At 42.8% G+C, this 61334-nt stretch overlaps 1 protein-coding gene across 1 annotated transcript; it reads right to left on the bottom strand.

The window, feature by feature from the left end:
* Window positions 1–9954: 9954 nt before the first annotated feature.
* NDRG1 (N-myc downstream regulated 1) lies at window positions 9955–47728 on the bottom strand. The gene is made up of 16 exons (XM_086464956.1): window positions 47703–47728; window positions 34068–34146; window positions 31285–31320; window positions 25283–25388; window positions 23471–23591; window positions 21456–21518; window positions 19765–19825; window positions 19214–19300; window positions 17630–17686; window positions 16574–16677; window positions 16135–16191; window positions 15143–15194; window positions 14324–14371; window positions 12745–12780; window positions 11342–11393; window positions 9955–10621 (listed from the first exon to the last, which is right to left on the bottom strand). Exons 2-16 carry the CDS (start codon window positions 34128–34130, stop codon window positions 10356–10358), a joined length of 1209 nt encoding a protein of 402 aa, XP_086321082.1. The 5' UTR covers window positions 34131–34146; window positions 47703–47728; the 3' UTR covers window positions 9955–10355.
* Between the last annotated feature and the right edge of the window lie 13606 nt (window positions 47729–61334).

The following is a 61334-nucleotide window of genomic DNA, read 5'->3' as shown; positions in this document are numbered from 1 at the left end:
GTGAAGTTCATGGGAAAAGCCCAGAGACAAGAAGGTTTCTCCTGAAATCTTTGCGTGGTGAGTCCATCTCTTGCTGCACTAGGCTGGGTCAAAGAACCTCTGTGTCCTGCTCTCTTTGGACTTAACACAATCTCTTGGTGTTTCTTGTGCCAGGGACATTTTCTCTGCCTGCTCTGATCTTGAGCAACCTGAATGCTCTGAATCCAAAATGGCCACCCAAGAGCTCATATTTTCAGAATAGATCCTCTTATCCATGGATTATATATTGCTTCTAGGTCAGCTTTGCAGACCTGAATGATGAAGTGTAGAGCGTCAGACTCCACGTGCCCATTTATTCACATAGAACTGTTGTGGTCTGTGCCTGGGGACCACCACCTCCTCCTCCCTGTGGTGTTATCAACCCACAGGTCCTGCTTCCCACTGCCACCTTGCCACTGACACATACCTTTGTTTGACACAGCTGGGGTAGAGGAAAGGAGGCACGTGCTAGATGACAAAACAGCTGTTAGGCCTCGCATCAGCTCTGTGGTTGAGTGGGTGCAAAAGGAGAGGACAACCCTTGGCATAGCTTCTGGTGCGTTAGTTGCAACTGGGCTGCTGCTTAGAGTAAACATCAACGTAAACATTTTCTGCAGAAGTGGTGTCACAAAGAGAAGAAAAAACCCTGTCATTACATTTCCAGGAAATAAATTTATCATCACTGAAGGATGACGGAGCCAGTTTTGTCTCCAATAAATTGCTAGTACAGTACCCTTGCACCATGGCACTTGGGAGTGTAGAAATGCATTTCTGCATAGGGAACTGTAGTATCTGCTTCCAAAATCCCTGGTGGCACAGCAGAACTGTGGCACAGACACATGCAGTACAGGGCTGAATTTCAGTTGACACAACTGTTTTAAATAAGTCACTTATTTTGCTTTAGTTTTAGTCAGCAAGTTGTCCGTCTTCATCTTGATAACCCAGAGTAAGCTAGATTAGTTCCCGGGAGGTATAAATCTTTCTGGCTATGATAATTTAAAGCTTCTTGTAAGCAGGCTGGAAATAATGCAATCCCTATGTAAAAACAACCAGGAAAAATGATGTATATCTTCAAAAGCTGTTAACTTCAATAGCATCATTTTTTGTATACAAGGATTTGGCCCATAAATTTTTCATAGAGCTAGGTCGTTCCTTAATTCAAAACTTTTACTATTTCTCTTTTGAAGCTTCTGTGAAATCCTCAGTGTCAGAAAAGAAGGGTGATCCCTCTCTGCATGTTCCAGTGCAGGTGCAAGGCTCCTCTCCTGTTTGTCCTTCTGGTGATAAGGAACCTGAGGACACCAGCACTTTGCAAGATTCAGCCTCGTGACTGCCTATGGACTGGATGATGTGACAGGAGAGGTCACACCTGACCTATCCGCCTCCACTCGAATGAGAGCTCAGCATTTGCAAGACTAAGCATGTTACATCTTAAACTCCACCGATTGGTCATAAAAGGTCCATAGGAACATACGAAACAGAGGCCTTGGCCAAGAAGCTCACAATGTTTTCCAAAAGGGAAAATGGTTGCGTTGAGGTGCTTGGTCGGGAAGATTTACTAGGATCTCTTTCTCAATCAGATCTCTTAAATATGACTTGGAATCCTGTGTTCTAATTCTTGACCATCTTAAAATGCCATATATATGTGTGTGTGTATACGTACGTGTATATGCATATACACAAATATATACGTATATACACGTATATATGTATATGTATGTATAGGCATATATAACCTATTATATGCATGTTTTTATATACTCTTGTATATAATATTATATACAAAACCATGTATGAACATGTCCATGAATATATATGTGTATATTTACATATACATATTCTTATGGTGCAGTTGGTGGTGCATAAAATGGAGTGCATATATAATATGTGTTTATACGTATAATCAGTCTTTCTCTATCTTACGTGTACATACAAGCAAATAAGAAAACAGGATCAGAAGACATACCCCAAACTGGGGCACTTAATAGGCTTGCTTTGCTTTGTAATTAGCTAATGCCGTAACCACCATAATCAAATGCTACAGTGGCTGAAACACACAGCTTTCACTGCGAGATAAAAGAAGCTATTGTAAGCTAATGCATGACCAGCAGCTCCAGTGCATGGCAGTTTTTAGTGAAGCAAATGCCTGGAAACCATAGATCTCACCCAAGATGCTTCTGTTTCTAGCCTGGTTTCCTAAGGGAACAAGGCGTATGCAACTCTACCATCCATTTGTTTGTCTGTCAGTCAGTCCCTTTGTGGGAAATGTCAAACAAAGTAGGCAGAAGAGTAAAGATCTGAGAAGCACTGCAATTCCTGAAACAAAAAAGTGAAGTAAAAATAGCGGGACAGGGGAGAGGCCTGCCACATTGCCCCCACCAAGCCCATACACACCTGCCAGGCAGCCAACATGTCCAACACACCTGCAGCGTGGCCCAACCACAACAGCAGCACTAAGGGATTTTGAACAGATGCCCCAGTTGGAAACAAGCAGCCATGGAGGAGGGAGAGCTGAAGGCATCATGGATAGGGAGTAGTGGATATTACACGGCTGTAAAGGAGTTTTGTGGGGACGTTGGACACAAACCTACAGGAAAACAAGCCTCATTAGCTCTACTGCTTGTGCAACTGCTTGTCTGTCCAGTGACACTGAAAGGGGACGAGCAACAGTTGTAGCCAGCGAACTTGGCTTGCCATTTGTGGTGCCTTAGAGACCCTTTGCTTTAACAGATGTAAGCCCAAGGACCAAGGCAATAGACTGGTTTATAGACCCAGTGCCCTGCCTCCCTGTGTGTTTGGGCAAACCACATATCTTTACAAAAGTACTTTTGTGGTTACTGTTTAAACACATTGAGAATCTAGACCCTCAAAGGCTTTCATGGATCCAGCCCTTTGCTTCGCTTTTCCTCAGTTCTTCAGAGCCGGAACAACAAGGCCCCACTGTTCGTTGCCTCTGTTGAGAGTGAAAATTCCTCCAGCAGGAACTGATGCTCACTATGTATTTGTACAGTGCCTCATACAAGGGGCCCAGGTCTCTGCTGGGACCTGAAAGTGGTACCATCATCCAAGAAAGCAACAATAATAGCATTGAGGAGAAATCAGGTTCGAGCTGGTGCTAGACCCCTCTGACGCAGCGGTCCAGGGAAAGGCTTGAGAAAGGATGGGAGTGACAGTTTTGCAATCCAGGCTAAACTGAGACAGTTTGATACAGTCCTGCTCACAACAATCATCCTGTTGGCCTTGTAAGCTGGGACAATGATGGAGGACAGGATTTTGCAGGTCAGCTCCTGCTGATACGAATGTCAAGACTCCAGCTAGCTCCAGTGACCATAACCATTAGCCTTCTGGAGGGACTTTACCAGAGTCAGTACAGTGGCTCAAGCTGCCTTGTTTGGGAGCCCCAGAAAGCAGATTATCTGCTTACTTACTGAAGGAGCAAGCATGTAACTTATAAAGATGCCTTTGCCTGGAGCTTTGACTGGAATTTAAAACACCGTTTCAGTGTGCATGCAACTGGAAATAGGGCATAGTGCAGTTGCTTTATTTTTGACATGCTCACTAGGATTATGCTGTGTATGTGTAAAACTCCAGGAAGACCACAATATGCAGAAAGACTGTCGTCTTGTAAATTAAACCCTGAGATTTTTTTCTCCCAGTTTTCTGAAGAGTTTTAAGACAAGCAGTTTATTAAACTGATGGAGACAGAGTGCTCTTATTAACTACAGGCACATATCCGTACACATACCTTTTCAAACTGTGACTTTCCAATTTAAGCAGTTCTACAGAGTTATTTCTGTAAGCTTCATATGCTGAAGTATATGAAAAATTAATGGGAAATACAAATTGGCTTGGCAGTGTCAGTCTGAGTTACTCCAGCTACGTAACACTTGTTCGTGCAGCATCATGGTAAGGTTTTATGGGTGGCATGCTGCTCCTGTGGTTTAAAGATATTAAATAACCATGTAAGCAGTGAATGATTAATGAATCTATGACTGACACCTCATTTAGAAGCTGAGGCAAGCAAAAGAAGGTGAAATATGTTTGCCACAGACATTTCTTTTCCTTTACCAGTCTCCTCACCTGGCCAATGTCCATGTGCATTTGCATTATGTGACAAAGTCCTGCAATGAAGGATGCTTAAAAAATAAAAATAAAAAGCCAATAATGTGGTAAAAAAGGATGCTCTGAGAGCGTTTCCTTCAGTGTGAATATTTTGACAGATTGTGAAAGCCAGGTGTTCCCCAACCCACATGTCCTTGTTTGCTGGTCTGTTTATGGCTCTAAATTTTTCTTGCCTTTTTTTTTTTTTTTTCCCCCAGCACTTTGACTGGACTTGGGATAGCCAATCAAGAGTCATTGAGCAAAGCAGAGTGTGTTACTCAACCTGCATAAGCATGCATTCTTTACCAGCTCTCAAGAGAGGCTGCAGGTGTAACCTGTTTGCAACAGCCACGTAGACAGAAATTATTGAAACAAGGTTATTAAAAACATGGGGAAAAGCACTTAAAGAATCGTTATTCCATAGCCCTGCATTTACGTACCCTCAGGGCTAATCCCAGTAAGGATTCTACAATTTAATTCTAGAAAAAAATACTTGTAGAGTTTTCCTACAAATCAAGTTTGCCTTCCAGCCTGAAGTAGGTTACCTGCCTCAGTAGGAACTCACTTTGAGTGGCCTCCTGTCCTGTAGTGATGAGTCTCTGTCAGGCTTGCTTATGGCTTCTGGGACATTAGGCAAGAAAGCACCCTCTTCCCAGCCTTCTCCTTCAATGTGCTTTTTTTTTTTTCTTTTTCTTTTTTTTTCTCTGGGAAGGGAAGTCCTCTGCATTTCCAAGCACTTTCCAGCCAACTGTGTCTCTGGCAATAGCTTTTAGCAAAGGTGGCACATTTCCCTGCTGCCTGTACAGGCACCAGAATTCCCATCTGGCTTCTGCACCTTCTGCTTGAACATGTGGCAGCTGCCAAGCACACGATCTTGCATGAAGGGCTTCCTGGCTGCTTTCTCAGCCACTGCGTTTGGACTAGTCTGGGAAACCCATCATCTCCTAAGTACTTCGCGCTTTCCAGATGAAGCGCTGACCCTGTGCTAGGCTCTACTTCTGTAGGATCTCCTCTGCCCCAAGCCTTCATGAGCAGCAAGGAGGGAATCACCACAGGATCAAAGTTGAACATTGGCAGCTGGTGGTAAAGAACTAAGACTTTCTGGATTTGGTCACTGGTTAAGAATAAATGAAAACCCATTGCAATCGACCAACAAATGTCCATTTCCTAGCTGGGGAGATGCAAGTGCAGGCCTGAGGTAAGGCAAGGGGGTCTGACTGCATGCATCTCACCGGCGTGTGAGGGGCTGGGTGGCACCTTTGCTCAGGGCAGGCTCGCCGAGCCCTGCGAGCAGGTTGGCCATGCCCTGTGCCAATGCCAGGTCTGCCATGTGGGGCAAACCCACAGCTCGACAGCCTCATCTTCCCTGCCCATCCTGCTGTGTGCAAGGTGCTGAGCCTTGTGGGGACTTGTGCACACACGCTGGGACACCCTCACCGAGCCAAAGGCTGCAAAGTCCAGGCTGGTGGCAGCTCTTGCTGTTTTCCGAGTGCTGTCGCTCATGCAGGCTTCGCCGGGAGCTGCCCTAGCCCTCCCTGAGTGTGACTGCCCAGCAAACAGCTCTTCCCTCCCCCAGCGCACTGACCTTGACCTGAATACCATAATCCACTTCAGCCATAAGCAATTGCAGAGAGCGGCGGGTCACCCAAGGATATTTTTTCCGGCTCTGCTGCAGGTTTCAGCTCACCGTGGTGGTGCTGCTTGGGAAGGAAGAGCTGCCTGCTATCCCCTTTCCCAACCCTTGGGCTCCTCTGGAGATGCCCAGTGATGTCTGCATCCAGTGCCTGATGTACATCCCACAGCCATGAGTGCCAAAAATACACAGGGTGTATGGGGTGGGGGACCACTTCTTTAATTAAATCCAAATAACAACTCTCCTCCAGTCCCCAGGAGGTGCTGGGTGAGCAAACGATCCCCACGCTGAGTTGCAGGGAACAGACATTGAACTGTTTGGCAGTTGCAATCAGAAGCCTTTTTTTCTTTTTTTTTCCCCCAACACTGGTCAGCAGCTGTGTTGTTTATATAATGAATGGAGCCCTTAATGAAGCAACAGATAGAAACAGTGAGAGGCTGTGTCTGTCTATTACAAAGGGCGGAGGGGGAAGGGTTGATCTCTTAAAATACCCTGACATCCTTTCTGTCAGTTGTTTAAACATTAGGCATTGCAGTGATCAGCTATCAACATAAAGCCTATATTTGGCTCAGTGGAAACACTAAATCCACACATCGAAACAGCTGTTCATATATACAGACCGGGAGAGACTTTTGGTTCAAGTGAATGTGAAATAGTGCAAAGTAGTGCAAAAAAAAAAAAATAAAAAAAAAAAAGCAGACACCATGTGGGAAGGGGGAGGACCAGTTGCAAGCGGCACTTGCAAGACACTGCTCAATGTGTTGTGTTGGGAGAAACAACAGACTGCGTTACCGGCACACCGAGGATTGCAACACATACTCTGCCCAAGATGTAAAAACAGGCAGGAAGAGGATTCCAGTACTGGAGAGAAAAAAAATAAGCAGCTTTGCTATAAACTGTTTTCTCTCCAGCTCAGTCCATCGCTTGCAACACATGACATTAATCACAAACCCCCAAAACACATCTAGGTTAAAGTTTCCAGCTGTTTAGCCTCTAAAGACTTTTAAAGAGGAAAGCAGCATCCTTCAGCACAAAAGTCCTGCTGCGACGACATGGTATTGGCACATCCTTTCCCACCCCTCCTCTGCAAGGACAGGGAGGGGGAAAGTCATCTTGAAGTTCATCCAGCTTTTTACACAGTAGATGTCGAGGCCCAGACGGAGGTGGAAAGAACTCAGATTTCAGCAGTGACATCCTTTCTACCAGCAGTTTTGAAGAGCACCACTACAGCAAAGATTTGGTATTGAGATACATTAATGCAATCAGAAAACACCTTGGCCCCCAGGAGCACAGTCTCTCCTCTTCCACCCTTTCTAACCCCAAAAACACTGCGAGGAGTTAACTGTTTATTTTCTGGAAACCTCCAGTTATCAATCCGAATTTCCTCTGTGCCACAGGAGCTCCTTGCTCTGCGGTGGCCACTCATACTTTAAGAAAAAGTATCAGCTCATTTTTCCTGCTTTAATGACACTACAGTATCCAGGCTAATTCTGTCTCCAAGAATAATGCAGAATTCAGCATTTGCAAGCTCTAGGAAGGTTTTGTTGTTTTGGGTTTTTTTTTCAATTTCTAATAATCCTGCAAGATGCTTGCATCTCTTCAGTGGCAGCACAAGTTAAACATGCCAGGAGACCAGCACTGCAGGGAAAGAGGAGTTCTAATTCCTTGTAAAAGGTAAGACACCACTACTCTGTCCTCCAGCTTTTCTCTACAGGTACACACTGTTCCTTGCCAAATGAATACTTTCTGTTGCAAAGCTGACATTTATGGTGGTCCTAGCAACTCCTCACTGCTCTGAAGTGCTCGCAGATCCCTTTGTGCTGCAAGAAGGCTTGGATGCGTTCCTCCCCGTTAAACAAAAATAAACTGCCTAGGCTTGACAGGCACACCATGGTGTCCTTGTGGAAGGAACGATTAGCCATTCCCAGAAAAGCTCAGCAAAGAGCATAACTTTGTCCTTCTTTTGTAAGATGAGTTGGCAGAGGTTCCCCCCCCCCCCCCCCCCATTTTCACTGGCACAGGCTGTGGTTAACCAAATCAAGACCTTTGTTGGTATCAGTTCAATCACAACTGCTGAATCATCACATCTAGCAGAGCCTTGGCTCAGACATGCCAAATATTTGCTTTTGCCTCTTCCTATCGCAGCATTTTTCGAGATACAGGAGGAAGGAGCAGCCCAAAATAGTTCCAGCAAAGCCCCAAACCCACCTGTTCCCAAAACCCCCCGTATGCTAAAGAAGTCACTAGGCAAGAGCACCACATCCTTACTAAGGTTCCAATGCACAAAGCACAGCAGAGCCATTTTGGGGATTGGGCTCTGTTATCTCTCAACTGTCCCCCACTCTGAACAGTATCAGTGCTCCCAGCCCCCCATAAAACATCCACAAAGGGATGCTTCCCTGTGAAGGGCAGCTAATGTGCAAGTAACAAAAACCCCATCTTTTAACATGAAACCGCTGAGATAAACAGAAGCTTAAGGTGAAAAAGGATAACTATTTCTACTTTAAGGACGCAAATAAAACTGTTTTAACTCTTTCCTGCACCCTTAGATTCCTCTCCTTGTATTTGGGGAGTCCTTTTAAAACTGATTTGTGAAGGGTTATCTTTTCTCTTCTGAAGTTAAGATTTTTGCAAGAACAGCCTTTAGAAACTCAAAGTGGCATCTGCACTTTCAGTCAAGAGGCCCACATACCTCCAGAGACTGGTGAGGAACATGTCATATGTCAATGGATTTACAGATCAGATTGGGAACAGAAAGGATGCAATGAGCATGGCACCAACTCCCGTGAGGAAGTCAGTGGCCAGACTACAGATCTACACACTAGACAACACTATACCCCGTGAGGCAAAGAAAAAGTGGGGGAAAAAAAAGCTCTGAGCACAAAAGTAGGGAATGGCAGAGATATGAGCAAAAAAAAAAATTCATTCATACAAAGGGCTGGAAAGAATATACTCTGACTGAGAAAGAATATTGTACTCCTGATAAAACAGTAAGACACCAGACATTGCAAAGTTACAAATTTATTTGTTTTGAAATAAATACAAATACTTCATTAAGAAACTTTTCTTGATAGACTTTACACAATAGCTTTATTCTTTCTGGAAATTGTCTGTTCTTCCCACAAACCATTATGGATATTCTACACAAGAGCTGCAGTTAGTCAATATAAAGTAACTTAGACTGTGTTCTTCTGAACAAGCAATCCCAAAGTATTAACATTTGCTATTTAACTGCTCAGCATTTCAGTTTTCTTGTTTGTGTGAGGACTGCAATGCAGCAGGTATGTACTGGAGCTTGGGAAATCCTGTCCCACTACCTATGGAAGGACAAACAAGAACATCCAACTGTGAAAATCTGACTGGTTGAAAGGTATCAAGCCACTAGCATCAAAGAAAGCAACTCAAGGTGGCAGAAGGCTACATAAAGATGCAGAACCAGCAGATCATTACATCTATGCAGTCATTAAACACTGTATTTCACAGATACAGTGTCGCTGCTCCACCACTTTGTGGAATACACTTCTCAGCACCAGTGAGATCTCAGAGTTTCAAATCTAGTAATTAGTGGGAGTTGAATGTACAGTATCTAATTACATGCCATCCCACAGTTATTCATCTCTCCTGACAAAGAACAGCTGGATCTGGCTTTGCTTACAGAATTCCAAATTTATCACAATTGTGCTGGACACAAAAACTTGAGCTGCAAAGATAAGAAGCTGCCTGAAGGAAAAATCAAGCTGTTTCTGCTTTGCTGGCATGTACGGCTACCCTACTTGTTACAACTACACCAACTTTTGCAGTATGGTAACCCCTTTGGCCCGAGATCCCAAACAGGAAATACTACCTTGCTTATTAAATTTAAATCCTGTCCTCATCTGGCTAAGTGGGTTTCAGGGTCTGGAATGGAGGAAGGAAAAGAAGACTGGAACTAAATCTCAAAAAAAGTGAAATAAAAAAAGCTTAAAGATTTAGTTCGTCTCAAAGTCACATTAAAATCGCCTATTTTAGTAGTATATTATTGTACATAGGAAAACAGGCTTGAATACTAATGAATTAGAAGGCCTATAAATGCACAATACATTAACTTCTCTATCATTTGAAGTCAAGCTATATACAATGAATTCAACTCCAGCTTCAACATGAGGCCGTAACACATTTGTTTCATTTCCTTTTTTAAAAGCCATCCATCCATAACAGTGATTTATTTTTTTTTTTCTCCCCCTCTTTGAAACTCATCTCAAATTGTGCCAGTTTACTTCAAGAGAAGAAGAGATAAAGGGGCATGTTAACAGCTTTGATTTTAATGGAGGATATTAAGCAAGTCTCGTTTGACTCTGAAGTGTTTACAACCACATCAGCTTTTGGCAAGTATCCTTTAGAATTTGGCATCCATTGAAGGAGGGCACAATAGCAGCAACTGTCTGAGTTACAAGAATAACGATAGAGCAAATGAGATGCGTCTTTTCTTTGGTCCCTGTCAGACCCTGGTGAACAGAGTTCATCCTACAGAATAGCCTGTGATTAATACCAGTTATGTTTTTGTGATACAGGGGGCATCCATTACTTTTTCACACTGTGACCAGTTTGAACCTCCCACAGCCATCTAACAGGACACTTCCATGGACTTGGGGCTTGATTGTTCAGCGTTGCTTGCCGAGTTTGGCGTCAGCTCGATGCGTGTGTCTGTGTGGGAGCGGTTCCTGGCACCGTCCCCGGTGTGGGATCGGCTTCTCGTTCCCTCCCCAGTGTGAGACCGGCTCCTCGTGCCTTCCCCAGTGTGAGACCGGCTCCTCTGTCCTTCCAAAGAGGTTACGCTGGAGCCAGAAGCAGTGCGGGACCTCATCAGCCTGGTCATGCTAGCAGAGGGAACTGGAAGAAGAGTTTTTCATTAATGACTTGCTTCATGGGCTTGGAAGGAAGCCCTTGCCTTCCTCTCCAGCCTTAACCAACCTTGCAGAAGCCTCCAAGGTTGAATATATACTTTTCATGGTAGCTTCACATGCAGATGAAGTACCACTGCTCCAGGCATACAGTTAAGGAGCCCCAAACTACTAAAGCAATGTAGGACTGAGGGATTCAAGACAGCTTTATGGCATGTTGCTGTGGCCGCAACAATCCAGAGGAAAACTAAAGAGACTCACTGGACCTCCCACTACTTTCAGATATTTAACCTTTGCTGGCAGCCCAGGCTAGTCATGCATCTACACAACAGCAGTTGTCAGGAGCACGTACGTGAAGGACAAACAGCTACAAATCAACGAAGCCTCTGAACTCATGAGGTTTTAAGTACTGTGCACACTATATGAATTGTATCTTGTGATGCAACGAGGGGACACTCCTTAAAAATATCAAGGCAAAGTAAAGCAGGTATTTGCAGCTATAAGCTGTCTACAAAGCTTTCTACTATGTTAACATAATTTTGTCCGAAAATCCTTCACCCAGACACCACAGGTTTTTTTTTCCCCTTGCAAATGCATATCCAACAGGGAAAAGATCACACAGCTGGGATCAGAAGGCTCTCTGGGTGCTTAGATGCCCAACAAACTTTGGTGGTAGCCAAGCAAACCATTCCATAAAATCAATACTTACTGTATCCCATTCCTTGAACAAAGTATTTGAAAGCTTCTGCAAGCTTGGCAGGCTGCAAAAGAAAGAGTATTGTTGTATGCAGTGCTCACCAAGTTACATTACAATGTTATAGATGTTCTATCGTTAAGGTAAAGGACACCTTAAATATTCTCTGGGTTCTACCGAATGTCTGAAAATTTCATTTACATGAGAGAACTCCACCATTCCCCTCCCTAGTCTGCTCCCCTGCCCCATTATTTTACTAAATGGACACATACATTTGAGAATAAGATTTCCAGAGAAGTGACTGTAAGTGGTCTAAGCCTGGCCCAAACTTTCTGCAGTTACTGAAGCAGGTGAGCCACAGTTAACAACCGGCCTCAAAAAATACAAGGCAGTTCAAACAGGGATGGTAACTGAGCAATTCCTGATCAGCAGAGAACAAATTCAGCTACTCAGAGCTCATAGTTATGTTTATAGGGTAAAAAGGCTCAGCAGGAATAAACTATCACAACTGCCTATGACTGACACTCTTTTAACAAAACACTATTTTTCTCTGCTGCTGACACAGTTGACAAATAAGCCTCACAATCTCAATTAGTGCACATGACAATATTGCCTACATTTTTTGTACAATTCTGTCTGAATCAGTGCAAACAATGGACACTAACAGAAGGAATGTATATACTCCTGTGTGGCTTTAAAAAAGCCTTTTCCCCTCTTCCCACTGTTAGAGCACACACTATCTGTACAAGGATTTCTCAGCTGCAGGTAATTACAAATTCAGGTTTTTTTCCTTAAGTTTGTGAACACCACATTATATTTCTTTGAAATCTGTTTAGATGTTAGATCACATTCTAAAGCTGATTTACAGGTCAGCTCTTTTAGTGAAGCAACACTACAGCACAGGTAAATTTTAAACTTTCCCAGCCTGGTTTTATTAGGAGCCTTGGAATTTATGCCTAAATAAGTTTCAGAAACTCCAGTTCATTCTCAGTCAAGCCAAATCAGTGTATGAGAGAACACAGCGTTGTTATTTCCTGCCTCCCACTTTTGTGATTTATACTATAAATAGCCCAAATAAGAATATGGTTTTTAAAACACTACTGCTCAAGCTTTAATCCATGTTAGCTTAGTAGATAGGCATAAAATAATATCTCCGCATTCCCACCTCAAACCTTTACTTGGTTAAGACTTAATTAATGGAAATAAAATCCCCTCCCAATCTTAATTTTGCGCTTCATTGCTCTTTAAAGCAAAAAAGAAAGCTCAGATGACCAACTGACATCATTATTCGTGAAATTATAACCATCCTTTTGGCTGACATTTGGGAACAGCAAGTACCCTACAGGAAAACACCCATTTGTTGCAGTCTGACATGCTCCAGAACAGGATTAGTAGGATTTCCGTCAGCCAAATCCTACCTGGGAAACTTGAGGGAGCCCACCGCAGTCAGCCATCTGAAACAGGGACGAGAACAGCCAGTTAGCACAATGCCAGAGGAACTAATTTGTGCTCAGGATATATTCAAATGACCTTTTTAACTATCTGGCAGAAAAACATTTCCTTTTGTTGTGTGAGTAACATAGATGTAGATGAACGCATCAAAGCAGGGAGCGAAACATTTATAAAAGCCAGGACTGCACACCAGAAAACCCCAAAGTGTCTTGACCCTCACGCAAAGCATCAGCTGGAGCTACAAATAAATGTTTTTCGCTAGGCAGTGACTATCAGTTTCTTAGAAACTAGCCTATTAGTCCTGGTTACAAGTTCAGCTCTGAATTACAATAACATGACTCAGTATTGACCTGAATGACAAACAAGGGAGAGAGAACAAACACCTAAACCTTAGAGGTGAGAAGGAAAAATGATTTGCTGAGATTGCAGATGGCAAGCATCAGCCTGACTCGCCAAGGGAAGCAGGGAAAGCCAAATTAGAAAAGCTATCTTGAGTGCGTGCAGTATTTCTGGAGCATTTCATTTTTCCTGCCACTCCACCCCTCAAAGTCAACCCAACAAAAACAGTCCTGTTCCAAGGAACACCACAAGCTGAAAACAGTGGAGTTGTAAATTACAGGAAACCCCAAATCCTATCTAGGATTGGTTAGCAGCAAAACAGGCCTGCAGCAGGATCTGGCATCAGCTGTATCCCTGGACTGAGCAAAGGCTGGCCACTCAGAGAGGATCTGAGATAGCGTCAGATTTTTTTCTCAGGGTCAGTGTGCCATGTCCACGTGGTAGGTCAGCAGCGTAACTCCTCAATGTTAGGAGGAAAAAGGATTTAAAAAACCACTGTATATTCTAATTTTCACTGACCAGCTCAATAAAGAGAGATGCAGTGAAAGTTTCCAGCAGAAGCATGACCAAACTTGTTTCATCTTACTTCACCAGTAACAAGCTGAAGATTGCTCCCATACTCTGAATGCCAAGTATCAGCCAAAGCTTTTGCACAATGTTTTGCTGTATGGAAGTGAATTTTAGCAACTTTTTGGAAAATAAGAGTGTAATTCCCAACAGTAAGACATCCTGGACTGTGCCTTCATAAAAAGCAGAGTGACAAAACCATGGCTGATAGATCAGCTGTCTATTCATCCAACACTACTGCTGAGGGACAGGCAAGCACAGGAACAGAACGAGCTGGTCTGCACTTCCACCCTGCTGTTGGCTTTCTTCAACCCTTCAAAATACCTCGCGATCAACTTTGCCAGCTCCAGTCAAATTCATTATGGGTATGTGAAATACTGAGAGTTTCAAGTCTCAGTCCTGGTGTTTTAAAATGGGAGGAGCTGAGAAATTCCCTGTTAACCTTGACAAGAAGCCTCTAGTCCTGTTTATCCCACTAAAGTACTCTTACCCTGAAGGAACTGCCTTTCCACATCGGAACTAGATTCTCACCGTGTTATCTGTACTGCAGCACATTACTCTGGTTCTGCTTTTCTAGTTAATCCAGCTGATTTTAAATGAGGGCAGTGTTTATTTAAAAAAAACAGCTTTTGTTATTACCTTCAGAAGTGTGGTCCTTGTTGGGTCCAGCTTTGAGTTGCATTCAACCTACATTAAAGAACAGCAGCGTAAGGCATCATACACGAGATTTTAATTACGAACTGCTTAAACACAAACAGATTAAATACCTTGCTTTCTGTCTTAATACAGACTAAATTGAGTATTTTAGGCTTTTGTATAAGGACTTTATGTATATGTATATCTTTAAACCCAAGTATGTCAGCTCACATTTCTGACTGTATTCTTTTCCACATACAAACCAACCCATTAGCTGGGAATTGGGAGATTTTTTTTTTAATCTGTTTCTGGGACTCCAGTAGCAACAAGTTTTGTTTATCTTGTGATTTGGGGTCATCTGGTAACATCCCAAGTGGTGAGCCGCCATATGGCTGCAGGCCAGCAGACTGGGCATGCCCGTTAAGGCACAACATTTGAAGTCACCCAGTCATCTGGGGCAAGTTATAATGGTCAAAAAGAAGCTCTTCGCTTCCATAGTGACCCAGGGCACAGCTCCAGCAGCACAGAACAAGTTCAAATACCAGCAGCAGATTCCTCTCTGAAGGAAAATATTTGCGGTTCACTGGAACTGCTGTGGCGATTGTTCCTAACGCCGTAGCTATTAAATAACGGCACACAGACAGAGGGGACAAACAGCGAGGAATTAATGGCAGCTCTCCCGTGGTCTGAAAGAGGAGAGCCAGCTGGGCTGGATCGATAGCCAGCGAGGTGGCTGTGCGGGTGTGAGCTCTGCCGGCCTCGCACAGCTTCTTGGCTCGCCTGCCCATTACCACGGTGGCAAAGACAGCTCGGTATACACACCACGGCATCCACCGCTGGGGAGCTGTCGCCAACCACCAGGAGGACGGGGCATCTGCAAGGAAGAACACAGAAGTGGTATTATCTCTGATCTGGCCCGGACTTGCCCTAAGCTGCATTTTGTGTCCCTGGAAGAATGAGACTTCAGCATGTAAAAATGATTTGGTTTGTATTCCAGACACCCTAAATAGACATGAAATCCACTGTATTAGCTGCAGACCTACTGACATGCTCTGATACCTTGCCTGAGAACCTCTCCTTTTGCCCACCTTGTAGCAATCAGCCCTTTCCTGTGCTCTTATTCTTTGTTTTATAAGAAACGGAATGTGGGAAGCAGCATCAAAGTCTCAACCCCACCCTCCCGCCCCTTGAGCTCCAACTTTTGGACCTGTCATCCAATTTCAACCAGATTGGCAGAGGAGCAGAGTCTCAAAGTCTCCTGTGTGCAGACACGAGCAGCCAAGCAGAGAAGGACTGGACAACTGTTTCATTGCACAAGTTGCAGCATAAGTGAAAAGCTATTAACAGAAGATCTGGCAAATAGTCATTGTTTTACCAGCTCCATCTTCTTGAAGGTTTGGTTTTATTTTGTTCTTTTTAATTGGTTTTGTTTATGTCCTCTCAGTTGCATAAGCACAAGTTAAGTGCATTCAGAGCTATAGTTTCCATTAACTAGGGCATACTTCTAGGTGAAGCCAAGTACATCTACTTTTCAAGTAATTACTCTGTAAGCTCAAGTTTAGATACAGTGACAGGAACCACTTAGCTTGTCCATTTCAGCTAATATGACTCTGAAGTTTGAAGAAGGGAAGCCTTCCTAATAGCGGTCCCTGACTTGTAGTAATCTCTTATCTCCTACATGAAGTTACAAGATCCTTTTCTAGCGCATAAGCACATCCAGCTACAGCTCTGCAACGCATATGCAGTGCACCCACTGATCACACCTCTTAGCTCACATCATGTACAGATGAACTTGTAGGAAATAAAATACTTACTGAAGGGTGACAACATTTATTCCAGGAACAGGGCGCTCAATCTCCAGGTCTCGCCGACTAAAAAAAAAAAGAGGATAAAGTCTCTAGATACACTGAAATTTTACAGGTACTTCCACATCCTTCTAGTTTGGAGAAAGGACAGACACTTACATACGTTAATTTAACCTCACACAGGCTGGGACCGCCACAACTGATGGAGAACTACTCTTAGACTGAAGCATCAATGTCTTAGTTCAGTCCCAGTGTACCATTTTTCTCCCCACAAATGCACAAGCTCCTTCTCCCATAAGTAAACCACCTGGTATCTCTAAAGGCACTGCCAAGCGGAACTGTATACTGGGGGACCACAAGTAACTCCATCACACAAGTAATACTAGCTCCAAGAGCTGGACAGCCTCTTAAAACAGTTTCCAGTTAGAAATCAGGTAAATGCATTTACCTGTTGTAAGAGTTGACAAAGAGATGCAGGTTGGTTTGATTCATATCATTAATAATATGCTGACGGTAAGTGTGGATCAGGTCATGGTTGCTGTGAATCTCTTCCTACAGTGGAGACAGAATCATTCAGAATAGGGGCTGTTTTCTGAAAGGATCTGAAGACACAGCACAGCAGTCATGTATGAGGCTCCTATCTACAGAACAGGACTGCACCTTTAGGGACAGCACAACTTCTAGCACCCAGTGGTATCACCCAGAATGAACATTAGCCTCCAACTGCAGTACCACATTTTTCCCTTTAAAACTTCAGTATGTTGCAGTGTCAAGATCATACGACTGTAAAACATGCAGTTGTAGTGCAGACGGTTACAGTCAGACAAATGTGAGGTTTTAAAAACAAAAAAGATTCAGGGTAAGAAGCTCAGAAATTGTTTCCAGGGTAAAGCAGATGTTGAAAGCTTACAAACATATGTGATGTGGAACTCAATTTCACAATAGTAAATAACTAAGCTTCAAGGACTTCAATCACTAACATTTTCAAACAGTTTCATTCTAAAGTCTTTATAGATTAGTTTCTTGTTCTGCTGGAATGGAGTTTTCCATTGCATTTACTAATAGTTTCAAGCACAGCAAAGTAGCCTCAGAAAACAGTATAGCACTTTCCAAAGTAGGCTTGCACTGAAGAGCACTATTAGTACTAATAACCAGCTTTCCCAGAGTTAAAAGTGTATTATAGTATAAAAAAAAATCTGTGGGGTAATTCTGCTCAGAACACGAGCACATACAATGCTTATACTCATCTTTAAGTGTTGGCTGTCTAAACAGGGAGCTGCTCCTACTGGAGTTGTCATGACTGAGACTCACTTGAGTAGTTGGGACACAGCAGGCCCCATGGCAGCATACCACCTCCAAAATACTGGGAACACAAATATGAACCCTATCTCACAGTTTAACTCTGTACTTTGTTGTTGAAGTGAAAGGTTTCTCCCCTCCTCCCAGCCCCAGAAGGCAATACAGATGACTGAATACATCAAAGGAATCTTCTGAACTTCCTTACCTTCCCAAAAAGATGTGAAATGACCATGTCTGGTAAAGCATTTGTCCAACCTGAAATCTGAACAGCAAGATTATCTAAGTATCTGATATTAAAACAATCAAACCTTTCAGCTACCCATAAGTAGACCAATGGACGCTGCTCTGCTGTCCTTACAGGTACAACATCCTGGGGACTGATATTCCCCCCACCACCACCTCCATCCAACTAAAACACCATTAGGGGTTGTTTATGCTCAAGTCACTCTCATAAGATGTCTCTACTAACGCAGTTAGATAGGGAACACACTAGTGGCACAGGTATATATGGAATCACTCCCTGAAAGAGCACCAAGCAGACCAGCCAGATGGGTGTCATTTAACCTCACAGCCCAGCCATCTCCCTAACAATTCACACTGACAATATGCTGGAGCTGTTACCTAAAACTCATGTCCCAGTGCTCTTCTTTGGAAGGACAGAAGGACATGGGCACCTGCTGTACTCCTAAGGTCAGCAATACTTAAGAGACAGAAGGCAGAGGCACAGATATGGAAGAATTCAGTTACAGTGGGACATTGGGCAAGGTAATCAAAATGGATCAACTGGTACATCTCAATGTAGAGGAGTTACTAAATATACATCCAGACCAAGCTTACCAAAATAAAGTTATGCAAAACTATTTTAAAAAATGAGTAATGAAATCTTGAAAGAATGTTACATCCCAGCTCTGGAGAGCTTCTCCTAATATTATAAGGTTGCCATTACATCTAATATCACCCTAGACACTTACAATGGGTTGACTCCATATGTGGTTAAAAGATGACACCCTACTTTCTGTACTTCTCAGTGTTTATAACAACTGCTATTCACTTAAACATGACCCGGAATGATATGGAGTTCCTTCCATCAGTTTACCTTGAAAAATGTTTTAACAGGTTAAATCTGAGTGACACGTAATACAACATTTATATTTATTTATATATACTGGTTCCAGGAAGATTTTTGAAACCAGTTCTCTCTGCCTGTTTTCCCACAATGCAATCTGTTAATGCAGTTAACAGGAGCTTCTTTATATGTGAACATTTTCACTTAAAAGTCTGGTTGTATGGACAATCTGTCCACAGTTACCATAGCTAATGCCCTTTTCTGAGTCTTTTTGGCATCTAATACTCAGATAGATGATTGAAACCTGGAATATGTTGTTCTGAACATTCTTCTGTGCTCTAGTTCACATTTTGGACTGTGTTAGTAAACAGCCACAGACAAGAACGAACTGAATGCTACACTATGCTTGAAGTTTACTTGAAAGTAAGTTGTTTCCAAAAATACTTTGTGTCCAGGTTAAACTAGGCTTTCCCCAGCACTTACTAGCTCTTAAGAATTATCATATCCAGTAGCTCCATTATACCACGGGTATCTGTTTCCTCAAAGTACTTATTTTTATCACTAGCCCTGCAGGAGGTATGTTTGCAAATGGAAGAACAAACCCTGAAGGAATTAGCCTGGGATATTTTGTGTCCGCAGCCATGCAGACACAAAAGCTTGTCCAGCTCCTCATGCCTGACAGGCTTGCAGTATGATTTATTTTTCCAACTTAAAAATGTTTACCTTAGTTGCTGCCCAGTCCATCCAGCCTTCAGCACAAGGGTTTACATTAATGAGAACTAATCCCTCCACCATCTCTGCATGGTTTAACTGCAAAAGAAAAGGTTTAAAATTCATCACATATCCTTTGTAACTCGACAGTCAGCACAAAATTTAAATTAGCAAATTATCTCCTGGGAGTGAAGGCAGTAGGTCTAGCTTTATCTTGAAACAAAACAAGCGTATGTATGGAAAAAAAATTTTTTTTCATTACAGCAATTCAACTGAGCAGCTGGAGAACATTAAGATTTAAACTTCTTCTCCACCCTCAGTTTAAATAGAGAACTCCCATTAAGAAAACCTTCTGCAAATTAACTGGGTAGAGCCCAGGCCTTAAAATGGAAAATCTAGGTCTTCTGGATTAGCTATCCCGCAGATTGTGGTATTTAACTTAAAAGCCTAACTGCTTACTTAAATGGGCACGGCAGAGCAGGAATTCTCTGCGCACGCTACGGGGGCGACGAGAAGTCAGGGAAATCAGTTTGAAGGCTTTAGGGAACCTCCACAAAACTTACAGCAAATCTGGTTAAGATGTAGGCACCGGCTCCAGTTCCCATTCCTATAACAGTCTTCAGCCTGCACAGCAATAAAACAGAAGAGACAAACAAGTAAGCACCGAAAATAAACACACCCACATCAGCAGCCTTCCTCTTTCACATGCCAGCGTGTATCTACAGAAGCATTAGTTCCAGCTCGGGCAAACCATGAACCCTCTGAAATGCCACTGGCCCCAGTAAGCAGCTTGATGTAGCAGCTGGTTTGTTTTCAGCATGTCTGCAGGACACTGGTCCTCACGCTGCAGGGCAGCAGCAATTCTCACTTATCTTTAAGTAAATATACTGAGCAACCATAGCATTGTTCAGATCCTGAAAGGAAACGGTTAGTCTCTGCCAGAAAAACTTAGAAGATAGTCCTGAAATCCACAGCCTAAATACAAAGCTACCCCCTCCCCAGGCTCCCCCTACCCTCTCCAGTACAGCTATCCAACTGGGATGCTAATTCCTCTCTAACAGGGGGCTGGCAGGGAAGCCTCTCATGCTGGGGTGGTTAAGTTTAAACTTCATAACCGAACAGGGCAGAGACAAACCAAATATTTGCATTAACTGAAATGGGTTTTAAAGCATCGCCTTCAAGGTCTTAGAAAATACAGGGAAGGGAAGACTAGGCAAAACCACCCCGAAAAACAGGTTATACAATGCTTTTAGGAAAATACCTGAGGATAGTTTTCATTCTCATTAACAATATTAAATCAAGGCTTTTAAGTGCACTTCAGTTTAACTGATTTTCAAGGTACTGACATTACATTAGCTTTTTTTTTTTTGGTGCAAGAGCAGAATTGGCAACCCTGTGCCTTACATTAGGAATTTAAAAAAAACCACATCTCTTAAGACAACAGTGAGGTAAACTGGTCCAAGGTACTGTAACAGCTGGTTACAACAACTGAACATTGTCTAAATTAGGGTGCTGGTCTGAGACTAAAACTCCTGCCAGCAGTCCAGCCTATCTGTTCTCCAAGGCTGCTTAATCCTGAATGCCAGGGTTTCTCTGCTTGGTCTGAAACCTCCTTGGAGCTGCCTATCTGCACTCTTCATTGTGTACCAGAAGGCACCTTTCTCAGCTACAGCTCCTGCTAAAGCTAAGCTTTAAAGGAGGACACACACCTAAACTTGGTAGAGGTCCTTCAACAGAGAAACACTGCCACCAGGTCCTTTGACATCAGCAACCTGGCACCTGCACTTGGTAGAAGAGGCTTAAGGAGGTTGGACTGACCCTCTAACTCAAGCCACAGAAACAAAAAAGTGTCTTCAGAGGGGACTACTTTTTTCTGCTAACCACACAGGAAAACGTGGGTTGTTACAACGGGAAGAACAGATTGTCTGTGCCCTGTCCCTGTGAGGGCGACGCATAGAAAATACTGGAGGAAGTCCCTAAATTAGGCACATGGGATTTCACTCAGAGTTGCTTCCTGTTTAAAAATAAACAGACATTTCAAAAAAGGCCAAAAAAATAAGCTCTTTCAGAAACAGAGGCAGAAGTGATCCATCTATAACAGAAGAATTAAAAAAAAAACAACCACAACCATAATCCTAGCAAACAAATGCCAGATAGCCAGACCAAAGCTGCACTGGCAAGTATCTGCTCCGTCCTACTCCTCTGGTGCACCATGTAAAGAGAACAACGAGGAAATAAGTAATTCTGCACTCACCCAAACTGTTTCAGGATTCCGGGAAGCATTTCGGCCAGCTGATCCATGGAGGGATACACGTACCTACAACAAGTATGTGTTCGTGGAGTTACTACACCACTTTCAGTAGAGGAGGCTGGGATATTTAGAGACATGGCAGTCACTGTAGATTTAATACCAAATGTGCTTGTTACGAGATCATTGACAGTATGAACTGAATTCAAATCAAGACCAAGCACAAGAAATTAATTTAGCAGAAATATGAGTATAAGCTATATAGTACTTTATGTATGTTACAGGATAATAGATGTCTGGTCCGGCCGAGAGCAAAATAAATCTCTTCCAAGAAAAGTTAACACTTAAAACTTATCAAAAAGTTTGAACTGAAAGATGAGTTTCTAACCACAGTCACCACATTTGTGCCCTGGTCCACCACAAAAAGGTTTCCCCATGTTGCAGGGCCATAGACTACAGCAATGAGATCAGATCTTTGGCAAATAATTCGCATGCCTGTTTTCAGGGGCACACAAGTTTCCACAGCTATAAAATGAGGACAGCTTTCTATTAATATTGATGGAGAAAATGAAACCACAGGACAGACTACAAAGCTGCTGAGAAGTTCAATAAAAACAGCTGTCAGTTAATGCTCCTGGTCTTCTGTAGAGCAAAAAAAAATTTCAGGGAAGGAAATTCTGAACCAAATCTCAACTGAGTAGCACATGCAAAAAATCCACCCAAGTAGCTGGAGAACATCTGCCTAGAACATATCCAAATCTCTGCTTCCCATCAGGACTACACTTAATGATTCTCTAGTTTAGTCTCCAAAATAAAACCAAACAAAAAAAATAAACAGTGCAGAACTAGTTCTAATTTTCTTAGATCTTCTTGTTGGGAAACTAAACCTTGCTATGACAAAAGACAGTGTCACCACAACAGTATGACTTAACTTGACCATGCTGGTCCTCCAGCTGGAGGGTTGGGAGAGATAATACAGCTACTTGTGCTGTCATCACGATGTTATTAGACAGGGGTCTTTACTAGCATAGACCACGGTGGCTGCCCTATGCAGCTGACAACTCGGAAGTGTTAATGCTTGTTCAGGATCTGAGGGTTAAGACAGTTAAAAGCTCATGATTCAAACAAATACAAAGAGGGGTGACTGAAATAGCTGCTCTGGTAGACAACTGGGCCATTGCAGTTAACACTATCTGAGAACCTGGCCCATCGTGACCTCCTCAGCATCAGACCAGCTTAAAAACTAAGAAGGAAAATAGTCTGGCTCATGCAATAAGGGTACATATAAGCTTCTTAATACCTAGTTCTTACAGAACAACTGTTCCTTGCCCTGTACCCTCCCCTTGGCATGTTGGCTGCTCCCTTCCTCAACCAAGCCAATTCCTATCCAAGGGGCATTTTAAGGCAAAGCTGTCTCATTGGAGCTATCTGAGATGAGCATTTTGGCAAAGACGGCATTCGCGCCACACAACGTTTCCATGAGTTACAGCATCATACGTGATACGCAGTCAGGAGTATGCTGCTACCTGTGATATTCTGTGGGGGTACCTCACTTTGCTACTGTTCAACAACTTGGATTTTCCAGGTAGGTTATCAAGTCTACTTATCAACATCTACCATTTCATAAAAAACGTGGATTTAGGAAGGACTTTGTATAGTGGCTAATGCCTGGTTTGTTTATAGTAACCATTTTGTTCTGTATTTGTATTCAGGATGTCATTACAAAACAAGGTAACTTGATATTTAAATTGACAGTTGCAGTCATCTGTCAAGGAATTGCTTTACAAGCAGTCTAGTTATCAGACAAAAGCAAAAATTACACCCCCAAAGTCTACTGTGAACTAGCAGAACACACCAGATCTCCCAGAGCTCCAGTACCTTAGAAACAAGAGTGTCAGGATTTAAGTTCAAAAGCTAACTACTGTGTTTGCTGCAAGTGCTTTTTAATTAAACCGCAGATCAAGACTTCTTCCAGAAAGGGGATACCTCTGAAAGCATGGGCTGTTTCTCTGACAACTCACCCAGCCTGGAAAGATGGTGCTCCATCCTGCTGACCAGGTGCATCCACATGGCAGACTGCAAAGTGCTGGGTGATTTCCTGCATATCCTCAAAGTTGAAGAGAGGATTGAAGCAAGTTTTATCTTGAGAAGGAAAAGAAAATATGGAATCATTATGCTGAGGAGAAATAGTAAGCTTGCAGCTACAATAAAATCATGTATTAGCCTCCTGAAGGTGAATGAAAAGTTGGTTCAATCAGGTGAGCTATGTTATAGCCTGGGAAAATTGGCAGTCCTTTATTTCTAAGGAGGAAAGACCAGTAAAGCCCTGCCACAAAGCAACCTGTGCCAACTTGCTTTAATTCATTGAAGCAAAAACCCTGAACAGCTCCTTCCTCATGGCCAGCTAACATTTATCCATCTTCTTTTGGTATCTGCCAGAAGTATTTGCTTGATACACCAAAATCTCAAGAAATTATTCTTTATCCAAAGTTAAAATACTAATAAAATGCAGTCAGGAGTACTCATCCCAGGTTTTGGCTTAGATGAAGTTATCTATTTACTTGTCCAGCCATTTTTCTTTGGATTGTGTCAAAACAGATGGAGGAAAGGAGTATCCAAGGCTGAGATCGTGACTTGTGCTTTTGCCCAAAATTACAAGATAAACATTACACAATCGGCTGCTGCAGACAGCTCAAGACAAAAGCGTCCTTCTGGGATACTCAACATTGTAGGCTCCCAACTTTGAGATTATTTGATTTCTTATTTTTAAGCAATATTAATGGGGGAAGAGGGTTAGCATATTTTCCTCACGGAGTAGAAAGCATGAACTCTGTAGCACCCTCTGAGATGCCTAGGAAATGGTTCAATATTCTGTGTGTTGCTGAACGTCCTCACTCTATGACATTCAAGCAAAATCACTGCAGAATATGAAACATTTTTTAGCTAAAACCAGCTTTAGGAGAATATGCAACTTTGGGAAAAGGTTCCCCCCCTTTCAAAGGGAGAGAAAGTATTTTCACCATAAAGACAGACTTTGTAACTAGAGAGGAAACAGGTCTTATTCGAAGTTGGGATTCAGATTAAGCTCTGCCCTGATCCACTGAAAATCCAAAATAAAGTAAGGCAGTTCCACAAAAAACAGGCAAGAAAACAGTTGGGTTTTTTTTTTTCTTATGAGTAATATCCGCCCCACAGCAACAGAAGATCTTCAGGTGTTTTTAAATGTAAATATTGATAACTGATTAAGAAACAGTAAATTGTGTGAAGCAAACAGTACTGGTGAATTGAACACATTAGAACAGATCGGGATATTAGGTCACTATATTCTTGGATACGACAGATAAGATAAAAGGCACTTATCAAAGTTATTTTCTTAATACTGGCTAAGGACACAATGCCACCACTCATTTCGTCATCCTGATTTGACACACAACTCGTACAAACCCACAGCAGCATAAGACTGGTTATCAGACAGGAACCTAAGACAAAGCACCAGCAATGTTGTTTTCAATCCTGCTGGCAATACGCCCTCAGCCATCCCCTACAGATGTTTTTACAGCATTTATACATAATCACTAGGAGCTACCAGAGATCTTTTGCTCCATTAAGTGAAATATTCCAATTATTTACTTCAGGAGGATAAAAAAAATAATCTGAGAATTAAACTTGCTGTAAGAGAGGAACAAGGTACCTTCTAACAGGTTGTAATGCACACAAACAAGCAAGGACCTGGGAAAGGTTTCCTAACCATTGCCGCTTCCACACCTTGGATTACGGCAACGGTGTTCAGGAACCAGGCAATACCTGCGCTATTAAGTAAAACGTCTACTTACGATTCAGCCCGATGTCATGGTAGGTGAGGATAGCTGGCCGGTTCCCTCTGGGAGTCCCACACATGGTGACATGGACCGAGCCATGCACAGTCTCCACATCTTGCTCCTGGCAAAGAACAGGAGGAACCTGTCAGGAGCTTGTCCAAGTGCTCCGCTGAACGCCCGCTGCAGCGGACTTCTGCGTGACCACCAGCACAGGTCCTGCCCCAGCCCAGGGTCTGCCAGCAGCCCCAGGGGTCTCTGCAACCCCCGTGCTAACACCTCATTCTTGCCCACGGTGGGAATTTATTTTACATTCGGCTGTCACCTACTCCATCCACCGACAGCTACAGTAGCACTTAAGCTGCCAGCTATAGCCAGATGCTGGCGAAATCGTTAAATATTTTAACCTCATTAAAAGGCAAACTAAGAAAAAACAAAAATAAAAAAATAAAGCAGCTCAGTGCAACGACACCCAAAACAACAACAGTTCACAACTATGACTGTTGACATTTGCAAAAGTATAATCTGCCAAGATAAAATACTTCTGTTTTCTCAGAAGTGGACTTTAACTCAGCAAATGACTGCTCCCCAAAGGAAGCAGTATTAAGCAGCCTATATTCACCATAAAGCCTTATCACACTGTGGGGTCTTGTGATTATAGTAGCCTTCCTCAATAAACACAACACCCACATGTGTTTGCTTTACGGCTTGCTATGTATAGACCTGAGCATAAACCCAACTGTGTAGAATTTGCTATAGGGCAGCATATCCACAACATTGTTGTGGTGATTACCAGCAGAACAATGTTAAGAAGCACACTGCTATTATTTGACATAAGAGGAATTTGTACTATTTTATTTAAAGGTCAGGGCACCTTTATTACTGAATCAAAGTCCCCCTGGGTACTGGATGTCTACGTAAGTTAGATGTGACTTGGGTTGTACTAACACCCACAACATACAAAGTTTTCTTTCGCTCTTGAACTTCAGATGGGTATAAACAATTTCTTATTTTGCCAGTATATATAAAGGGAATCCCAAAACAACAGTTATTTATGACATTCACAGTACCATTACACCCACATAACAGTCAAGGCAATATATAGTTAGTAGCCAGTCTTAGCATTTTACCAGAATACTGTACAGGACACAGATATCCATGTCATTCAGTACAGCATACTGTCTGCTGCTGCAGGGCTTGCTCAACTTGCTCTGTGAAGTAATGCCCAGAGGCAAAGTCCATGTTAAGTTCAAATCTATTAAAAATTATGCTGTAGAAACCAGGAGTGAACAGCCTCTGCAAAAACCTTTACAGAGCAAAACCCAAAAGGTCTTCAGAGATCTGAGGCAGTAACTTGATCTAAATCTCAGGTCCTTATTTTGATATGTGGAGTACACCACGCATCTTGTTGAAAATAAATATGCTAGGCAACACTATTCCACATTTCACCTATTTTCCTTGCAATTACGTATTTACGTCAGTTTTAAGTTACAGGTACAGCAGTGAATCAAGATCCACCCCCCTTTTACTCTGGGCAAGCTGAGCATGACTGCTATCTGAACTATACTCCACTGAAACACTAATTTTTAGCTTTTATGTCTCCTTAGAAATTCATTCCTCTGCATACTCACTGCATTATTTAGCAGGTAAACTGTATCTTCCATATCCAGTACCATCTTTAGGCAAAACAGGGTGATAAATCCAGCAAGTCAGAGGACAGTAGTTGGTTTCTACTTCATCCAAGAAGGAAACTGGGTTATATAGACAAGCTGCTATCCTGCATAGGCTTATGACTCCCATAATGCCCAGCTAGAAAAACCAAAACAGACTAATTCATGAGGATGTCATTCTTAAATAGGATTTGAATCAGGTTTGACCAGGAGAAGTACTTACTCAACGGAGCTCAGACAACAAAAATAAACTAAGTCTCTGCCACACAATGTAGCAAGTGCCAAATTTCTAACCTGGGAATCAGTACAGTCTTTCCTGTTGTTTCCATGAAGTTTTGATTAAAAAAAAAATTAATGAAGTGAAGCTAAACTTCTCATACTAGAACACCCCCAATCTTATTCTGAATTAAATCAGAAGCAAGTTCATTCCTAAAAGCCAAGATTAAAGTTTCCAGTAAGAACACAAAAAACCTTGAAAAAATAGTGTAAGTCAGATTCTGCACAACAACAAAAATGAGGACTTTGGAATTTCCAAAGTAGATAAGCAACATTTAGTCTACATTATTCCTACACCAGTCACACTAATGTCACCGTAAGTTTCATTTTTGGCAGAAAATAGGGTATTGTAGATATATTCATTATAAAATACTCCAGAAGAGATTTGCAGTAGCAATAGACACCAATTAATAATAACAGCAATTAATATTTTCCACATTCTATCTTCCTTCTGTACTTAGATAACTTTTAATACAAAGCATAAAAATCAATAGTTTGACAACCTTAATACCAGTAACGAGTAAGCGATATTGTGTACCTGCTGAGTGTGGAATGAAGAAATTATTTCCTCCTCAGAGACTAACGGGCATTTTGTATCATCAGATTTTTATTGCTAGATCCTCCCAGTAACAGCACTGAAAACCTAGAATGCGTTTTCTTTGGAGGGACCAGCTTTCAAGATTTGGGATCTTCCTCCTTTGTACATGAAACCAAATCCGTTCACGGTAGATAAAGCTAGACCCTTGAACCTGAGCATCCCGTGGACTTCCACAGCTAATTCTTCTGGAACTGGAAGCCTGAGTCTAGTTCAAACTCAGTGTCAACTAAAAATAGTTCAGAGATGACAGGCGACCACACTCCTAATTACTGGTATAAATCACACTCAGTTTAACAATTGGTTTAATTCCTTATTATCTTCACAGTAAGAGTCCCCTAATTCAAGAGGGTTGTGCTATTTCCCACTAGCACAAATTCTTAACAGCAAATACCCACAAAGTTCTCCTAAAAAACCCAAACAATTCAAACCAGTTTCTTCGGTGACAAACCAACAATTTCACATCCCTATTGATCCCATTAAAGATCAAGAGATTTGTCTACGTGATGTAGGGATGGATGTTTTCAGAATGCAGAGCACTCCAAACAGATGGCAGCACATCCCAATCAACGTCAACATTATAGTAAGAGGCTCTTCAACTGATTTGTATTAAAACACTATCTTGGAAAAAAAATCCAAGGTACACTAATCCGATAGAAGGATAAAGACAAACACACCATCTGTTCACATCTCTCACTTTAACAGAGGTGCACTCGTATCTTAGTGCCCTAAAAACACACAAAACCACTTTTGATATGTGCAATTTTAAGAGAGGCTATCTTAGTTTGAAGGAGCTCATCCATATAAAGTAGATTTTATTTTTGGGTCAAGCGACATTTTTTGACTTTGTCACGAGGTTAGAAGGGGGAGGCAGTTTAAGTCAACAACACAGGAGAACTCGTTTATTCCTTCCCCTCTCTACCCTGGCTAAGGAACACATGGATTGAGGAACATAAAAGTTGTTCTCTGAAATATGGGATATGCAACCAAAACGCTTGAGATATTTAAGGAAAACCACACACTCGCACTACACATTTTCATAAAATATATATCAGTTTTAGATTTTAAGCAAAATACTGCATTCCATCAAGATTATTTTAAAGCTTTCAAATATACTTAATCCTCAATTACCATCTCATGCTTTTATTTTAATTTCTAACGTTATGCTTGTTAAATACACGTCCCCCTCTTGCCTCAGAACTGAGGGAAAAGCTTCAAAGCTTTCAAAGCGGATTTAAATCGCTTTTAAATAGCGAGCAGAGTATAGTGTAAGTTCATACTAAAGAAATCACTTAAGTAGTAGCATATGCTATTTTTCACCTCCTTTTCTCAGTATCTTGAAGATTAAAAGTGTGTGAGCTTTTAATGTGGTATTGCAATGCTGTGTTTCAAATCCCCTTTTCCCTGAAGCTATTTAGGACTTTTCCCTAGGTTTTTCTACTCTAAAATAGTTATTTCAATTCATCTTATGTTCTTCTAAAACCCCCAACACTCCAGGTATTTTTCTCTCTTTTTTTGTGTTAAGACTTCTATTTTAAACTAGCAGCATGAAGAAAAACGTTCCCCGATGCAGGCTGTGAGCTGTTTACATTAATAAGTTTAAGAGGTAAATGCAAGTGATCCTGCTAAGGTGGAAACCAGCGACAAAAACTTTGCTGCAGGAACTGAAGATTATTGCAATAGTTCTGCCTAGGGATTCTTCCTAGTCTGACTATCACTGGGTCACACTGCTCTGCAAAAAAACCAAAAAAAAACCCAAAAAACCCCCCCCAAAAATCTTAAAGACACATAGGTAGGGTATAAAACTTGTTTTAAGGACCAAAGCTAAGCCTCCTTTGCACTGGCAGTTCTTAACATAATGGATTGAGACTCTTCCACATTTTTCCTTCCTGAAGTAGAACAACCAAAGATTAAACTCTAACAAAGAAAGATCATTTAAAAAGCAAGAGCTGGCAGAACAGGGCTAAATGACAAGAACCACCGCTCTGGATTAGCGACAGTTAATCCAAAACACAGGAAAAAAAAACCAAAAAGGCTTAGAGAATTTGATCTTGTAAGTTAAAAAAATCTATATATACACATGGTTTACAAACCAAGCAAATTTATTCCAAGAATAGAAACTAAAATATGGGTCACTTCTGGATTCTTAATCAAAATACTGCAGTATTCCTGTTAGCAGACTTAATCTGGGATTCAGATTTATTTAGACCAAGTGATCAATCTGGACCCAAACAGAAAGCTTCTCTCATGCTGTGCACACTCCTGCAGGAAGTTGCACTGTGACAACTTTAACTCACGTTTATCAAGAATTCAGGCAGTGGATTTCATCATTAGAAAGGATGAGGGGGAAGATGCAGAATTAAAGTAAACTACAGTTTTGCTATAAAAGTAAGAACCATTGATGGTAAAGCTGTTTGAGATAACTGTCTTGCTTGGTTTCCAGGGAAAAGACTGTTGAGTTTCTGCTGTATTTCTAAACAATTTGTACAACACTGAACAAAAATATACCCAAGTGTAAATAAAGTGCAACATGCCAGAAGGCATGAAGGGTTATTTCCTTCAAGGACCTCCGCCAGAACATGCAAGAGATCAGAACAATTTAAAAGTTTTCCTTATTGCTGCACAATCTCGCTCCCTCCCTACACCCCTTGACAAAAATAAGCCTCCCAGCAAGCCTCTTTCCCCAATACAAACCCCTCCTTGTCCTCAGCGACGGGAATTCACCGCTCGCTCCTTTTGTCGAGGCAGGTACAAGCTCCCTGGTCTCTCTCCCAGTTCAACCCAGCTTGACTCTTGCATTTCTTTAGCCTCAGTTCAAGAACAAGCTTCCCAGTCAGGAGCCCAACTGGCAATAAACTAAACACAAGGGGAGCTAAGAGGGTTACAAAGTTAACTCTCGAAGCACGACACATGGGGAAAGTGGAAAGCCACCGCTGACCTAGCGATGTGCTTTATGAACTCCTATGTTCTGGATGTAAACAAACACACGGAAAGTACCACCACTCCTGTTACGAGCAAAATCAATTGCTTAATGCCTTCCACTGCTCCACATGCTTTAGGACTCTTGGAAACTTTCAACAACTTAACGGGGTACATGGAGAGGGACATTTCCTCCGAGGAAATGCACGCACACTGCTAATGAAACCAAATTAATTGGGGAAAGTGTGTGTCCTTGCGGGAGGGGAATATTTTGCTTTCACTACCACTGCTGAAGAATCTTATTCTCTTAGCAATAATAGAACTGCTTGCAACCCAAGCCACCCTTTTTTGGATGAAACTTTCTCAGCCTCAGTCTGAAAAGGCCTCCTGCAGGCCCCTTCACATTGCTACGTCAGAGCCCCATTCAGACCCCTCTCCCACAGTAGCAGTGTTTCTGGCAAGCGTCAGTCATTTCTGATCACATTTTTCTGTTTTCTCAAGCGTCAATTCAGTTTCCTCTTTTACCGAAAACAAAACAAAACCAAACCAGCTTTACTTGCCTGAACATCGAAGTCTGGAAGGAGGCGAGTGATAGCCTGTGAAGAGATTTTAGAGCATTAATGCAGGTAACTGTTGCAGCTATGGAAACCTAAGATGGGGCATTTGCGCTCTAACCCACTGGTTCTGGGGCAGAGAGCTCTGTCCCATCCCTTCATTCAACAAAAGCTCTTGCTGAACGTCAAAATTCACCCAGGAGATTTACCTCTTAATGTTCAGTGAACATGAAAACAGTAAAATAGTAGATTATAGACCAGCAAACTAGAGCACAAAAGCTGGTGCATCTTCAGTTCTTATTAAATCACAGGACAAGTTCAAGCAGTAAAACACTGAACTTTTCTCCACTGCTTACTGTAGCCATGGGACAGCCAACAGTCCACCTCAGTTCTGCCTAGGATGGAAAGCCATTGTTTGAGCAGGTACTGAGCACTGGCAACCCAATTAAGTAGTCAGTACTGGGATTTGGTTACACAACGAAGGTGGGAAGGGTTTTATCCTAGCCAAAATCAGGCCTTGTTATGTTTGGGAGGCTGGCTGGACACAAAGAGGTCTGTTCCAACTTATGAACAGCCATTGCTATTACTGACAAGCTCCGATGCCTGTGGAGAATCTCCACCAGAAAAGGAGCTAGGTGACATCTTCCTCACCTCCAATAGTCTAACAGGCTTACAAATTCAAAAGAAGCAGCATCTTACAGTCACCTCCTTTTATTAAAGGACAAAGAAGAAGTCAAACTTATTTCCACTGGAGGGTTGAAAATAGAGGGAAAAGCAGCCGACTCAATGCTTTTTATGCTGCAGAGTATGACAGAGAAGTCAAAGACTGAAAAAAAAATACTGAGCTAAAAAGCAAGCTTAGGATCCTGGCAAGGAGGTCACTCAGTCCCAGAAGCCCAGGAAAATTAAGGATGGAAGATGTCAGAAGCAATACAGCTGCTGTTTTGGGCAATATTATCTCAGATGGTGGACCTCAAAGCATTGCAGTCCAACCTGTAATTATGATGAGAATCCACGGCCGTCATCTTTAGGCAATCAGGCAGTGTCTTGTATGCACAAACAAGTAGCTGAAGAGCTGACTGAGCTTGTGGAAGTGATTTTACATAGCCTTAGCTTTAGACGATATGCTGTGTTTTAATCTTAATATATTGTTGGTCTCAGGACCTTTTAAACACAGCTAGTGCCATATACTTTTGTTCCAGTGGAGTCTAGAGTTGAAAGGAATAAAGTGTATGTCACATCTGTATAGAGAGCATATGAAGCAAGGCTCATCACTGTCCAGGAACGAACACTCTGCTGCAGGAGAAACCTAAGGCAACTTCAGAGTACATCACCAGCTTCACTGTTAACTTTATTATGTGCCAAGTGTCCTTCAGAGCAATCTTTTTCTACTTTCTCCAAATACATTAAGTAACTTCCTTCATTTTTGTTAAAAATAGCCACAGAGGAAATCAAACTCTGTACCAGTTTCCCCACGTAGACAAAACTTAAGGTAACATCATGAATAAAAACATATAGGGTCCATTGTCAAGATTCCAACTTTTGATCTATGTGCTACAGAAACCCAGGAAGTTAATCAGTGTTTTAGGATCTTTCTGAACTTTGAAGCAAAGGCATTTCAGTACCCATAGGACTTCTGCTTAGTACCTGCTTTGCTACTACTGAAAAATATTGGCATTAAAAAGGGATCTTAGTTTCTGAAAAGTTCGAGTGCTGCATTCACTGGTATCCAAACAAGCTCTGCTTTCATGCAATGTCCTTGGCAAAGGAGCTGTATTTAAAGTTTCTCTAGCCATTTCACTGCAGTCACAAGTGGAAATGATTTTCTGAAGTGTTTACGCAAAAGAAGCAGGGAATAAAAAAAGAAAGTAGCAGATAGAGCGATGAATAGTTCTAGTGTAGAGAACCAGAAAAAAACCCAACACGTTTATATACATAATTGTTAAGAATTACAATCATTAGGAACAAAAGGAAAATCTTATTTTTTACTCAAGAGGAAAGCTGAGAGGTTCCTTCATGTATTACAGTGAATTATATGCCAAGAACATACCAAAGCACAGAATATTGCTACCACCGAAGAGTCAGACAGCCACTGAACACAGATGCTGTGGGCATATTTTTGAAGAAAGTGGTGCAAAAACAAATGGAAAGCAGTACAACAACATGAAGCAAAAAAAAGGTTAGAATGTTACTACACTGCAACCCCAGAGGAAACGCTGCAGCTTGTGCGCAGCCAGGTGGCTGTAGACCTGGCAGTAGTTTGGCTGTAACTCACATCTCAGTGCAGTCAGAGAGGACTAGTCGAGGCACAGTCATATCTCAGGACTCAGATGTGCCCAAACGAGAAGTAAAGGCTCTCTGTGCCTCCTTGAGAGGCAGCCGATCAAGCAAAATTTGTATCTTTACATTGAGAAGTCTATAGTATGAGATTGCCCAACTGGCATCATTCAAAATACCAAAGACACCCAGAGTTGTCATTATTCAGAAAAGAAAAAAATGTCCCCACCAGATTAATGTCCCCACTAAAGACGAGTAAAGCCAAAGAACAAGAAAGAGCAAGTAATTAAGGCTTAGTTTTACATTATTTAAAAAAACCCACCACAACCCACTCTCATTCCATCTCCAGTTTCTCCCACTATGTTAGAACTAATCTAAGAATAGAATCACTGAATGGTTTGGGTTGGAAGGGACCTTAAAGATCATCTAGTTACAGCATCTAATACATGTGCAGTTCCAACAGCAGCCCTGAAATAGAACATGTAAGTCCTGAAAAGCTTTACAATATTTACCTCTTCCTTCTCCACCAGAGGTTTCACCTCTGCAAGGTGAGCATCCTGGAACTCTGTTGACATGGTCAGTAGCCGATATCTGCAACAAATGAAAAAAGATTTGTTCTCAGCTTGCATCAAAGATTAAATACAGGAACAAATAAAGATCCTGCTCCACCCAAGCCCCTACCAATGACTCACTGTCTCAGGTTATAGTTTAAAAGACCTGTTCAAGAAGGTTATGAATCTCTTGTAGAATGCCTCCTGGTTTATTTATATACACACTCCTGCACAATAGGAGATTAAAGAAATATTAAGGCTGCAAGATCAAACAAGAGTTTGGCAGCTTCAAAACGGGGAATGCTAAAGGAAACAGGGCAGGAAGCAGTGCAGAGAGTGTCAAAGCTGTCATTTCCCAGGTGAAAGGAGGCATACCCATACCCAAATCTGTACAACCACCTTCTGAAATTAGCTTGAACACTTGTTTCCAAGTTTTGTTTGTTTTGGTTTTTTTTTTTTGATGCAGGCTCCCCCTCCATCCTCCAGATCTTTACTTATGAAAACTGAACTGGACACTCATTAGCATAATTTTACTCTCAGATCAGTGTGCTCTATTCTTTGGGACAGAAACACCCTCCTTGATCTGAACAAACAGTACCAAGTAGAACAGACATTCCTTTAAGTGGACACCAACAGGGGATGCATGCAACAATGCTATTTTCAAAACTGTCAAAGTAAGGAACAAGATTGCTGTATCCTGCTCTAGGAGAGGTCCAGCACGGAGATACCCAGCCTTCACCTGCAGGAAGCTTAACTGGGAACACGGATACAGCTGAACCCCAGAAGAGATGACCACGAAGGCAGACGGAGCAGCAGGCTGGGCTGCAGAGGCTGTGTGCCTTCTCAGAAGGCATTTGGACCAACAGCCATCTCAGTTCAGTGACCATTATCAGTCCAAACCAGGAGTTAAAAAGAAGAATGACTGTTCCCTGCGAAGCTCTGATGAATGACCAGAAACAGTTCTCAAAAGAGATACCAGAACTGTTTTAACAGCAAGATGATAAATACAAAAGTTCAAGTATGTTTGTTACATATCTTCCGGCCTGCTGGAGAAATGCATGCTGTGGGGGTTTGGGGCATCTTTGGACAGAAATGGAAATTTATTAACTACACAACTATAAAGCAAATAAATTATTTACTTTTTAAGAAAAGTTTAGAACTGTCTCAAGTGAAGCATGTAAGTAAGTGTAGTCAAAGTAAGCCAAAAGGCTGAAACACATTTAGGAATTACTAAGCGGAACTGCAAACATTTTAATTATTAATGATTTTCTTTAAGATAAGCATAAAACTACAAAACAAAATTTAAACCTATTCTTTAAACCATGATTTCCCACCTCCTGACTTAAACCTGATTTAAGCCAATCAACCCTGTCTATATAAGTGACCTGGTGCTCAAGAAGGGCTGTGAAACCCACAGAAGTCTCCGGGAGCCGGCAGTGGCAGCAGCAGCATTTTCACTCTGCCCCATGGGTTAACTCAATGCACGTCTCCCTGGGCAAAGACGCTCTAGTGAGAAAGTTTACAAGACAGCTGGAAGCTGCAGGAAGCTACGAAGGAGCACACAGAAATTAAGTTAATGCTGAAAAAAATGCCGGTGTCCATGCATGTGCAAACAGCTTCAGATTTTAGGAGCCCGTCTTGCTAGCTATGCAATTGGGTGGACTTTTGGTAAAGAATTAGACTGGGGATTTTACACTTAGATAAATTCATCATGAATATTTAACCCCACCACTTGAGGCATAGGGACAGGAACAAACCTAACCCCATTGCTAGAAATTTGAATCCAAATTTACAACAAGGCACCAGTGATACTTAAGTGGCCAGAAGAGTCAAGACACAGTTAATTCCCTGGCAGCCACTCTGATTCATCTTTTTTCTTCAGCTTTTCCAGTAAGTTTTGCCCATTACAGATTTTAATCATAAAGAACAAGCAAAACCAATTTGCCAAAATTTCAAGCAACTGCAAGCGACATTTTAGAAATAGTGTTACATACTTTCATAATTACAGCCATCTATGTAATCTGCCATTCTACACAGCGTGCAATTGTGCATGACAGAGGGAAAAATAAATGCTGCTGCAATATTTGGGCATCAAAAATATTTACATGCCATTGCACCTAACGCCAATGTCTTTTTTTTTGCAATTCAGCAAATTCTGTTAAGACAGAAATAGCACCTTAATGATGCACCTAATTCTGCAATAGGGACTAGAAGTGCAAGAGATTTTTTTCCATGTTTTGCCTATAGGGGAGGAAAGTAAGAAGTCAGGTCCCCTCAAGTTTTCCAGTAAGAAGCGGCTTGGGGAACAAAGCCACAGCTAGTGTTTGTGGAAGAAAGTTGTTTACATGCGACAGTTTCAGATTTACAGGGACTCTGAGCATTGACTACAAATGACCAAAAAAAATTGTGCCAAAGAGAACAAGATGGAAGCCTTTTATAGCCTTAAAAAACAATCCTGTTTTCATAATAGTTCAAAGTTGTTGCTCTATGTTTCTGAAAGAACCAGCTCTAGGAAGTGCTGACCAGCAGATTACACGACTGCCATAAAGTCTGCTGAACAAAAGCCCAACATGTACCAAGTTCTCGCTTTTGTAAAGCTACCAGATCCTAGAGCCACATAATTGTTTTCAGATCAGGCATTTCCAAGCTCTGAGTTTTCCTTCTCTGCATCAAGAATACCTGAAACATTCCTACCAAGAAACAACCTTGTGATAAGTCAGCACAACAACACGCTATTTGTTCACAAGAGCTGGCAAACAAAGCCCCACTATCTGACAGCACTGTAAAAAACATCTTATTTTCCAGAGAGAAAGATGCTGGGGAAGTGGTTTTGTACCACCCATGTTCAGCACAAATTTTATAATCTCTAAATAGGTGCTTTGTGCTTCCCCCCTTACGTGACAGGGTAGCTCGAAACTAATTTAACTGCATAACTCTCCTAAATAGATAACCATACAAGCATTCCTTTATACACATTTCAAAGCACTTGCCTCACAGAAGTCTCCAAAAGACAAAGTTCATTTCTATCTGCAAGTGTAAAGTTGCCAACTTGGAAAAAATCAACTTTTCACTCCAGTTGGCCAATTCAGCCTGCTAAGTCCCAAGTTCTCTCTGGTACAAGACACCTCCACTCAGCAGGCACGCATCACCCTGCACCCAGATATGGGTTACAATCGCTGCTCTGAGGATTAAGTTTTAAATCAATCATGTTTCCAACCAAGAAAAAAAGAAAGGTTTAAGGCACCTTTGCAGCTGGCAAAGTGCTTTAAAACTGATCACATTATCTACCTTTGCCAACTAGCAGGAAAGACATCAAACCAGACCTCCAGGAAGCAAGGGGGGGCACGGGGAAGGGTGAAACTATCTGTGCAATACCGGGTTTATTAATTTCATTCAAAGAGGCTTTTCTGTACCCATTCCAGCCCAAACACACTGCTCCAAAACCACCAGAGCAAGTGTCATAACCAAGGCTATGTAGCTCAGGAAACATTTTACTGAGCTTAATTATTAGGTTCAGAATATATCCCATCTCTCTGCACAATTGCCGGAGGGCAAATCGTTTCTGGAGCCTTGTTTTGGCAGCAGAGGGTACAGCATGGATGTGCAGCCTTGCTTTGCACAAAAGGGATCCCAACAAAGGAGCTAAGAAGCTACACATCAGGCCATCCACCCTCAGACACCAGCAATGCCACAATCATAAGTACCAAACATTAGGTAATCCTTGTATTCATTCCAAGCCTAGAAGTGAAACAAGTTTGAAGATACCCCGTTTTAAACTTTATTCTTCCAAAAACACACATATGGTTGTCCAAGTTGGTGTCACAGGGTGCATCACCAAGCATGATGATCTCACGCCCATGAAGGGCTGGGGGAACTGCTACCAGTGCTACAGGATTTACCTCTGCCCTCATACCCCATTGTTTTTTACTTACATGCTATCACAGAAAACAAAGAACAGGAAAAGACTCCTGCCTGAGCATTTCATAAAGAAGGATATTTCCTCAAAACAGCTTGTTTAAACACTGGCAGCAGAGATTATTCTCCTTTTGAGTACTGATATACAGAAGGGTAACCTCACCAGAGCAGCCTGATGGCATTTCCACCTTTGCAGGCTGAGCAAGCAGGAGGAACAGCAATCACTTTACACGTGGGATTAAATACTCAAGCGCATCTAACAGCAAAGAGGGAGAAGGCCATGGGCACTGAGGGTCACAGTTCATAAGTGCTGGTGTTGTGCTCTTTGGAGAGAGAGGGACCACACAAGGCTTGGGCTCCAGGGACACGTGGGAGGTGTTTCCAAGCCAGCCACATCACGCTGCACTTTACCCCTTGAAAGCCACAACTGTCTTTCAAGGACCAAAGAAGGTAGGAAGGACAGGGGTGACAATTTGAGGCTTTGTGCATCTGCAGCAGCTATTAAAGAACCGGGGATGAGGCAAGGATGGAGAGCGCCAAGATGTCTCCAGAGCTCTGCAGAAGTTGATTAGCAAAGATCAACAGTTCCAAGTCAGAAAAATGACCAGGCAGCTCAGGCCTCTAACAATCAAGCAAGGAAAGTTACTATGACACTCAAATAGCATTTAAGCCTTACATACGGTCAATTAGACCTCTTCCAGTCATTAGCAGTAAATGCTATAAACTAGTCTGGCCCTAAAAAAATGTTTACTGTAAGCTGGAGAGCAGCTTGAAAAAAAACTTGTCTCCTCTAGAGACAAGTGGGCATCAGTTAATAGCACCCATGTATGGTTATGGTCCACAATGCGCATTCTCATTAAGTGCAGTTTACATTTCAGATATTTTATAATAAACTTCACCAATCTAATCTTCCTGTTCATGATTCATTTGAAAACTATGCATTTTGCAAGCATCCAAAACAGTTCATGCCTAAGCATCTGCCCACACTATGCCCTGTTTAAGCTACTCTTTGTTACAAGCACTGGTATCACAAGGTCCTTTGTATACAGTTACCGATTTTCTGACACAGTTGCACAAAATAAATCATGCAAGATTCTTCCCCTTTAAAAAAAGCAGATGACTTTTGACAGTTAAGTAGCATTCAACTAAACAGGTTGAGCAGCAAGTGCCAAAAGCTGTAGACACACCGCTACTTGGGACTCCCCGGGTTTCCTTAGCCTCTGGTTATACCCGATTATCTCAATTTGCAAATAGAAGTTAATAACCTGACACAAAAGAAGCATGGACGTGTAACCCTTAAATAACCTGAAGTTTCAAAATCAGAAAAGGTCAGGAACTAAAGCATTAAATTATGTAATATCCAGTGAACCGAAACAACTACGCTGCCTGGTGGCCTACAGTTGACAGATGTCCCGTGAATCACCATCACCCAGCCCTCTTCAAGCACAGCACACTGCCAGTACTCAATTTAATTTTGTTTGTTTCTAACCAATTTGCTTTTATTTCCTTTCAACACCCTTTGTGAGCTAGCTACTCCACCAGCATGCTTTAGTGAAAGCTCTAATTGAAAATAGTGGGGTTTTCAGGAGCATAATGTAGCATAACGATTTTCAAAGAAAAAAAAAAACCAAACAGAAAGGGCTTAAAGTTCAGGCAATTTTTAAGTTTAGACTTATGCTATGTGCTGACCCTAATCAACCTGATTAGGAACCCAAAATGTTTTAGCCAAGAACTTGAGCCCTGTGCCAAGTAACAGCCAGGCGAAGCCACACAGAGATGACGGTGAAGACCGAGCCAGCAGCGGATTCCACTGGGCTCCCACAAACAATGCACAAGTGCAGGTCCGCAGCATCTCCTACATCTATGCTTGCCCGCCCCTTCAGCGTACCCATGCAGTTATGAAGACAAGATCTCCAGGCTTGTCTCCAATTCTTTTGTTCTGGCTGTTTTTCCGCTTGTGCGACTGGCGCCACTGCCTGTACAGGCGCAGAGCTGTTCAGCTGCATTCGCTTTGGGATCGGACACTGCTTCTAAACTGTCAATTCCTCAGACCAGGGACTGGTCACTTCACATGCATGATACGCTCGGGCAGCTGCACACTGACAGTAGCTTCAAAACAAAGCGGGCTGGAAGCAGCCCTTCTGTCTACTCTGCAGATGTTGAGCAAGAAAACTGTTGCAACGCAGTTTGCACAATCCTCTCACCGTGGGACGCAATGAGGAATGTTCCTTGGAAAGCTCAGGGTCCTCCCATGCTTCACAGGAGTAGAAACGGGCTGCAAGAAGGGTTGGTGGGCTAGCCAAAGGACACACCTGCTGTCTCCATCTCCCCTATGCTGGACAACTCCGTTGTCCCCCCACCCCAATATAATGAGCAGCTATTCTATTCCTAGCTGGCAAGGAAATGGAGAGCTTGCAATGTCTTAGGGCTTTTCCCACTGTAGCAATCCCTAATACCACCTACACTGTAATATCACAACTCCAGGAGGGACAGACTATAAACCCTAATGAAGTTCTCAAATGTAGGTTTCTTTAGCATCTGGCACCTAAAACTGCTTCTGGTCATATCTCTGTGAAAAGTGGTTCTCCCCAATAATGTGTGACGTTTCTTTAAAGAGATTAAAAATACTAGAGATTCCTGGGACTTTTTTTGCTACAAAGTGCTGTCCCAACCTGCCTCCTCAAGCCCCACCGCTCACTGCTGACCTGGCTCCAAACAGTCCTTGCAGAGCATGACAGACCAGGGGGAAGGTAGGGGAACCCGGGGCTCTCGTAAGAAATCGTACACCCAAGTGGCAGCCTAAGACTGTTTGAAACATTTGTACTGGTGCCAATATGGTTCTTTAGCTTTAAACAACTCCAGGCTGTGGGTGGCAGCACCACAGGGTGGAAAGAGTGAAGAGCAACCAGCTGTCTTCCCAGGCTTTGTCTTCCTTCACCACCAAGCCAGCCTGTCTCCTTCTACCGCCCCAGCATCCTCCTAGCATCCTCCCAACATCCTTCCCTGCGTCTGTCCCACTCCTCCAAAGGACTGCAAACATAAAGGTTTTAAGCAAAGATTAAAGGCCATGCATTGGTACAGACCTGACACCTGCTGGGCACCTGGGTGCTAGGCTGGGCTTTGAGGCAAATTAAATAACAAATGCTGCAAAGATGCATTAGGCATTTCATAACATGGACGAGATGGCTTCTGCCACAAAGACCGCAGTCTAAACAGACAAGAAACAAGCTATTGTTCCTGCAGCTCACCAGTGTCAGGCCATGCCCCCCACCCCCTCCTATTCTCAATCTGCCATGCTTTAACAGTTTGTAGCTTCTGCCCGGCTGCATCTGCTTCAAAAAGTGGGTGGTTCTGTGCAAGTTAGAGGCAAAAAACATACCGAGATTGTTCCAGAAGGGACAGGCTTATAGTATACTCAGAGATGAGGAATGTTACCTGGCTCTCTAGGTTGCACTCTTGCAAGTATATAGTGGATTCTTTTCATGTTTTGCGTTTTCATGTTGATGTTGCAAATAGGAGTATTTAAATTACAAAAGATCACAGCTCAGGTTGATGATGCAGCTTCATTTACTCATCAGGTCATACTATATGGGTTACAGCTTCTGAGTATATATACAACCTGCTCTACCACCTATTAAAACTGCTTGGTCATCACTGTTACAAGTTCCTTTTATAACTCCTGCCAAAATGTCTGGGATGAAGTTTTCCCTGGTGTCTGAGGGGTTTCCCTTGTTGAGGAGAAGCATAATTTATGGATATTATTTTGTTCCTGTGAGCCAGCAGTCCCCTTTTCTAGGATGACCTTTAGCATTCTAGATCTTAATCTGGACCCAAACTTTGCACAAATGGCCACTGTGTTAAGGACATGTCTTTCATTCTTCTCAAGAAAGTCCCACACAAAATTACCCAAATTTAAGTATTTGCACATGCTGAACTACTCAGGACTAGATTTGGGTAACAGTCTTCCATTGCCTGCAAGCCTCAGCACCTAGAGATAAAATATGATCCTGCACACTCCTGCCTGTATCACAACAGATGGGATTGGTTAAGGAGTGTCCAACTCTGAACCATCCAGTGCCAGAACACTCCTTGCTTCTTAAAATAAGGCCTCTCAAAATCCTTCAAAGGGGGCAAATCCTTCATCCTCAGATCACTTTTGTCAAAACCTTACCCATCCATGCTCCAGCTTAGAATCTATTACATCAGGCAGAGAGAGTTACCACTTACCAGGCTTTGTTTAAAGAAGGGTTGGAGTTATGCACATCCAAGTTTTTATATAAGATTGGGTTTATACACATAACTTCATAAAACTCAGTATGTTTCACATGGGAAAAAATATGCAATGCTCTTAAATTGAATCACCTAGGAAAGACAATAGTATTTTGAAATTGCCATAATATAAAGAGTTATCAAAGCTCTGCAGCGCTTCTACTTCAAAGACTGGTCACATAACCCAGTATGTCACAACTTTGTCCAAGGACACAAGTGCATCTTAAAATTTAGCAGGGTTATGTTACATACAGAGTATGTTTAGAGCACTCCAGAATTATAGCAGTAGGAAAATGACATCATTAGTTTGACAAGGGAACACATGAAGTTTGCTTCCTGAAGAAAGCAACCCAAAGACCAGCAGCAAGAGGAATCTTCCTCTAATACTGCATTTCCCATCTGGATGTCTGCTTACTGTGTTTATAAATGAAGGTTCCTTTAAAAGTTGCATTCTACTTGGGTGATTACTTTTCCATTATTACCTTATGCCTACCAATAAATGCACATGTATATATATAAAATATATTACCACTTTTCTTTGAACACCAGTGCCTCCACCTACAGAATCTTCATCTGGACACTTCAGATTAAGATCCTTTTCACTTAGTTTTCACTTCCTAAAAATCAGAATTTCTTAAAGACGTCAGCTTGTAAGAGTGGTGAAATTGCAAGGACGGAAAAAAACATGCGCACACAAAAAACCCAAACCAAATCATCAAGGGATGGTCAAAAGTACATGGAAAGATTTGGTTTGCATTCAGTTAGGTTTTCACACTGCACTAGCTCCCAGGGTTTTCTCTTTCCACTAATTTCTACATCATCCATACAGTACCAGCAGACTGGCCTTACACATCCATGGTAGAAAATAAGCTAGAATTGAGCTATACTTAGTTCATACAGGAAGCAGCCAGTTAAAGGCCTGCAAAAGTAGTGACTATCCAGTTTTAAAAACAGGGCTTTAAAGGAAGATCTGCATTGACCAGCTTCCAGGAGAAAAAAACCTGACCAACAGATGAAAAAGATATATTAAAATTATGACAATTAACTGAAAGGAAGTCGTGCAAAACCCAAAAGAAACATAGGAAACGCGATCAGCCACACAAAATAGGAGCAGTAAAACTGACATACATCCTGCTTCGTACAGACAGATACAGCTGTGGAAAATTTCATCAGCACAGGCAGTCCAGCTGTGCATCAGCAAGCACACTGCAGAGCACCTCTGCATGCAGAACACCCCGTTTGACAACAAACCGCTGGGCATTATCCAAAGACAACACTCTCATGCCAGCTGGGAAACAAAACAGGACTGATCCTGCAACAGCCCTTAGCTAAAAGTAAAACTAAACTCATCTCCCTCGTGATCCAACATAGGAGCTTGCACATTAGAGCCTGAAACTTGGATAATTCCAGTCTCTTTTTCCCTTTACTCCACACTTACCACGCTAGTTTAACTGGCAAATAACAGTACTGATTCTCATGATGTTCAGCACTGAGTTTAATTATGTCATAATAATACTTTAATGATACATGATCATATATTCAGGAGAAGCTCTGAATGGTTCTTAGTGCTGTTCCGACTCTGCAGCCAAAGGGAATTAACAATAGGGATTACCTCCCACTGACTGGCCCCACTGAAGCTCTGGAAGTGACAGATAGGAAAAAAACCCACACCACCATTTGAGAGAAACATCAAGTTCAATAGCCATTATATTCATCGCCATTGATTTCCAAGAGGCCTAACCCAGATTTTAGTAATCTGTAGCAACACACACCACCAAACCTGAAAACGGGATTGCCTTACTGTCAGCCTTTTAAACCATTTCAGAATATTTCCTGTGACTTTCCAGTTCTAGGGAGTAATTTACTTGCAGCTTCTGGGACACAGCTTTTGACAGATGGCAGAGAGGGAACTACTGCTTCCTTGACCTGCTGACAGGTAGAGATCCCCTCCCCACGCAACAGGCCAGGGAAGTTCCTTCACTGAGAAGGCTGCAGAAGGAGCACATTAGATAAACTTACAAATTTACACCTAAAAGCTGAAGTTAAGGTCCATCTACTTACAACACCATTTATTTAGCAAAACAGTGACAGCAAGAATTTCTTCACCAAAAGCGTTGTCAAGCACTGGAACAGGCTGTCCGGGGAAGTGGCCAAGTCACCATCCCTGTGGGTATTTAAAAGACCTGTAGATGGGGTGCTTAGGGAGATGGTTTAGTGGTGGACTTGGCAGTGTTAGGTTTAGGGTTGGCCTCTATGATCTTAAGCTCTTTTCCAACCTAAATGAGTCTATGACAGAGTGAGCTCTCCCATACTTCTGCCTAAGACTTCTAGGCCTTATGACACAATGTGGAAGCTAGATGTAGACAAACCGTCAGCTGGAAGTCATACTTTGTCTCAAGAACCACCATTTCATCCCTATTAATATCAAGTGGTTGCATCTCCTGGTTTTTCAAAGGTCTTACTTTCAAGTGGTCAAACCAAAGCAACCAGGGGAAGTCACTCTTGCTGCCTGCTGCTGGGACTGACCTGGTTCAGGCCATTGGTTTCCCAGGCTGTAGTCTCCTCTGACAGCAAACGGACATTTGCTGCCTTAAGCTTCCAGCTGCACATGATGTAAACATTGCTGATCCACCACAATTAGAATCTGTATTATTTTTGAGTTTCACAGTTTCTAGTCATCTTTATTCTGAAGAGCTTCAAGCCAGTTTCACCCCTGCTTTTCTTTCACTCTGTCTATTTTGAGACAAAATGTCTTATTACATATATACACGTTTTCTGCAACAGATTCTCAGGCTCTACTGAGCTTAAGTGAAAAAACAGTATTTTCTGTGAGAAGTTAGAAGTTTGCCAAAAAACCCTTAAGCTGGTGATGAGAAGATACATGTTGCACTTCAGCCAAACAAATTAATCACTTAGGTTTAAAAATCTGAATCAAATATTTTTTCCTCACAACAGTTCACTGTTAATCCCACCTGAACAAGAGCAAGCTACTCAACTGCCTTCTAACTATTTTTTAAGGACTAGGCTGCCATGCCAAAGTGTTTCCCAAGATGCACTGTAAGCTCCTCATGTAACTGTCATAGTGTGAAAGGGAAAATTGAAAGAGCAGAGTATCTCCCACCAGAGTAAAGAAAACTGGGGAATCCTGCTGGTTTTGCCAAGCATTCATCCAATCTACTCAGATGATCTGTCACAGTTTTAGCATTCCTTTTTATTTTGGCAAGAACAAAAAGTTATTGTGCAGGGCAGAAACAGAAACTTAAGAGTCTGGTTTTTGGTGGTGCAGATGCTGGTTCCCAAACACAGGCAGGTGCATGTGTCAGCCCTCCCTCAGCAGTAGGTGACACTCCTTTGGCTATTGCCAAATTCTGTGGACACCTGACACTTTGACATCTCTATCCTGCTGTCACCTTGGGTAAAGTGTCCAATAAACATAGGGAATCAAATCAGTACACAAACACTTTTTCCTAAGGGAAACAGATGAAAACCCCAGCTTGTCAAAACCTTCTAGATTCCTCTCCCCAACCCTGGTTCATGGCCAGCCACTTTGCAGAGTGCCCACTCTCAAGGGAATGAGTTCATCTCCTAGTTCACAGATTGTGAAGAAATTTTGGTTCAAAGTTTTCAAAGTTGAAATCCAGCCCATTCCAGTATCTGCTGAACTGCAGTGCAAGGAGCTCGGATTCAGAAGTTGTGGCCTCCAGCTCCCCAAACCGTTACGCCAATTCATCTGTTCAGTTTATACTGAAAAATATTATGCACAGAATCCATATACACCTTCATTAGTACTACCCATTGTAGTAATGAGTAGTCTGTCATTACTACACTAAAACCTGTTTTCACCACATCTGTGTTTTCCATGTCAAAACACACACCAGTTGCTCCCGACTATTCACGCACTCTTTTTCAAGGGCACAGAGCTTATTAGTACTCTGGGAACTGCACAAACCTTTAAGTAACACTTTATTTTTGCTGCCCCTACTCCCAGGTTTTACCATTTCATCCACAATCATGAAGTTCTTGCTGTGCACAGGACATCATACAGCATTAGCTTCCTGCTGTTTACTCAAGTACTTGTGATAAAAACACCGTCCTTCTATGTCAAACTACGTTAGACCCTGGTTAAAAGAGCACAAAATGAAAAACCCCCACATATTCCCAGAGCCAGGTTTGAAGTGCATCAGCTTAATGCCACTGGCTGAAGTTTTGATGTAAGCTATGCCTGTAACAGCCAAGACTAAAAACAGCAAGGCAGGCTTCTCACTTGTTTTCCTGAAGCATTTTATAGCTCCTGTTTACAGGCAGCTTTCACTGCTTACATTGAACGGTGAGTTTTTCAGCAGCTATGTATCTTTGACATACAAAAATGTGACAAAAAGCCAGAGAAGTCCAACACCTTGAAGAGAATCCGGGCAGAAAGCTTCAGGTTGTCTTTGACCTCTTCCATGCCTCTGCAACTGGACTTTCTATGTTCAAAATACAGTTCCTACTTAAACACTGAGGAGAAAAATGTCCCAATAACATAGCTGGTAAATACTTCTACGTGAAGCCTAAAGGGGGTCCTATTCTGGGGACAGAGCGCAAAACCAGGCACTGTGGTCTTTATAAGTGGGCAAAGCAGTGAGCAATGCCAGTTTGCAAGTTTCAAAGGAAAACCCCAACGCAGCGTAAAGAGTTAACCAAAACATCCTCCCTAGCAGAAGTGAAATCACGCATTTCGCCAGACCCAGTACACAGCTGTGCCTCCACGGCAAACACTACCGTGAAGTGCTCTGAACCTGAGCAGCTCCTGGAAGCACGGACAGCAAACTGCGCCTGTCATCACCTACGAAGGCAACAACCCCACTGAAACAACTGACTAGCAAAGGTTGGACACCCGTCAAGCCTGTCCTGTGCTCCAAACCCAATGCAGAGCTGCGAGAGCAGAGAGACACACGCAACAAGCGCCAGTAGTCAACTTCCCTAGGAAAAGTCTGTGCCTTGGTTTCACGGCTTTTTTTTTTTTTGCCCAGCCCAGCCCGCTGCTGCCAGGGTGTCTGGACCATGGCAGCAGCATCCACCAGCTACCCCCACCACCGAGAAGGGCCGGGGTACGGCTCGGGGCACCCCGTTCGCTGCTCCCTCCCACCAATGCGCAGCCATCACCCTTCGGAACAGCCTCCTGCTCCTCCACCGGCAGCCGGCAAAGCCCTGCTTGGAAGGAATGGGGGGGGGGGGGGGGAGGGAAGGGATTTATTGATAAGAAAAAGGGAAAGGAGCGGGGTGATGCAAGGATGCGCCTTCAAAGGGGCTGCGAGGCCCGCGGGGGGTAGGTAGGCAGGTGGATGGATGGGTAGGTGGATGGATGGGTGGGTGGATAGGTAGGTGGGTGGGTGGATAGGTAGGTGGACGGACAGACGACCCCTCCCTTACCTGCTGCAGCACCGCTCTCCCTGCGCCGCCGCCGCCGCGCTCCGACCGCTGCCCGCCCGCCCGCCGCCGCGGGGCGGATTTATAGCCCGCGCCCCGCCCGCCGGGCGGCGCTGCCCGCCGCCGCCGCCGCCACCGCCTCCGCAACGGGGTAAGGGGCGGGCCGCCACCCGTTCGGGGGCTCCGCCCGGCCTTCCCCGCGTCCCAGGGCTCCCGTCGTCGCTCACAGGCGGCTACACGCCGGTTGCGCAATGTGCGGAAGGTCCGTAAATATCAGCGGGGAATTCCGGCGCACACCCGCCAGCCTAGGTTCCCCAATCCTCCGGGTCGCGCAGCCCAGTCGGGGGGAGGCTCACCTCTAACATCCTTTTCCCGGTCAAGCTTGGGGAACGGTGAACGGCTGAGAGCTGCCGCCCTGCTTCCCGAAGCGTTACCGAGCCAGGACGAAGGGGTTTTACACAATTTGGTGAGAGGCGAGCGTGTGCAGGGGGGTTGCCCAAGGGCTGAAAGAATAGCAGTCTTGGGAAAGGCTGAGCAAAGACCTGCGACAGCGAGGCCCTGGCACAGGTGGTCAAAAACGTGCAGACATATGTTCTACTATATAAAAATAAGTCTTATTTACCCGATCCTGAGTTGCAAAATATTATGTCCGTACGTTAACATGACCACTAGGAAGGAGCTCTAATTTCAGTAGAAAGAAAATAATGCCTTCACGCATTTCCGATGAAGTTCAGAGGGTGCAGCGGGTGCTGCAAGTGCTGTGTGAGTTTCCCAGCGAACAGCTCTTTGGCAAGAAGCGCAGCTAATCGTTTATTCCAAAAAGAGGCCCTAGCCTGCCAAGTAAAGAATATCTCTATATACACAGTTCTGCGTGTAGCCACCCGCTAAGGGGCGGGTTAAACTGACAGCCCGAGCTGCTTTTTCTTTGGCTTTTTTATAAAGTACAATTACCCCGTGTGTGTGTTTTCACTTAACAACGTCACTTTTATGGCAGGTTACTGTGACCCAAAGTGATGAAATCCACAGCATGTTATCATTCTCCTTCATGTAGTGGCCTGAAGAATAAATCAGGAATTCCTGCAACTCTGAAACTCTTATTAAACTCTCTGCCTCTGTTTTCTCGACTAGACAATAAACTTATTAAGTCCGGTCTGTAAAAGCTTGCTGCTGTTCAAATGCATATTAGCATCTCTCCTCTTAACCCAGCTTCTGCACCTGAGTCAAAAAGCACTGCCTTCAGAAAAAGAACCCTGGGAGTCTGGCTTCTTTTTCACCACGAAATGGTGGGAGGCCATATTGTGCAGCAATAACTCTGAAATGGTAACGAGTGTAGAATAAAGGAAATTTCTTATAATGTTTTCTTACCTTTGATTAGTTGATGTCTGCAAGGATTAAAAGTATTTCTAAAACAACAAAAGGGAAGCATGTATCCTTCTAGGACACAGTGCTGCTGTTTGTGCGCTTTCTTTGGGTTTTTTTATCATAAAAGGTGCAATCTTTTTCATGTTCATTTTACACTATGAGGCCAGGAAACCGAAGAAACCATCACAAATAATTTAGTTTGCAACTGAGCTTATTTTGAAGTTACATCTTCAAAATTATGTCATCGAATCAGTGGCTTGCTCTGTTTGTTATGGAAGATCAGTCTAGCTCAGTGGCTGCTAAAGTTATGGAACAAGTGCATATGCTAGACCAAGAAGATGGGATTGACTAATTTTCCAAGGGCTTAATCCTTCCTTCATCTGATCATGAAACAAAATCCTAGCTCAGAAACATTCAGTCCTTCAGAAAACAGATCTAGGTCAGTGTCTGAACTGTGTGGTTTGGCCCATCCTCAAGCAGTTTTTCAGTATGCTGTGCTTGGCTGCTTTTTGGGGAAGGGGCTGAAAGCTCCAGAGATTCAAATGGAATGAACTGTTCCCTGTGCACTAAAAGCGGACTTTTGCAGTAAAAACAAGCACTGAGTCTGGAATGAACTGAAGAATCGGAATGAAGTGTCTTGTTTTGCTTTGACCTTTGCAGTTTGTTGTTATTTAAATGACATGTAGTGTTGGACCCTCAGAAAAGTTGGGGACAGGCAGGTAGAAGCCCTCAGGAGTCAGTAGTTGCTAGCCGACATGAACAGGAAAGCCTGAGAATGTGTGCCTCCAAACTGAGCCTTCCCTCGCTCAAGCACGCTTCCCAGCTATTTTGCTAGTTATGACTGAGAATAACATCGTGATTTACAATGTCTTTTGAGGGTGATTGGTGGATTGCAAGAGAAAATGAAGTCATTCCAAAAATCCAAGTTAGGAAGTATTTTTACTACGTGAAGATGTAATTGCTAAAGTTTGTACTCGGAGAGCCAAATCCAGCTGTATGCCAGAAAGGAGCACAGCTGAAAGCATCATTTCCCTCTGCCTGAAAAAGTCTCCTTAGAAGACAGGTAGGGAAACCAGGAATTTCAAGGCTTAATTTGCCAGGGTGGCGCCACTGACAGTGCAACAGCCACAGCCTCACCCTGTGCTGGGTTGCATGACCGTTCGCACTGCATTCCTGTAGCGGCTGAGTGGCTCATGTACCAGTATCTGTACGTGTACAGATGTGTGTACTTCAGGAACCGCTGTGCTACAGAGACAAGCTACCACCCACCTGGGCCCACTGAAAACCTAATGAGTACTTCTACTGTAAATATTATTTTCTTTAATAAACCAGCTTTATGCAGCTGGCATGCTCTTTTTCTTCTCAGCAGAGCATCTCCATAGGGGGTGGCTGCCCAGCCATAGATGTCCATTCCCGTACCAGAGAATGGGCTGTTGAAGCTAACCTGAAAGCACAAGCCCTCTCCGGTGCTGTCTGTGGCTTTCGCTTGAGATCGCAGCATAGGTCTCCAAGATTTTTAAGAGTAAAGTAAACAAGGCCTTGATTTACTGTTTTATTTTATTTTACTAAACTGGGTTGTGGTAGGTATACGCACGCACAAAGACACGTTTGCACAAAGGAGGGAAATGGCATGTTTCCATGCTAGAGAAAGATGAATTGTGCTGAGGAGAAACCTGCCTATGTGTTCCAATACCTGGCAGTAGCAATATTTCAGCATTTAAATAGCACTTTAAAGCCATTAACTAATCAATGCTTACAAGGCTCCAGGGGAAAGAGGGTGGTGCAAATGAAGAACCACCAGACTAGATACCTGATCCAAAGTCCACTGAAGGGTAGCAATTCCATCTATTTCAAGGCTGTGGAAACAGATTTTAATTAAGAAACTATTCTTCTTTCCTTTGACATTATATTTCTTGTCATGCCAGCATTAACACCGGAAATTTCAGTGGTTGTGCTGCAATAGCAAAAAAGGAAAAAGAGATGAATAAAGTAGGAGCACAGCACTATTTTTTGCAAAAAAAATATTGTGTATTTCTTTAGAAAGATCTCTGCACACTGTTTACATTTAAGCAGTGGTAATATTATTAGTCACTGCAAAAGTAACTGGGTGTTCCCTTGTTCTTGCTAACAATACAGCAAAGGTTATTTTGAATTAAGCTACATGTTTTATGAAAAATATACTTGATGTTTTCTGGTTCATGTCAAAAGAATTCCCTGTGTGACCCGTCAAATATCACACCCCATCCACTGGGAATTTTATTCTACTACAGACTTTTGTTGTTGCCTTTGGATCCCTTGATGATGCTGACACACAGCCATATGGATTGGTTGTCCTTCCAGAAATTATCCAATGCGGCTTTGAACCAAGGGCACTGACCTCTATATAAAATATAAATAAATAACACCACGGATTGCAAATTCACATGCCCTTGTCAGAGATTCGCCTGATATTTCATATCCCCGAATAAGTACTTATTTCCAGTTTAGAAACTGCTTTTGGCAGGTTTATCTGGTTCAGCAAAAGCATAGATGTGGGGTGAGTCATTCAGTTGCCCTTGCAAGATGAACTTCCTGCCATTTGCAAAAGCAGTAGACTTTTTAAATATATTTTAGAAGACCAGGGTTTATCTGTAAGTTCATTCAATGGATGGAGGGGATGGGGTGTGGTTTTTTTGTTTTGCTTTGAATAGGTATATCCCTTTAGGTGGATTTTGGTGTAGCGTTTTACTAAAGGGAACATTTTTGCAGGAAGTTCTGTTAATTGGAGTGGAATCTGTGAGGTAAATTCACAGCAGGACTCAGCTGCCGAGTGACAGGGCTGCCCAGCCCCGCATTTGCCACTCAGGATTTCAGTCCAGTGCGTGTGGACGACTAAGTGCCTAAGAACTGGGTTTCTGAGAAGTCAACATGATGAGTGGTAAATATTAAAGCTAGCCAAGAGAAAAAGCCAAGTGAGACAAGGTCTAAAATAGACTTTATGTTTATTTCCACATAAGGTTTTTGACTGTGAGTGCTCTCCGGGAGATGAATACCTATGGGCAGGGAGTGCTTTCTCTAGTACTGCCTCACAGTCTGTAACCCACAGATAATGCGAGCATCGGAGGGACTTGGTTTCAGGTACCATACTTACTCGGTTGCGTTTGAGCACAGCTCCTCTGCTTACCGGGAAAAAGTTTTAACCATGACCTACTGGGTGGTTATATACCTATTGCACGATATTTTGCTTACGATTTCTCCTGTTGGAGCGAATGGATTTTGTAAAAATAACAAAAATTCATACAGACAGGCAGCAAATAGGAAGAAATTGGTTCTGCAGCTCACAGATGTCCTTGTGAAGGCAGGGAGATAGTTTCATGTTCCCGCTGCTGTTGGAAGGGGAATTAGGACTTGCCACATAATTCCACTCCGCTTCCTCCAAACAGAAAGGGCTCGAATTGCAACATCTAGTTTAAAACATGCCTTTCACACCAAGAACTCACAAAGAGAGCCTCCATTTTCAAAGCTACCTTTTGTGCAAAGATTAAACCAGCAGGGACTCTCTGAAACTTGTACAAGATTAAAAAAAAAAAAAAAAAAAGGCAAGAAATCCCAGCTGGGGTTTCAGTTACGATCTAGAGCAAATCCTTTTCCCAGGATGACAGTGGTTTCACGCGCATCGAGTGGTAAATAAAGTGCTTCTTTATTTAATGGCAGCCCAACAGGGGTTTTAAAGGTCTCAGTGGTATCTGTGTTTTGGACTAAAGATATTCAGGTGAATTCAGCTTGCACGTTCACCACAGTCAAAGTGTAATGCACTGCTGCTAATAATTGCCTGTCCTGATGTGGTCTCAGTCTGTCTATTCAGGTGGATTCTTTGTGTTTCACTGCTTTGTCACGTGCTTACCACTGGGCAGAAGAAGCAGTACTGTGCCATGCGCCATGGTCCATCACGGTACCTGTACTTGCTGATGGCCCCAGCAGGACCTGCATGGTGACCAGCTACTCACCTGCCCTCTTCTTTGCCCAGTGATCTAAACAGAAAGATATTTGGGGCTGCTGGGAGATCAAAGAGTTGATTTTATGGATACCTGATAGCCTGTTGCACATGTTTATTTAGTCCTGCTGGAGGAATATTGCACTTTTTAGACCTGTCCACCCGTTAAACACGTGTACACATCTGTGTGTACAATTGTCTAGAACTTGTTTCTTAGAGATCTATGCTAAACATACAGATAAACACAATAAGTTGCCTTACACTTGTAGCTTTATCAACCTGGCATGAGATATTCTTCTTTTTTTATTCATGTTGATTCTTTTCGTGGTCAGCTATGAGCAAGCAAGGAAGTAGAGAGACCTGTTTTAGTTGTGACCTAAAAGCAGTGCTGTAACTCTACACAGCAGTCAGAGGCAGGAGAAATGAAATGCTGAAAGGCTGTAAATGAGGGGGTATTGTCCTCAAGTCTCTCAGAAGTAGGTGGCCTTCTCCATCCTATTCCCAACAGCAAACTTTGCGTTTGTCAGAAAGGGTTTGCTCTGGCTAGAGGAAACCGGTCAGCAAGTACTGCCGTCGGCATCAATAACTACACTTTGACATTTCTTCTTGAACTTTGCTTTCCAAAATGACCTACAAGAAGACAAGCTACGCAGATCACTCATTCAGATTCTGAAGCATTTCATGAGTAGAGAATTTATCAGAGCCCAACTGACGCCCACAGTTGGTCATCTACAACTTCTTGTGTCTGTAATCCTCCCTCAATCTGCCTGGCCAGTGCCTTGGGGTGCCAGAACTCTCCGTCCTCATTCACTAAGTGGAGAGAATCTGACCATCAATTTCAACTGCTGTCCTCTGCTGCAAATTCAATAGCAAGTTTAAGAAGTGCTTTTAAGTTGTAAATGCCTTTTCATAAAAGCAGCTTTCATGTACTAGAAAATGAGGATTCCTTATACATAAGCATTATGAGGAAAACCCTGCTTATATCCACCCTAGAGGCACAGCATTAAGGATGTTCAAACAGAACTAATTTGGGGGCTGCACGAGCAACTTGAAGGAGACTTTTAAGTCATTTATGTAAAACAGACTTTGCAGCAACTTGTTCTTTAGCAGAGAGGTGTGATCAGGGAGGTGCTGGGTATGAGTGTGTGCTCTGATAAATTAGGCCATTCGAAGCAAGAGACCACAGAACTTGGAAGCCACCAGAAAATCTCCTGATTCCATCCATTCTGATGACCAGGGCAGAAGGCACCTTATCCAATTTGACATCTCTTTGATTCTCTGTCGTCATTATTTGGCTGAGCAAAATTGCTGCAAAACTGAAGTACCAGTGCTCCACTCTCTCCCTTTAATCCCTGTCATTACTTATTATATTTTTAAAGAAGTTCCTCTAGAAATCTGAAATCTGAAAGCACTTCCCACCCCCTCACCTCTTGCTCCCACTCAGTCTGGCTGAGGCATTGCTATGCTCACAAATTATAGACACAAGTACGTGTGTGTATACCAGAATCCTTCCCATTCCCTTTTTCACAGTCTCTCTGAAGGAACATCCAACTCACATCTCAGCTGAACTTTTGAACCCACCAAAGCTGAGATAGTTTGAATTGAAGCAAAACAGGCTGAAGAGTGGCTATGGGTTTGAGGAACAACGAGGCAAGCACAAGTCATAACTGTGTCCTCATTTGTGTCTGATAAGGAAGAGCTGGTAAAAGGCCTGATCGTTGTCTAATCTTCCTAACCTAGTAATGTCATGTGCCCTCTGCTTGAAAACGCACCTAAAAGTATATGTCCTTTTACCCTGAGCACACATTTGCATAGCAATAACACAGACAAGCAGTTAATTAAAGGAAAGTCTGGTTCTGCAAGGCCCTAAATGGCGTGTATCACTTGTGATCAGTTAGATGGCTACAGCTGTTTTCTAAAGTTTTTGGTTATAAATGATGCTCTTACAGCTTTGAACCCACAGTCAAAAAAGCACGAAGTGATTTTGCTGGTTGGCACCGTATGCTCAGAGCTGACCATACCAACAGGCCTGGGACCACCTGGGACCACGTTCATGATCGTGGGCTCTGGGGCCTAAAGTACAAACACCTATGAAACAAGTACCTCAGATTTCTCATCTGTCGTGTGTTCAGGCAGAGAAGACAGAGGTTGTCTCACTTCTTACGGAAGTTTTAAAGAACATGATGACACAGAGGAGAGGACACAAACAGCAGTTTTTGACTGCAGTCTGGTTAAGGGGTTGCTTTAGACGTCATTTGGCGAAGACCAGGTGTGCAGCGCTAAGACGAAGTAATAGACAGAGCAGGGACAGGAGAAGAGAGCAATAGGTATGCTGATTGCAGCTCTTGCAGCAAAACTGGACATGCTCTTTTTGCCAACCGTTTCAAAACAGTTGCTCAGAATCAAACAGCCAGTCTAAATCAGCAATTCATTCATTTAATAGATTTAAAGGCTGTTCCCTATTAAAGAAGACATGGTAAAACTGTTTCAGATTAGCAAATCAAATGAGTCACAAAAAAAATCCCACTTTGGTGTTAAGTTTTGGCCTGTACAAGCTGCATCTCAAACAGATGCTGTGTCCATACTGCTAAATATAAAAGGGCCGAAACCCAGTCTCTGGCCTCGACACTTAAGTGGCCTGGCCCAGCTCAGGCTTCGTGTCTTAGGACCAGCCCTCTGTGGCAGACTGACCCCGTACGCATTGTGTGATACTTGGCCCTGACTGTCTTCTGTTCTACAAGTGGTGTCCATGTGGTCCTAAGACATGGTCTTTTTTTTTTTTTTAATGTGTTTTTTTGTTCAAAGGCCCTGAAATAATCTAAGGGCGGTGTTGCAACCCACAAGAGTGATGTTTTTATGGCATGAAGCTGAAGAGATGTGTTTCATATCCCAGGGTATGCCTGGGGCCGTGAGAGTGTGCGGGAGGATGCAGAGCCTGGTGGGACAGCTTTGGGGGACTGCATAGGCTGGAGCACGGTCTTCTCCATACTGCCTGGTGACAGCTCCTAGGAAGAGGCCAGACCAGAGCCAATGAGCAAAATAGCAAAGTGTGTGGGTAGTCAAGGGTCTGGATGTCAAGCTCACACCCTGTCCTCTTTTAGCCTACACGTATCCAGATGAACTGAGTAGGCTCTTCTGTGGGTTTTATCATCGTGTACATCCAACTGGAGTTAGAAACTGGACAGAGGACAGCCCCTGCAAACATCTCAAGCCCTGAGTGCTCCTCAAAAACTTCTTACTAATGAAGAATTGCAGGAGATGAAACACCACCTCTGGCTGGCAGCCTCTGGGTAGGTGGAAAACGCTGGGAAACTTTAGCAGCATTTCAGCTTCTGTCTGCCTGAAATTGGGTGCCAAAAGGAAGACAGCAGCCTTATTTCTCGCAGCAGGTGAAATTTTTGGTGTGTTAAACAGCTTTCACTTAACTCAAGAGCAACTCTGAAGGGTTTTTTAACAAATATACAGCCACACCCATAAAGAAAACATAACTATGGTATAAGAAAAAGTGAGAGGAAAGTGAAGGAGTTCTCAGGATACCACAGAAGAGAGAGAGAGAGAAACTGCAATACAAATCATACCTCTGAGAAAGCTTTTCTCAGCCTAAGGCAAAAAGGAGAGACGCTCTTTGCTGTAGGAATCATCCAGCTAGTGAAACCTGCAGAGATGACTGATTATCAGGCTGATGTCTATCTGCAAAACGTCATGTCAATTAGCGGAGGTTCCTGGCAATTGGAAAAGGGCTGCTGATGAAAAGACTGGCTATGTGAATGAAGAGAGAGTGGTCAATATAATTTATGTGGTCTCTGGTAATATTTTTTACACCATCACCTACAGTATTCTTCTTTTCAGCTTGAGAAAGTGTGGGATGCATGGGTGTGGCTTGGAAAATAACTGTATTAACAGGGTTAAAGTGTGTAAAAATCAATGGCTTAATATCCAGCTGAAGGCCAGTAAGAAGTGGAGTGCCCCAGTGTTCTGGTATTGTTCAATGTCTTCATCAATGATTTGGATGATGAGACCAGGACCATGCACCCTGCAGCAAATTGAAGATGATGCGCAGTGAGGGTAAGTGATTGATATACCAAGTGACAAACCTTTAACCCAGAAGGACTTTGAGAAACATGAGAATTGTGCCAACAAGAACTTCCTGAAATTCAGCAGGGAGAAATGCAGAGTTCTGTGCCTGGGGTGTTATAACCCCGTGGATGACTACAGGTTGGGAACTGAATGGCTGAGACTTGATGAAAAGGAATCTGGGGCTTGTGGTCGATGCCAGAATGAGTAAGAGGCAATAGTCTGCTCTCATTACAGATAGTGCAAATTGCACATTGAATTACATCAGGAGAACTGTGCCCAACAGATCCAGGGAAATTATTACCTCTTTTACTCATCGCTGGTGAGACCAGTTTTTGACCTATCAGGTTGTCAGCAAAGAGCTGCAAAGATAGGTAGGGCAGATGACCTGCAAGGAGAAGGTAAGGGAGCTGAGCTTGTCTAGTCTTGGCAAGAGGAGACTCAGGGGTGGTCTAATAGCAGCCTACATCTGTTTGAAAGGAAACTGGAGGGATGATGAGGCCAAACCCTTTTCAGTAGTGACAGGGAATATAGTGGGGCAATAGCTGCAAGTTGTGGCTTGGGAAGTTGAGATTAGACGGACGTTTAAGACACTAACATAAAGTTAAGGAAACAAAAATAAATTCTGCTCAGTGGATATAGCAGGCCCAAAGGAAAGCCAACATGTGAAGGCATGGGCTAGATCACAGCAACGTTGGGATTACCACTGTAAAACAGAGTGAACAACGAAGGGTGCCAAGACTGCTTAAAAGGGTGAACTCTGGAGGATTCATCTAACTAGACGAAATAACCACTTGCTGGTCTGAAATGGTACAGTGCAGCATGTGCCCTCGATGCGGGATGCAGGCTTAAAAACCCAAGGCAGAAATTAAAGAGACATAAGCTCTGAGTTACTGTAATATTTCAATTAGCAGTAAATTGAGTTATCCCATGCCCAAAGGGCAGATGGACTTAGCGCTTTTCTAAAAAAGGATCAAAGATATATCTTGCAAGAACAAAGAGAGTTTTGGTAGTGAGAGAGAATGATCTAACTTTAACTCTGGGAGTGGAAAATTCCAGGATTTTGTCTACAGGAAACTAGTACTTATGACATTTAATGTCATTGCTATACTGAACAAAATAGACGCTACCAAAAAAATTCAGAGAATAGGTCTCAGAATTAAAAATCAAAGCCAATTTTGGAAGAACAGTGGTCATTGCTGACCCATGTCTTAATGTTCAGAACAAGTATCTAATAGAGCAAACACCTGATGTTTAATGTGAGCAAGTCAACCTCGCTTAAAACCTGCAGACATCATACTTTGCTTTGAACAAATTGATGATCAACATTAGTAGAGCTACAGCTAAGTGTGGGCTTTAGATCAGAAAACATTGATTAAGATTTTTGGTAGGGGGTTTCCAGCTCCAGTTGTCACTGGAAAGGGAAGAGCTCACTGATCAATAGAACTTGATTCAGAGGCATCAATTGGAGCAGGAAGGAATTGAGGTGAATATGCTGAGGACAAGGATGTCGTAACCATTGAAGACTCTCAGGGCTGTCTTGGGGGGTATCCAATGAACAGAGATAGCAAAAAGTCCTAAGGTTTGCCACTTTTATGAAAAGTACAGGCCAAGCAGTGTAAGAAGGAATGACTAAAACCACTGTTAACCGGAGCTGAAAAAAGCGTATCTTAAATGCCTAGTTGTGATGCGTAAGTCCTTCTAGTTTCTATCCTAAGATAGCCTTGGTAGAAGGTACAGTACTCAGACATATCATTTCTCTTTAGTACATAGCATACTACATAGCTGGTAATGCCCAGCAGTGATCACAGCTCTGTGGGTATGAGCTCCCAGTTTGTAATGAAATACATGTGCACACATGCTGCTGCTCCTTCCAGTACCCTCAGTCCAGTGGGCTGATGGCCAATGGTATCAAACTGTAAAAGCAGCTTTTCAGAAAGGCTGGGCAGCAAGGTGTCTAGCCCCATTACCTCACTGAACTCTCCAAGTGTCTGCCAGCGGTAACTGAGGATTTAATTTAGCTCTTCATCACCCAGCTCTGAGATACAACATTCATGGATGCAAGGCCACAGGTGTTTAACAGCACGTAGCAAAGCTTTACAAATGCAGCTAATTATTATTCATTAGCATTGCTATTACATTGCTGGGTAGAGCTAAGGTTAGGGACTCTGCTTCGCCACAGTTTACTAAAAATGGATCTCAAGAGACAGTTTGTGGCAAAAATGCTCGGTGTTGAAATGGTGAGGACATTCCATATCATCTTCTAGATAGGGGACCAAGGCCAGAGTTTAAGTCTTGAAAACTTCAAGGTTGTTAGTAGTTGCAAGTATTGGAGCTAGCACAAATACTATTACTGTGGGATGAGTAGATTTTGAGTGCACGTAGATGACACTTTGTAGAAAGGCCTGGATGTAGTCATCCATCTGTGTATGGTCTGTGGTACCAGGCAGCCCTGCAAAAAGGGAGAATCTAACCACCAGAAAACAGCACCCTGTGTCATGAAGCTTTCATTGGATTGCCTCACCGTTGGTGATGAACACATCTGAGTCATGAGATCAGAGATTTGAGCAGGATGATTAATACCAACTTCACCCTGGGTGAATACTATGAAGATACTGAAACAAAACATTTTGAGCTCTGAGGCCCCGTATCTGAAAAGACTGCCTGTACAACACGTTGTGTCCCTTCAGCTAAAAAAGACCCTGAGCAAACTGATAAGGGATGACATGAAGAACATTTGTTACTGAATGTAAGATTTCCTGTTGAGCGTGCTTTCCCTGCTGGAATTCATGTATTGCTTTGTTTGTCCCACACATTGTAGGTTATTTTCATCTCAGAAGAAACTTTTTTAAAATCATCAGAATTTAAAAGAGGACAAAAATCTATTGCAGTTTATATGGTCAATTTTCAAACATGATGCCTCAAGGCGTGTTTGGACAGAACTTCAAAGCCGTCTTGTTATAAACTGAAATAAGTCCTGAAAGAAAATGCTTAACTCAGAAAGGAAGCCTTGACCATAACTAGTTAATGCACTGTGAAAAGCATAAAACTCTGCAGCAGTATTTAAAACTGAATTAGAGTAAATTGGGGAACATGCTTTAAAAAATAGTATTATGTAGCATGGGCAAAATTAAAAACCTTTAACTAGATTCTTTGTCTACAAAACCATTGACATATCTGATTCTTCTTACTGGCTTACCACTGTCATTAGTTCCAAGACAGAAAAGCCCACAAGAGCCAAATTTAATCTCATGTTCTATCTGTGGCTTTTGATGCAGGCTGGGAGAAGGGACAGATCTTGCCCCCCCAGGCAGCTGTGGAGCTGCTTTACAGCAGTTTATTTTCAATGGTGAAAGGAGTTTTTCTAGGTCCTTTCTGTCTGTCACTATTAGAAACTCAAGACAAAGGCTGAAAGCAGACTTGAGCTGCCTGAGACCCATTATTTATTGACATTTCATCAAGTCACTGTTTTTAGCTTAACCCCAGTCTTGGTCAAGACGAAAACTCCAGATGCAAACGTGAAAGCCAAACCTCAGCCCTTCCTTCTGTGGGTGTGATGATTTTCCAGGAAGGGTCCCAAGGACTCCCGGGATACCTGCAGGAGGCCAACCCAGTTCTGATCTACCACCTCTTCATAAGCTCAGGCAAGACCTTGTGTAATGACAACCTTGTGTGCTAACCAATGAGGTGATGGAGAAATCTGGTAGATTCTACCCTCAAAAGACAAGATGTGTAACCTTGGCTGCTGGAAAGCAGCCTCACAGTGAAGTTACATCCTTCAGGGTTTTTTCTAGACGAGAGAGTCCACAGCCTTGGCTTGGATCCTCCACGCAGATTTGCAAGAGCAGCTTATCAGAATTGCTGGTCTAGGGAAGGTGCTGCAGAAAATAGATCCTCGCCTATATCCAAGTGGCTTCAAAGGAGTGTCTGGCTGTTGGGGATCAGCCACTGTCAGTGTTGCAGAGTAACTGGTGCTCCTGCCTGGATGACCACACAGAGCCAGCAGCATACTAAAAGCCCAAGGTGGGGAAAAAACCCAAACACAGTGGCTCATGATAACTGCAGGTACCAAAAGTGTCCTGGGTTTGGCAGCTGCCAGTTCCTCTTCTTCGAAGTTTGTCAAAACAGAACTTTCTTCACCAAAAGAGGAAGCGTCCTTTCTTTCCAGCAGCTACAGTGTACTAAACTAGACCTTTTTAGAGCCACATCGTCTGCATGCCCATTGC

Source organism: Leptosomus discolor, chromosome 5 (assembly GCF_034619465.1).
Source record: "Leptosomus discolor isolate bLepDis1 chromosome 5, bLepDis1.hap2, whole genome shotgun sequence".
NCBI classification, from domain to species: domain Eukaryota; kingdom Metazoa; phylum Chordata; class Aves; order Leptosomiformes; family Leptosomidae; genus Leptosomus; species Leptosomus discolor.
The sequence above is the reverse complement of the archived record's forward strand: the minus strand, read 5'-3'. Positions and strand labels throughout refer to the sequence as shown.

Coding starts and splice junctions, on each gene's coding strand:
- NDRG1 (XM_086464956.1), bottom strand. CDS start 34,130: ATGTCAACAGAGTTCCAGGATGCTCACCTTGCAGAGGTGAAACCTCTG. Junction 31,321..34,067: donor CTCTGGTGGAGAAGGAAGAG/GTAAATATTGTA, acceptor ATCTCTTCACAG/GCTATCACTCGCCTCCTTCC. Junction 21,519..23,470: donor GCACCATCTTTCCAGGCTGG/GTGAGTTGTCAG, acceptor TACTTGTTGTAG/GTACGTGTATCCCTCCATGG.